The sequence below is a fragment of the Lithobates pipiens genome, unplaced genomic scaffold, assembly GCF_037356315.1.
Source record: "Lithobates pipiens isolate NorthernLeopardFrog02 unplaced genomic scaffold, aLitPip1_a1.2 Scaffold_8, whole genome shotgun sequence".
Taxonomy (NCBI): Eukaryota; Metazoa; Chordata; class Amphibia; order Anura; family Ranidae; genus Lithobates; species Lithobates pipiens.
The window spans coordinates 175,415,582-175,487,670 of record NW_027507903.1 but is presented as its reverse complement, the minus strand read 5'-3'; the positions used below and the strand labels follow the sequence as shown (position 1 = coordinate 175,487,670).

Sequence of the window (72,089 nt, the reverse complement as noted above, 5' to 3'; positions counted from 1 at the left end):
CTGACCCTATAGGGCATTCAAACGGTACCCGACAGGGATATCCCTTAAAGGAAAGGAATATAAAATGTCAGTTTATGTGGATGATCTATTAATATACGTTACTAATCTGGTAGTGACAGTACCAAATCTCATATACGAACTCAACCGCTTTGGAGCAGTAAGATTTTAGGGTTAATTGCGATAAGTCAAAGGAGTTAAACATTTCACTATCAACTAATATCCAGCTTCTCCAAAAAATGTTTTCCTGATGCCTTCATGGCAGCACACACTGGGTTGTGACCCCGCCCCCACAACCTGACAGGATTGATTAACTATACATTTGAAGGGGAGACACCCCACTGCATTCTTTTTTATCCTCACCTGACAGATTGGATGGACAAAGCTTCTCCTATTTTGAAGTCCAAAGGAAAGGGCCCCTTACCGCACTCGCCTCAGCAGGTTCAAGCCTCTCCTGTTTGGAAGTCCCTCATGTACAGTCTCTAAAGGAGCTTCTATGGAGGGAACCCCCATTCTGGTGGTCTCAGGGGACATCTGGATGTGCTGGCACAGTAAGCTTTAAAAAAAGCTTCATAATATGGCAGTGGTCTCTACCCTTTATTTTGCCTGTTCTTTCTACCCTTTTCCTATATTTTTTTGTTGCTAACCTTTTTTGTTTGTTCCCCCCTGCTTGGAGGACTGCTGAGCCTTGCTGTCCTCCATCCTGTGGAGCCATCATAGCCACCGCGCCTCCTCCTCCACTCTGCGTGTGTGCAGAGCAAGTTAATTCAGCTGTCAGGAGCTGTGCCCTTCTCTAAGATAGCGCTGGAATGATCTGGACGCTTCTGCGCATGCGCATCATTTTTGCTGCGACAGCGGCGGCATATTTAAAGAACCCAGTTTCTCCTGTGTATGCTGTTATAACAGGAGACTGGGATCCTCTGCAAATTCAGGTAAGGATACAGACTGCTGTCCCAGGGCTTTCTCTAGCCCTTCTTTACATTCTTTAAAAAAAACACAACTTTATGTCTCTTTTCTCTCTTATTTCCTTATTTCTGCTTTACCTATGGAGTCCACTGCCCACGCAGACCACCACCAACAGACTAGATAAGAGGCCGTCTGTCGTTTGGTAAGTATTGAAGATGGGGAGAAAAAGAGAGCTGGACCACTAATGCTGCGTTTCTGGCAGCTCTACCAGGCCAAGAGCCGTAAGCTCCAGGTACGGAAGAAGATCAAGTCATGCTTCAAGCAGGAGGTCCCGCAGAAGCCATTCAAGATCTTCCTTCCGCTACCGCCAATCAAGACATAGCCTCTCATGCCATAGCCGCTTCCCTCATAGCCGGTCACGCCACAGACAGTCACCTTCATCACACCACCAGAGCCGCCACACCCGTCCTACAGCAAATGCTTGCTGGGCATGCGGAGCACCTGCCTTGCCAGATAAGTTATCCTGCCACTCATGCTTCAATGAGGCAATAAAAGAGAAGGAATCAGACGCAAGGGTGGCTACGGAGCTCATAAGGGAGTCAGTGCGGGAGGCCTGCTCCCAGCACTTCATCAGCAAATTTTGATCGCATTCCAAGTGTCAGAATCCACCTCTGGAGATGAAGATCAGGAGATGTCCGCAGGGTTCAATTTCTCCCTAGTCAAAACCTTTTGTGAAATCAATTAAAGAAACAATCAGCTGGGAAGAAGACAAGGTGGAACCTCAAAAGGTTTGAAAATATTTCTCAAATTTAAAAAAGCAACCAGAAGGAACTAGAGGATTTAATAAATTATGAATGGGAAAGATCTGATAAGCGGTGCAGTCTTACCAACCGACTTGCAAAGATATACCCCTTAAAAGAATCGAAAGTCAATTCATTAATGCCCCATCATTGACTCCTGCTTGATGCATCTTTCCATGCATGTCACTCTGCCAATCGAGGATACAGTTTCCTTTCGGAACACTCTCGATCGAAAAATGGAAGTGGAATTTAAATTCCACGGCCTGGGGTGTTGCAGGCCAGCAATTACCATGGCAGCAGTAGCTAGAGCCATCTCAGGATGTGCAACCAGTATAGAGAGAGCCCTTCAAGATGGTACTGAACAAGGAAAGATAATCTCCTCTCTTCAGGAAATCAAATTGGCAAGCGACTTTCTGGCGGAAGCCTCAGTCGATATCATTAGGTCTTCAGCAAGAGCAATGTTAGCCTCAGTGACGGCAAGAAGGGCCTTATGGCTGAAAACGTGGGTGGCCGATACCACATCCAAAACGAATTGGTGCAGAATCCCATATGATGGCTCAAACCTGGTCGGGTCTAAATTAGACAAAGTCAGGGTTGATTCCCTCCGACAGGAGACCCAAGGCCCAAAAGGGTCCTTTCTACACATGCAACCTCCCCGATAAATAAAGGGAAGCTAAATCCTACCATCCCAGCAGAGAATTTAAAAGAGACTGGAGAAATGCACAACCTTCCTTTCTGAGGGTGCAGAAGTCCAAGACTACCCCGGCGGGGGAACAGCAAAAGTCCTTTTGAGGGTTTGCCCGCCCACCCGGAACAGGTGGCCGCCAGGCTCAAAAAGTTCATACAGATTTGGTCAAGTCACACAAAAGATCTATGGACACTATCCACAATCAGATTCGGACACAAATGGAAGTTCATGGGCAGACTTCCAGGAAATCACTTTCAACCAACCAGAATGCCATCCTCTCTAGACAAAAGAAAGTTACTACTAAAATATGTAACTGAATTAAAACAAAAGGGATAGAAGTTCCATCATATCAAAAGGGGATCCCCTTATTTTTGGTAAAAAAGAAGACAGGAGACTTACGGCCTGCACTGGATTTAAAAAACTTCAACAAGAAGATCAAAATAGAGGCTTTCAAGATGGAGAGCCTCCAGTCCATACTACTGGCAGTGAACCTGGGTGACTGGATGCTATCAGTAGATTTGTCAGACGCTTATCTACATATCCCGATTCATCCCGTCTTTCAGAAGTTTCTCCTATTCGTTATCAACCAGTACCACTACCAATTCCAGTGCCTCCCATTCAGGATCTCTTCAGCTCCCAGGACGTTTACCAAGGTCCTGCTGTTCCTCAGAGAAAAGGGACTATGAATACACCATTATTTGGATGATATTCTACTCTTAGCATAAAGTCGGGAAACTCTGCTCTGTCATCTGAGAATTTTACTCACGACTCTCCAGAACTTTGGTTGGCTGGTCAACTGGAAGAAGAGCAGTCTTCAACCCACACAAACTATGGTATTTCTGGGAGCAGAACTGGATACCAAATTGAACAGGGTACAACTTCCTCAAGAGAAAGTGCAGCCTCTAATTCAGAAGATGTGGAAATTATTGTCAGCAAGGCATCTACCAGTCAGAGCCTGCTTGAGTGTGCTAGGGTCCATGTCTGCGATTCTACTGATGGTGCAGTGGTCACAATGGCACATGAGAGTTCTGCACAATTCCTTTCTAAAGCAGTGGGATGGAGTATCAGACTATTCCCATTCCCAGACCGGTGAAACAGTTGGTATGGTGGTGAACACACTTGATCAACCTCAGAAGATACAGACCGATAGTTCCACCAGGCCCAGATGTAGTCACATCAGATGCCAGTCAGAGCGGTTGGGGAGTTCCCTATCTAGATCAAGCAGCTCAGGGCCGATGGCAGTTTCAGTCCCATGGTGTAGTATCAAATATACTAGAACTCAGGGCAGCCTTCCAGGCTCTCATGGCATTTGCACCGTTCCTGAGGGGGAAGAATGTGCTTATCCAGATGGACAATAGAGTTGCAGTGTCCTATATCCAGAAGCAAGGGGGTACCAAGAGTCACACGCTGATGAAGGAAGTCCGTCCCATCTTTGAATGGGCACAGGCACATCTGGCAGACCGGAGGGCAGTATATGTCCCGGCAGCACAGAATATGTTAGCCAACTATCTGAGCCGAGAGACACTCTCAAACAAGAATGATCCTTGAGCTACCAGGGCTTTTCCCTTCTTACGAAGACTTGGGGAATGCCAGAAGTTGACTTAGCAGCCACACCTTACGAATGCCAAGTGTCGTAGGTTCCTGTCAAGAGCGTCATTCCCGTCAGCTAAGGGAATAGATTGCCTAGTCCACCCATGGAAATTCAAGTTGGGGATACATATTCCCTCCAACTCTGCTAATTGCAAGGTTCCTATCAAGGCTCCGGAGATCTTCAGCTACAGTAATCGCGGTAATCCCATTCTGGCCGAGGAGACCGTGGTTCACGGCCCTGTTGCAACTCAGTCTTCAGCCTTCAATTCCTCTTCCGATAACCCCGGATCTACTATATCAATACCAATTCTTACATCCTTTCAGAGAGGTTACCTTGATGGACACGGTGCTGGCCGCTCTGGTGCGTGCCGGTGTGTGCTGTGGGCACTGGTGTGTGTGCCTGTGCATGTCGGCGTGTGTGCGGCATTTGCCGCCAATCAGCTTATTTAGGTTGCCTGCACACTCTGCTCAGTGCTGTCTGATCATCAGCTTCCACTGTCCTTGCTCCTGTTACCTGTACCCATGTTCCTGATCTCCTGACGACCCGCGTTGCTACTCGGATACCCCTGATTTCTGCCTGCACCTGATCTCAGCCTGTCTTGACTCCATTATTGCCTGCTCCTCGTTACCTTGCTGCCCGACTGTTGCTGAACCCTACTTGTGTCCAGACAAGCCTATACTGCTCCTGCTCAGCACTTGTTGCCTGTGTACCAGCCTGCCTACCTGCTGCTGGAAGATTATCTACCTTCCTGCATCTGGATCCTTACTGCCAGGCTCTCATACCATTCCGCACTTCCGTGCCTCCTGTTTATTCCTCCAGGGGCCATGAGTCGGGCGCGTAAGGTAGACCACCCTCTGCCCAAGCAGACTCGCTGGTCAGGTACATAGAAGTCTGACACATTCAGCCCTGGAGAGGTTGCATCTGACAGCTTTAAAATTGAAAGGGTTAAGCCGCATACACACGTGGCGGACTGTCTGGCCAACTTAGTCCGTCAGACAATCCGACGGACAGTCCGTCATACTTTCGAACGAACGGACTTGCCCACACACGGCACTTTTTGAGCGGACTAATACGGCGGACTAAGTCCGCCATACTATCCGCCCTACTTTTGAAATGAATGGACTCGCCCACACACGCAGAGGAAAGTCCGCTCATTTCGAGCGCGTCTCCAGGTAGGCGGGGCCCGCGAAGGAGACGTCGCTGACCCCGCCGCCTGGTATGGACTTAAAGGGGAACCCCAACGCCAAAAAAAATCGGCGTGGGGGTCCCCCCCAAGTCCACAACAGACCCTTGTCCGAGCACGCTACCCAGCCGGCCAGGAAAGGGGGGCGAGCGAGCGCCCCCCCCTCCTGAGCCGTACCAGGCCGCGTGCCCTCAACATGGGGGGGTGCCTTGGGGAAGGGGGGCTGCGCGGCCCCCCACCCCAAAGCACCTTGTCCCCATGTTGATGAGGACAAGGGCCTCTTCCCGACAACCCTGGCCGTTGGTTGTCGGGGTCTGCGGGCGGGGTCGGGGTCTGCGGGCGGGGGGCTTATCGGAATCCGGGAGCCCCCTTTAATAGCGGAGGAGTCCGGCTTTCTTCCCCGCCGCCGGCCTCTTCTCCCGACTTCGGGGGTCTTGTCCCCCTCTTCGGTTCTTCTGCCGGGCCACCGCGCCTTCTTATAGCTCTTTTACAGGCGGTGGCCCGGTCTTCTGTCGCCGCCGTCGCCGCCGTCGCCGCCGTCGCCGCCGCCTTCCGTTCTTCTTCTTCTTCTTCTTCTTCTCCAGGAGATGTTGCCTCGACGATCTCTCCGGCCGGAATGCCAGGGACGCACTGCGCGGCCACTTATATAGGGACAATGGGGCGGTGTCACATGGCTTTATGTCACATGGGTTGGTCACATGGTGACCCCGCCCCCTTACGATATCATAGTCCCCATGTGACATCAACCCATGTGACCAACCCATGTGACATAAAGCCATGTGACACCGCCCCATTGTCCCTATATAAGTGGCCGCGCAGTGCGTCCCTGGCATTCCGGCCGGAGAGATCGTCGAGGCAACATCTCCTGGAGAAGAAGAAGAAGAAGAAGAAGAAGAAGAAGAACGGAAGGCGGCGGCGACGGCGCCGGCAGAAGAACCGAAGAGGGGGACAAGACCCCCGAAGTCGGGAGAAGAGGCCGGCGGCGAGGAAGAAAGCCGGACTCCTCCGCTAGCAAAAGAGCTACAAGAAGATAGCGGAGGAGTCCGGCGAGAAGACCCCCGAAGACGGAAGACCCCCGGAGCTGTGCAATAAAATATTTTAACCCTGTGTTGTGTTTTTTTTGTACTTTTTTTCACAGGTGAATGGGTAGGGGTACATTGTACCCCATACTCATTCACATAGGGTGGGGGGCCGGTATCTGGGGGCCCCCTTATTAAAGGGGGCTCCCGGATTCCGATAAGCCCCCCGCCCGCAGACCCTGACAACCAACGGCCAGGGTTGTCGGGAAGAGGCCCTTGTCCTCATCAACATGGGGACAAGGTGCTTTGGGGTGGGGGGGCCGCGCGGCCCCCCCTTCCCCAAGGCACCCCCCATGTTGAGGGCACGTGGCCTGGTACGGCTCAGGAGGGGGGGCGCTCGCTCGCCCCCCTTTCCTGGCCGGCCGGGTAGCGTGCTCGGACAAGGGTCTGTTGTGGACTTGGGGGGGACCCCCACGCCGATTTTTTTCGGCGTTGGGGTTCCCCTTTAAGTCCATACCAGGCGGCGGGGTCAGCGACGTCTCCTTCGCGGGCCCCGCCTACCTGGAGACGCGCTCGAAATTTCCGGGCGGAAAAAGTCCGCTCATTTCAAAAGTACGGCGGACTGGCACACACACGGTCGGATTGTCTGCTGAAATGCGAGTCCGACGGACTGTATTACGGAAATTCCGAAATACTTAGTCCGCCAGACTGCACGCTGAAAAAGTCCGCTGAAGCCCACACACGAGCGGACTGTCCGCTGAAATGTGTTTCGGCGGACTAAGTAGGCCAGACAGTCCGCCCGTGTGTACGCGGCTTTAGGCTGAGGGAACAAGGCTGTTCTAAGGAAGTAATATCGACTCTGATGCAAACCAGGAAACTACCACCAACACCACCTACACAAGAATTTGGGGGAAGTTCTTTTCCATGGCACAGCAGAGGGGATGGAATCCCGTTTCACCAGAACCTCCTCAAATTTTAGAGTTCCTCCAGTCAGGAGTTCGCAAAGGCTTAAGCTCAAGTACCCTAAAAGTTCAGGTTTCCACTTTGTCTGTCAAAACAGGCACTATATGGGCATTACACCCTCTGGTAATCCAATTCCTGAGAACCTGTCTGAAGATCAGACCTCCCAAGAAACCAACGTTCCCATCATGGGACCTCTCAGTAGTACTCATTCCTTTTCCAATCCTCCTTTTACTCCATCTGAATTAATCTCACTGTGGGATTTAACTCTGAAACTATCTTTCCTCATCGCAATTACATCAGCAAAGAGAGTATCTGAGATCCAAGCACTAATGGCAACAGTACCTTACTTATTGTTTTTCCCTGATAGATTGGTACTGAGAACTTCAGACCACTTCATCCCAAAGGTAGGGACTTCCTTCCATTATAACCAAAACAACATCCTCCCATCCTTCACTAATGAACAAGGCAAACTTCATGCACTGGATGTCAAAACAACCATCATTAGTTACCTTGCGGCTACAACTCCTTTTAGAAAGACAGATTCCTTCATGGTTATCCCTCATGGAAACAGAGGAGGTCAGGCGGCTACTTCACATACTATTGCCTCCTGGTTAGTCAAATCTATCCAGAAGGCATACTCCATTGGCCATTCGCAATTCCTGAAGCCATCAGGGCTCACTCGACCAGGGCAGTGGCTACCTCCTGGGCGGCATATTGCAGGGTTTCACCAGAGATGATTTGCAGGGCAGCAACTTGGTCCTCCAGGCAAACTTCCATTTCTCACTATAGAGTAGACTCTGCTCACTTAGCTATGGCAGACTTCGGTAGATCCGTTGTTAGAGCCAATTCTTCAGCATTATAAGCAATAGATATTATTTTCTTGCACCCACCCGACTGGCGAGTTATTTCCCAGTGTGTGCTGCTTGTTTGGGTACAGCATTGCATGACTGCACAATTACCAGTTAAAGCGACGCAGTGCCAAATTGTAAAAAGTGCTCTGGTCAAGAAGGGGATAAAACCTTCTGGGCTGAAGTGGTTAAATATTTAGGGGTGTACATTCCAAGAGACTTGACTAAATTGTAGAAGTTAAATTATTCCCCTAAAATTTGAAATGCCATAAGACTTCTTTAAAAATATGATGTCAGTTTTTTCTTGGATTGGGAGGCTTAATATAGTAAAGATGGACATATTACCAAAAATACTGTATGTGTTCCAAAAAGTCCCAATAGCTCATTCGACTGCTCTCCTGGGCCAATTATGTAAAGCTATAGGTAGGTTTATTTGGGCTCTGAAATTAAAAGAAAAACATTAATTAGGATAAAAAATAAAGGTGGACTTGCGCTTTCAGACTTTACGTTGTATTCATGAGCAGAATCTATTATAAGGATTACTGACTGGTTACACAATGTAAAATCTAAACAGTGGGTGACACTAGAGGAAGATATAGCCCTGGTAAAATTGAAATCGCTTCCATGGGTTAAGCCTTAGTTTTGACCCCAGAAGAAAGATATGTTGCTTTTTATCTCGTCAACATTAAAAATATGGGACTCGATACTAAAGAAAAAGATTCTCTCTACACAAATCATGCCTATGATTCTCTTTCATCAGGTGGAATAGTTGTGAAGATACAAGAGTTGCTCAGACTCTGGTGGATGGTAAACTTCCTCCTTTGACCTGGGGCCTGAGAATGGATCTAAGTCAGTGATGGCGAACCTTTGCACCCCAGATGTTTTGGAACTACATTTCCTATGATGCTCATGCACTCTGCAGTGTAGTTGAGCATCATGGGAAATCTAGTTCCAATACATCTAGGGTGCCAAGGTTAGCCATTACTAATCTAAGTGGATGCAATATCAACAACTATATACATATATTAGATTGTTATCAAAAACCTCCCCAATAAATAGACACTTAGCAAACTTCGAGCAATTATTAGTGCAAGAGCAGAAACCAACACATAGTTTATCAATAACATATAAACTCTTGCTGCCTACTATTCCTCTTACTGAAATGCCAATTATGAAAAAATGGGAATCTGAGATAGAGAGACCGATTTCATGGTCAGACTGGGAAAAAACATCTTTCTTGACACATAAAATATCGCTATCTGCTAAACATCAAGAAATAAGTTATTCAATTATGTTGAGATGGTATCGATGCCCAGTAGATTTACATAATATAAACAATAGTAACCAGGATATGTGTTGGAGATGTTTGAAAGAAAGGGGTACAATGGCACATATATGGTTTTACTGCCCAATGGTGCTGGATTTTTGGGTAAAGATATTTCATATTTATCATAGGATTACAAAATCTAACATACAATTAAATATCTGTACTGCAGTATTATCAATTATACCAGGGTCAGTGAGAGCCATTAAGGGAGATATTTTATGATAGATATATATGCTTATAGCAGCATGGACAGTAATAGCCAGAAATTGGTGAAAGATGACATGCCCCTCAATAGCAGAATGGGTGTGTGAAATGAGCGAGATGAGACTTGTGAAGGAACTAACTTATTAGAACAGAAATGTGGCAACAATATAGAATACTGTAATACATTAGATCTATAAGAAGAGGGAAACTATAGTAAGATGAAGGAGTATTTTTAATATTTTGCTTTATATATATATATATATATATATATATATATATACCGTATTTATCAGCGTATAACACGCACCGGCGAGTTTAGGAGGGAATTTAAAAGAAAAAACCTTTAAGGAGGGAAGTTTAAGGAAAAAAAATTACATTTAAATGCCCATCAATGCAGCCTTATCATTGTCATTTGCAGCCTTGCATTGCAGCCTTGTCAGTCATTTGCAGCCTTCCATTTAGCCTTGTAAGTCATTTGAAGCCTTTCATTTAGCCGTGTCAATCATTTGCAGCCTTGCAGCCAGTGTGTTTGCCATTTAAAAATAGTGCCGCCAGAGCGGATGTCCTGTGTATCTCGGCGGTGCTTGGTAATTCTCGGTGGCTTTTGTGTTTTTTTGGCCCCACTCGGCCGTTCTTGGCTATTTTCGGCCGTTCTCGGCTATTTTCAGCCACACTCGCCCGTTCTCTGCGGCTTTCGGCTTTCCAAAAGCCGCCGAGAATGGCCGAGTGTGGCCGAAAATAGCCGAGAACGGCCGAAAATAGCCGAGAACGGCAGAAGATAGCTGAGAATGGCCGAGTGCGGCCGAAAGTACCCCGAAGCCGCAGAGAATGGCAGAAAGGGTTAGAAACAGCGGGGGTTCGGCGTATAACATGCACCCCCGATTTCCCCCTGATTTTAAGGGGAAAAAAGTGCGTGTTATATGCCGATAAATACAGTATATATATATATATATATATATATATATATATATTTGTATGTTTGTTTAAAAATTTGAAAATCAATAAAGAGAAATTGTAAACAAACATTTTTCAAAATGTTCGGTCTTTTTTCATTTATTTAAAAACAAAAACAAAACAAATGGTGATTAAAAACCACCAAAGTTCTATTTCAGTTGGGAAAAAAAGATCAAAATGTCATATGGGTACAGAGTTGCATAACAGCACAATTGTCATTCAAAATGCAATAGCACTAAAAGCTGAAAATTGGCCTGGGCTGGAAGGGGGTGAAAGTGCTTTAAAGCGGAGGGCCGGTTATAAAAAAAAAAAAAAAAAAGTCAGCAGCTGCAAACACTGCAGCTGCTGACTTAATAAACACACTCACCTGTCCAGGGCGCCCGCGATGTCGGCCGCCCGAGGCCGACCCGTCCCTCGGCTCTCGGGTCCCGGCGCCGCCATCCCTTGTAAGGGAAACAGGCAGCGGAGCCTTACGGCTTCACTGCCCGTTTCCTACTGCGCATGCGCGAGTCCCGCAGCTACTGCGCATGCGCGAGTCCCGCAGCGCTTTCTGAATGGGACGCGCTGTGTTCTGGAACACACAGTTCCCAGAACACAGCGCGACTCATTACCCAGAAGACGCCGCGACGAAGAGAGAAGACAGAAGATCTCCACGGAGGAGGAAGAGGAAGATTCGGATAAAGTGCCTAGCAACAGGCATTTCTGGTAAGTAAAAAAAAAAATTTTTTTTCATTTTTTTATTTTTAGATTTTTTGTAATTTTTAACATTTTTTTGTTTTTCAGGGTGGCCCTCCCCTTTAAGTGTTGAAGTGGCTAAAAAAACCTTTAGGTGACTTGTTTTGTAATACTAACATCATCTTTGTTATTTGTCAGCTTTTTGAGTGCCTGTTATTACTATACTCAGACATATAGTGTTGAAATTCAGCCTGACACTTTTGATCTGACGAGAATAAAAAAATAGCCAAATAAAAAACTAGTCACTGAAAGGTGAGGCTACACGAATATAACAATTCATCAAATGCAGATGTGAATGATCACAAATACCCACTATTCTCTATAGTTTATACTATAATCTATAGTATAAACATGCGTAATTTCATATGCCAAAACAGTTTTTTTAAATATTTGTCAATGTAGTTTGTTTAATTTGTAATATACACAGTGTATAAACAAACTTTTGCAACTCAGTCTCTAATATCAGTATTTGTTACTCATTTTACATTAGTGGAAATCTTAACAGCCGTCTATACTAAAATATGTGCCAGTAAACAGTAGATATGCTTTTCCAAAAAAAGTTGATGGATTTGTCGGTTACTGTAAATGAATTGATTTTTCTCATACAATGATTCTTTTTTATAGAAACATTCAGCGAGAATTGTTTAGAGGTGTTTTAGAAGGCAATTTGTTTATCTTTGCAAAGCCAAAGGCCGCGTACACACGGGCGGACTGTTCGCCCAACTTTGTCCGCTGAACAGTGTTTGGGCGGACAGTCCGCTCGTGTGTGGGCTTTCAGCGGACAGTTTCAGCGGACAGTTGGACGGACAAGGTTTTTCGGAATTTCCGAAAAACTGTCCACTGAAACCTTGTTTGAGCGAACAGTCCGCCCGTGTGTAGGCTTGTTCGTCAAACAAAGTTGCGCGCATGCTCAGAAAGGATTTTCACGCCGAAAGCTATAATGCAGTGTATAGGACGTCGTATTTTTCGTCCCGTCGTACGTGCCGTTCACGTCATCGCGCACGGTTTCAGCAAACTGTTCGTCCGTCGTGTGTGGCCATGTCCGTCCATGCTAAGTTTGAGCGGACTGTTTGCCGAAACTATTGGACGGACAAAGTTGGGCGAACAGTCCGCGCGTGTGTACGCGGCCAAAGTCTTCAATTTGGATGTTATGACACCAGATACATTTGGACAGACATGTACACGCATCAATGCACGTTTAGATCGTCTGTAAAGCCCGTGGTCATGTTAAGAGCATACTTATAAAGAAATATAATATTTTTACAAAATGTGTGTCATTTTAGGGTACTTGCACATGGTACTGATATTTGTAGCCTAAATTTATTGCATTTATTTTGTGCATATTTGCGCACTTATATATGTATACATGCATATAAGAGTAAATAAAATTCTAGCACCCTGAGTGCTCTTCTAACCTCTTCAAATTAACATTTAGTAAAATACTGTCCGCAATGCAGATATTGGTATGTTTTTGTTCACCTATATGCAGCGCATGTTTACACAACTATGTGTACAGGCCCTTTGAAAACAATGGGCTGCATATGCCTGTGTGCCTAAAAGTGAGTTTTTAGGCAGCAGTGTGAAAGATGCCTAATTTCCCTTTTCTTATGGAGTCCAATATATTTATTTATTAGACTGAAATATTGGTGTACACTGGTATAAAAGGCTACAAACTAGTTTTTTCTGTTTTCTTAATAAATATGTAAAGAAACATAAAACCCTCAAAGGGTCACTGTGTACTTATCACCACAGTTTTATTTATTCAGCATTCAAACAATTCAAAGTCAAGATAAGTGCAAATCATATGGCACAATGGAATGCCACAAACAGTTGACAGTGGATATTTCTAAAATCTATAACCTTAAAGGAGAGGTCCACCCTAAAAAAAAATGCATAAAAAGGCTCCAAAAAAAATAAAATAAATAAATAACCATTTTTTCACTTACCAGAAATGGCTGTTGCTAGGCAGATCTTCTTAATCTGCCTCTTACTATTCTGCGGTGATCTTCGGTCTTCTCCTCCTTACGTTGTCTTCTGGTGAATGGGGCGCGGTGTGTTGTGGGAACTGTGTGTGTCCCACAACACAGCGCGCCCCATTCACAAATTGCCGTGCGGCACGCACATGGGCAGAAATGGGCAGCGAAGCTGCAAGGTTCCACTGCCTGTTTCCCTTACTTTAAATGGCGGCACTAGGACCCGAGAACCGATGGATGGCTCGGCCTTGGGCGGCTGATATCGCGGGCACCCTAGAAAGGTAAATGCTTATTAAAAGTCAGCAGCTACAGTGTTTGTAGCTGCTGACTTTTAATTTTTTTTTTTTCGCTGGCCCACCACTTTAAAAATGTTAACAGTTTATATCAATTATCATTTAAGAAGAAGTACACAAGCAGTGGAAGACCTCCTAAGGTAATTAGTAAGCATTACTCAATCTGGTTTAGCATTTTCATTCTATTATAGAACTTTCAAACCCAGCAACAACCCCACGTTGACCTTAACATGAACAAGGGTACTGTCAAGACACGAATACAGCTAATTCTTGTTCTCGTGCAGCTAATGCTCATTTCTGTGCAGCAAATGCCGACGACACCCAGATCTATCTCTCCACTCCTCAACTCACCCCCTCGATCTCCTCACGAATCTCAAACTTACTGAATGACATATCAGTATGGATGTCACACCACTTTCTTAAAGCGGAGGTCCACCCTAAAGTGGACCTTCCGCTCATCGGAACCCTCCCCCCCTCCGGTGCCACAATCGGCACCTTTCAGGGGGGAGGGGGGGTGCAGTTACCTGGATAATCCAGGTAACTGCACCCACTTCCGGGATAGCTCTCTGCGGAAAGGGGCGTAACTTACGCCCCTTTCCGCAAGTGCCCGCCCCTTCCCGCAAGTGCCCCGCTGCCTGCTGGGAAACACACAGATCCCAGAGGCAGCGGGGAGCGTCCTTATTGCGCAGCGCGATTCGCGCATGCGCAGTAGGGAACCGGGAAATTAAGCCGAAAGGCTCCATTTCCTGATTCCCATACCCAAGATGGCGGCGGCAGGACCCGACAGGCGACCTAGAGATCGGCTTCGGGTGCCGACATCGCGGGCGCGCTGGACAGGTAAGTGTCACTATTTTAAAAGTCAGCAGCTGCAGTATTTGTAGCTGCTGGCTTTAAAAAAAAAAAAAAACGCGGAGTCCCGGTGGACTCCCGCTTTAAACTCAATCTTTCTAAAACTGAGCTTGTTATATTTCCTCCTTCACGATCCATCCCCCCCCCCCGGTGACTTCACCATTAATATCAACAACACAACCATTGGTCCCTCCACACATGCCAGAGTCCTGGGTGTAATCCTTGTCTCTGACCTCTCCTTCCTCCCCCACATCCAATCACTGGCTAAATCCTGCCACCTTCACCTCCGCAATATCTCCAGAATTCGACCCTTCCTGACTAATGACACCACAAAGCAACTCATTCACTCCTTGATTATTTCCCGCTTTGACTACTGCAACTCTCTCCTTAATGGCCTACCCTTAAGCAGGCTTTAACCCCTCCAGTCTATTATGAATGCTGCTGCTAGACTAATACACCTCACTAATCGATCCATGACTGTCGTCCCTCTCTGCCAATCCCTTCACTGGCTTCTCCTACCCCACTGTGTAAAATTCAAAATGCTAACCATAACATACAAAGCCATCCACAACATCACCCCCATCTACATCACCAACCTCATCTGCAGATATCGCCCAAATCGTCCCCTCCGCTCCTCCCAGGACCTCCTGCTCTCTAGCTCCCTTGTTACCTCCTCTCATGCTCACCTTCAAGACTTCTCCAGAGCCTCTCCCATCCTCTGGAACTCCCTACCCCAGTCTGTCCGATCAGCCCCTACCCTGTCCACCTTTAGGAGATCCCTGAAAACTAATTTATTCAGGGAAATCTATCCCACACCCACCTGACAACTACTGTCCCCGAGCCACCCCCATCAAATCATTCTCTGCAGCTATTACCTTTTCTACCACCACCCCTCCCTTTAGAATGTAAGCTCTACAAGCAGGGCCCTCCTGTACATTTTGTATTGAACTGTACTGTAATTGTGTTGCCCCCCCCCCATACATTGTAAAGCGCTGCATAAACTGTTGACGCTATATAAATCGTGTATAATAATAATAATAATAATAAACTGCTCAATCCCATGCAGCTAATGCTTGTGCACATGTACCAGCACACAGACGAGCTCTGGCTAGTATCCAGCATGCACTGACACAGTGCCCACACGTCCACGCGCATTGGCGTCAAGCTGCTTATTTAAAGGAAAACCTAGTGTGTGCTAATCGCTAAATGTTCTTAAGCTTTCCTGTGACCCGTGTTCCTGTATTCCTGCTTTTGCTGACCAATCCTCCTTTGATGGCTTGGCTTGTTTCTGACCTTGCTCTGTGGATTCTGGATACCAACCTTGGCTTGCCTCTGACTATTCTCTGCCTGCTTCCCTTGTACTGACCTTGGCCTGCTACTGTACCTTGCTCTGCCTGCTTCCCTGGTACTGACCTCAGCCTGCTACTGGACCTTGCTCTGCCTCCTTCCTGACCAGGCTGCTGACATGTATATCCCTGGCTCACCTTGACTATGTCTCTGTCCATAGCTCACCTGCTATGAAGCTACCGGTACCCGTGCTTCTTTGAGCCTTGTACTTCTGTCACCACATTGAGGGATGCTTTGACCAGAACCTGGGACACGGCACGACCCCGATCACAGTGAAGAGCTGATGATACGGCTCATTACCCATGTGATCAGCTGTATCCAATCACAGCCAATCACATGTAAACACAGAAGTGCAGGTATTCGGCTCTACTCGTCTGAAACTGACAGAGTGTGAGGAGAGTAGCGGCATCTCCTCAAAGGAGAGACCCGTACAGATAATCAGTACAGCCCTAACAATGCCCAGCAGGGATTTCAGTCTATACCCATCAGTAAAACCAACCTGAGCCCATCAGTGACACCAATCTGTGCCCATCAGTGATGTCAATTTGTGCCCATCAGTGAGGCCATTCTGTGACCATCAATGATGCAAGTCAGTGTTGTCTTTCAGTGCCCATCAGTGCCTGCTCATCAGTGCCATCCATCAGTGCCGGCCATCAGTGACCATTAGTGCCGCCCCATTAGTGCTGCCTATCATTGCCCATAAGTGCCACCTATCACTGCCCATCAGCGCCACCAATCAGTGCCCATCAGAGCCACCTATCAGTGCTTATCAGTAATGTATATCAGTGCCGCCTATAAGTGCCCATCAGTACTGCACATTAGTGCCTCCTCATCAATACTACCTCATCAGTGCCCTTTAGTGCCTCTTCATCAGTGTCCATCAGTGCAGCCTCATCAGCGCACACCAGTAAAGGAAAAAATTACTTATTTACAAACTTTTCTGACAATTTTGTCTTTTTTCATTTTTTTTTCGCAAAAAAAAAAAAAAACCCAGTGGTGATTAATTACCACCAAAATAAAACTCTTTTTGTTGGGAAAAAAATATAAAAAAAAAATGAATTTGGGTACAGTTTTGCATGACTGCGCAATTGTCATTCAAAGTGCCATAGCGCTGAAAATTGGCCTGGGCTGGAAGTGGATGAAAGTGCTTTGGGCTAATTCGGATGATATTGCCGCAACTTGCATTATCTCCAGAAGGCTGGGCCTGAATTCGGGGGGGGGGGGGGGGGGGGTGGAACGCCACATGCGGAAACCCCAACAACCATTGACTTAGCCTTGCCAAAACCCGTTGCTTTGCCCACGCCTAAGCCCAGCTCGGATACTCTGGTGCGCAAGGCCCCTGATTCTTGTGTACCCCTCGGATCTGGAAATGCCAGGGCTCTACCAAAGCTCGCCAGATCACAGAGACTATTGAACAAGTGGGTGGCATCTGAATATGGGTTTGAGTTCCCTTACGTGCCTAGAGATGTGATGGACATTATTGAAAAAACACAGTGAGGAATGGTATGCGGAGGACATTTGGAAATGTCTAAAAGTCCCAAAACAGAGATTTTCTCCCTGGACATGTACAAGAGATTCACCGGTTGCCTCCAGCAGTGGAGTTATGGGAGGCATGTGTACGCGGACAAGGTGGTGATCTGCAGGCCAGGGAGGGACAACGTTGTTTATTTCATTACAATAGACACACAGGGAAAGTCTGTAACTTTGCCGGATCCCAGATTTTACTGGTGAGGACATTTACCAGAATTGTTTTTTTTTGTTGCAAAAAAACCCCCCCAAAAAAACTTTTGCTCCCCCTACTTTACTTTTGCGTGAGATCAGAGACTGTGGCAATATAGCTAGACAGTAGGTTCTGGAAAGACTACGGGTCAAGCTGAACACAGCAAGCAGGAAAATAAAAGTTTTTTGTGATGGACTAGCATGTATGGCTTTCACCACTAGGTGGTGTAAGTCTGCAAGGATATGCTCCAACATTTTAAGTTTGCAGCATTTAGTAACAGTTGAGTTGAAAGAGAGGGACTCATCAGTTTCTGATGGGGACTTGCCTTCCTGGAATAGTGGTTTATTGTGTTTCATGTTTTTTTTCTTTGCAGGGAGAACATCTATCAAGCTGCCGGAGAGTAGGTGGTTTAGGTAGGTTTTGGGCTGCATTGTATGTGTATGATAATCCTGTGTTACTAAACAATGTTCCAATAATGTTTAAAGTTTTATTGTTTCTTCCCTTTTCCCCATCCCTACCCCAAAGTTCAGGTACTCTATTTTTGATCGAGCTAGATTTTTTGTCTGGGTTTTTTCCTGTCCTTCCCAGACGATGAGGACATCGTCTAAATTGGCAGGGGGAGTATGTAGTAATGGCTCCTGAAGAGCATGCGCTATGTTTTTGAAATTTAACGTTATACTTGAACTGCAGTTTGGTTTGGGTATATTTATTCCAAATTTTGACCTCAGCATCAGTCTGACTGGACTGTAGGGTGTTCAGCCTGGCCATAGGGGGCGCTGTCTCTTCTGGCAGGCATGGTAACACAGTCTGGTTGGGTGCTTTAAGGTTACTTTCTCTTGGAGCCAGCTCAGTGGGAGTGTCACTCTCACTGTGCTTTCTGGGAGAGGGTACTTAAGATGCGGATATCACGTGGGTCGGGGTTCTGGTCCAGAAGTATGTTCTGACTCCATGGTCCTGGTCCTCCTGACCAGCCCCCAGGATGCCTTTGGCCTGTGGTGCGGATCCACCCGACTTTATGTTTCGGGTCTGGCTAGCCCGAGGCAAGGAAACTAAGGAAAGGATTCGGAAGTGGTCCGGTGCCATCTCAGGTTGTGGAGAGGCCCAGCAACTTCGTAGTTATCCAGGGGAGGACTCTTCGGAAGAAGGCCACGCAAGGGTTGGCTTCTTAGCAAGAGCCTGGTAAAGCTGAAGGACCCAGGTGAATCCTATTTCGTGCGGTATCACCGGACCGGCTGAAAGATACTGGTACCACAAGAGTGTTCTACAAGTAGTCAAGTTTCCTTGTTCATGTTCTACAATAAAGTCTGTGGCAGAGACTTATTCCTTTGTGTTCTACAACAAAGTCTGTGGCAGAGACTTATTCCTTTGTGTTCTACAACAAAGTCTGTGGCAGAGACTTATTCCTACATGTTCTACAACAAAGTCTGTGGCAGAGACTTGTTCCTGATTTAAGCACCCTGTTGGCTGCTAGGCCTTGTGAGAGAGGGGCTATCCAACTAGAGTGAACATCCAACTGTGAATGGCTATTCTCTGGATTTATTCAAAGTAAGAAAGTTCTTTATTATTGACTTTGATACTAAGAGTACTTTTCACCTAACCCTCTGATCCTATACTAGAGATTGTTGTTAACTACGTTTTTGCAAATAAAAATCCCTTTAAGCGGATCTGTCATCAGTCTCTAAAGTTTCTGGGCCATCTACCACAGGAACCCCTAAACACGAGTGAGGGAAGGTAACGGTAAGCCCATTAAAACCAGCCGCTCCTTCGGGGATAAGTGCTACAGTGAGTTTTCTGGGATCTCCTAAAGGTGGACAGGTTAGGGACTGATCAGATATACCGGGGCAGGGAATTCCAGAGGATGGGAGAGGCTCTGGAGAAGTCCCAAAGACGAGCATGAGAGGAGGTAACAAGGGAGCTAGAGAGCAGGAGGTCCTGGGAGGAGCGGAGGGGATGATTTGGGCAATATCTGCAGATGAGGTTTGTGATGTAGCTGGGGGTGATGTTGTGAATGGCCTTGCATGTTGTGGTTAGCATTTTGAATTTTATACGGTGGGGTAGGGGAAGCCAGTGAAGGGATTGGCAGAGAGGGGCAGCAGTCACAGATTGATTAGTGAGGTTTATTAGTCTAGCAGCAGCATTCATAATAGACTGAAAGGGGGGATAGCCTGTGTAAGGGTAGGCCATTAAGGAGAGAGTTGCAGTAGTCAAGGCGGGAAATAATCAAGGAGTGAATAATTTGCTTTGTGGTGTCATTAGTCAGGAACAGGGCTGGTGCAAGGATTTTTGACACCCTAGGCAAAACCTAATTTTGCCGCTCCACCCCTGACTATGCCTCCTTTGCCCTGCCCATGTATACCCCACCTTTTTAATGAAGTGCCCATCAAATGCAGCCCACCAGCACCTTTCAATGGCAGCCTCACCAGCGCCCATCAATGCAGCCTCACCAGCGACCATCAAAAGCAGCTTCACCAGCGCCCATCAAAAGCAGCTTCACCAGCACTAATCAAAAGCAGCTTCACCATCTCCCATCAAAAGCAGCTTCACCATCTCCCATCAAAAGCAGCTTCACCATCTCCCATCAAAAGCAGCTTCACCAGCGCCCACCAATGCAGCCTCACCAGCGCCCATCAATGCAGCCTCTCCAGCACCCATCAATAATGCAGTCTACCAGTGCCCATCAATAAATGCTTGCTTGCTTAAATTCATTCAGGAGTCAGGACACAGACACAGTCCGCAGCTGCCCCTCTGACACTGTGTGTGAACGAAGCGGCGGATGCCTGCTGATGCTGAGACTTATTTGCTTGCTGCAGAGAGAAGAGAGTAGGAACACCAGTGGCTGGGCGCCCTAGGCAGCAGTGCGCCCTAGGCGGCTGCCTAGTTTGCCTAGTGGTAGCACCGGCCCTGGTCAGGAAAGGTCGAATTCTGGAGATGTTGTGGAGGTTAAGGCGGCAGGATTTAGCCAGTGATTGGATGTGGGGGCTGAATATCTATACTTCCTTTGTTTGTCTGAACCTTTCTCATCTTGCTGCAGTAGGGAAAATCTCAGCATTTCTACAAAATTTAACATAAAATAAATGGAATATCTAACAGGGTAGGATGAGCTGTCCTCATAATGCCAATTCTGTTGAAGTGCCCAAAAATAGAAGATAAATGTATATGATTAGGATAGAATTTCAGCTAATGGCTAACTACAGTATTCTAAAAAAAAGGCCAACATAAAATAAATGGAATATCTAACAGGGTAGGGTGAGATGTCTTCATAATGCCAATTCTGTTGTAGCGCCCAAAAATAGAAGATAAATGTAGATGATTAAGATAGAATTCCAGCTAATGCATAACTACAGTATTCAAAAAAATGCCCCCCCCCCAACACTTATACTAGCTAACCTGTGTAAAAAAAGATGCATATACTCACCTATTTTCAGCACACTCCGGTAAAATCACATGATATGCTCTGTAAGCCAGGGTAATGGAGAGAGCCCTTTTAAAGGCAGAGAAAGCCAGGAGTGATGACATCACCTATAGAGTTCCATGGTGAAGCCATTGTCAATGGTCCCTCCTTTCCTCTAAAGTTGGCACTGGCTGACACAGGGAAGACGGATCACATGACCAGACCAGAGTGGGCTGAAATAGATAAGTATATACATCCTTTTTACACAAGTTAGCATAGACTTTGGGGGGAGAGCATTTTTAACCACTTGCTTACTGGGCACTTAAGTCATTGGCTGACAGCTGATCACGTGGTAAGGGACCGGGACCAGCCCCTTACTTGGATCGGTGATCACCTGAGTCTCTGTGACTCTGTGATCATAGCATGCGGGGAGCGTGCAAAGGGGAGGACATCTTATGATGGCCTCCTGGAAATTCAGGTCCGCGCTGTGGCCGTCATTCGGCTATAGTGCGGACCTCAAGTGGTTAAGAACAGTTAGGCTATGGCTGGAATTCTGCTTTAACTTTACTGTTTGCAGTGTTCAGTCCCATCTATTTGTATTTTTTCAGTTGTTGTATTGCCTGTATCAGGTTGTTAGTGTTCTGTAGTATGCTGACATCTAGTCATGGTCTAGAGCAGGGGTCTCCAAACTACGGCCCTCCAGCTGTTGCAGAACTACAGATCCCATGAGGCATTGTAAAATTCTAACATTCACAGACATGACTAGGCGTGATGGGAATTGTAGTTCCTGAACAACTGGAAGGTCATAGTTTGGAGACCCCTGGTCTAGAGACACCACAACTTGTTTACATATGTGATTTGGTATCTCCTTCTGTCCTCCCCTCCTGTTTAGTGTTAAATCAATCCTGACTAAACCCTCCCTATTTTTTCCTTATTCCCTCATTTAGTTCATTTTTTGCAGAGACGGTGCATAGGAAAGTCATTGTCTTCTTACACTTCAAAAGACTGGAAAAACATAATCTGTACTGCACATCTATGAAGTAAAATACATTGGATTCATTGTCTATGTCTTATAAAAGAGATAAGCTGCCTGTAGAGAGTTCCAAGTCAGAAGGTGACAAAACTTTCCATGCATTAAGCAGCATTTGCAATAGGAAACTAAGGTCGCAATTTAAAAGACCTGTTTTCTCTTCACTACTGGTATTATGCTTAGTCTGTCAATTAAAACATAAATATAACTTCATAAGTTCTCTGTAATAACCATCGTAATTCAGAAATAAAATATCAATTGTACAATTTAAAGTTCTTTATTGTTCTTTTCCAGCTAGATTCTAAATGATTATTCTGTGTTGAAGGGAAAAATCAGATGCTCTGTTAGCCAGAAGCAATCATTTCTTATTAACCACTTTGTTTACTTCAGTAGGCTCTAAGGAATACGTACGCAGCTAGCAACAGATCAACAGGCAGCATTGTGGATGTGTTGTTTTACAAGTGATTGCTTTTCTAATCAAGTGCTTAAAAATGTCATTATGTTTGACTTGTAACAGATTCTTTTTTCTTCCCTGCATTGTAACTGTGCATTGATCGCTGCTCCTGCTTCCATGTCAACCACTGTTTTGTAATCACATCAAGTGTTGTTTATTAACATCTCCCTAGTGTTACCAGTCTCAGAATTTTTTATATTTATTTAGGCTGTTTTGCTGCATTGGAGTTTACTTTTGTATTGTAGAAACATGACTGATGTGTATTCCAAGACAGTATGTACTTGGTGAGATAATGACTTTTACTTCAACATGAAAGAACATTATTATGGAAATGAGTTTGGGCTCTAAATGACACCAATTCATCAGGTCTAATGAATAGCCGTGATTTACTGGAGAAAAATATTTCATAGTATCTAGAAATGGTTTCCTGAAACAGTATATGTAATGGATCTGTTAGAAATATCATTTTGATAAAGGCTTTGGTTATTTATTTATAACTGCCAATAAAATCCATTATTTGTCTAGTTTATTTCCATTTTACCCTTCAGGCCCATACAAATAAAGGATTTTGTCCAAGTACTTCAGTTAATGCCAAGCTTACAATTTTACCAGCAACAACAACACACAAACCAACTATTATCAGCATTGCAAAAATGTAACTAGTAAAGCTGTGACCAGGCTATAGATATTCAAAAATTGTCCAAACTAGCCGGAGGAGAGTTTCCCGTAGGCCTGGCACAGTGGCAATTTTCCAATATGGCTGCGCCCATTTGTGCAGGAATCCGCAAATTGGCGGTGAACGTGCGCACACAAATGCGCCGTGACGCACGCCGTGCGTCACCGATTCTGCCCTTTAAAAGAGTGACTGTTGCACATGGACATGTGCATGACGAAAAAATGTGTTTTGTTTAGTTTCTTTTTGATTCGTAAATTTAGTTATTTTGTTTAGTTCAATTCGGTTGATTCGTTCAATTCGTATTCAGAATTTTGTAATTTTCTTAGAATTTACAGATTTTTTCGATTCAAAATGTTCAAATCGTATATCTTAGAATCGGTCGAAATAAAAATGTTATATAGTTTTCGATTTGAATGCAGTGAACAAACAAAAGAAAAATATTCATCAAATGATTACAATGACTGTCTAAATCACCTTTGGCTTAAAAAAACAGCATTATTTCGAAATGGTACTCTAATAGCACACAGTTTTTGATTCAGCATTATGTGTAGTTAGAATTCAACTGGAGTTCAATGTAAAATTTGATTTGAATTTCACTCCGACTTACCAAAATTCGGATGAAGTTTGTTTCTTTATTCGGACCATTCTGTAAAATGTGTTCATATTGTAATTCAGATATTCGGATATATTCATTCGGAACGAAACAAACTGCACATTTCTCATGGACATTACTGTCTGGTCTTCAGATTCCTGTTCCCTTATTTTGCTTATGCTTCCGGATTACCCACTGCCGACTTGGCTTGCCCTTGGATACCTCTGGTCTCTCTCCTGGCTTTGACCTCGGCTTGTTCACGGATCTGCTTTTGTCTGCTGCCCTGTGTATGACCTTGGCTTGCTTGACCAAGTCTCTGATCTCCTGTATGCTGACCACTGGCTCCACTGACCTCTGCTACCATCCCTGACTATGCCTCTTGCTTTGCCCTGCTTGCTGTGATCTGCCTAGGTGCCTACCTGCTGTAACCAGCCTGCTGTACCTACCTGTTGCTCCAGCCTGCTGTACTTACCTGCTGTATCCAGCCTGCTGCACGTTCCACTGCAACCTGCTCCCTGCTGTGTGCAGTCCACACAACCATCAGCTCTTCTGGGTCCTGTTGCCCTCCTCATCTGGTATCCACCTGCAGAAAAACCTCCACACCTACATATCTCATCTGTGGCACAGCCAGCAATTTCTGCTTCTTTGGGCTTCGTGTTCCCTGTTCTCACCTTCAGGGACACAAGGAGAGCCCTCTCAGCATTTCGGCTTCAAGACCAGGTACGTGACAGAAATGTTTATATTCCTAACAAGCACTAAATATACTTTAAAATGAGACAACACTAACTTCTGCAGTTACATCCACTGTGGAGCAATTCATCCTCAAAAAATCAAAGTCATTCAATTTGGGGCTTAACACTTTTGCTGTCTTCTAGCTGGGCACATTCTTAACAGCTGACTGTGATTGTCACTGTGGCAGATTACCAATGCAGTGTTATGGGAAAAAGTCACCATTCACAGTATCCACTGTTGTAATTCTGATCTTCAAAAACTGTTTATATCACCCTAAAAAAAAAATACAAGTGAGCGCTCAGAGGTAGAAGCTGCTTGCAGAAAAAGGGTGACCAACCAACCTAATATACAAAATATCAAGAAAAAGTGCAGTGCTTAAAAATAAAGTTCATAGAGACCTAGTAAACAATTCTGAAACAAATGAAACAAAAAATCCACATGTATTAATATAAAACCTTAGTAAAAGAACCACTATAGTGACCATCAATGTGTGTAAACATTTACAAAGTCCAAAAGAAAGTCCCCAAGTAACAAATTACATCTAACTGAGCAACTCAATGATGGTGATTCTTGGTGCAAGGATCATCCACAAGTGACTTGGAAACAGCGGCGTAACGTCAGCACATAAGGCCTTACGTGCTGACGTCACATTGCTGCTTCTGAGTTTATACCATTAAAATACTATACTATATTCCTCATCCTTGGCTCCGTGTTGGTGAGCAATATTCACATAGGTTCCCGTTTTGGATGCCCGATGCCTTTACTGCGGACCAGAGAAATGGAGTTTATGTGATCAGCTTGATATGCACATAACCACGATCTCTCTGGTGAGCGCATAAAGGTGGAGGTTTTGCACTTTCTGATCACTTGTGGATGATCCTTGCACCGAGAATCACCATCATTAAGTTGCTCAGTTGGATGTAATTTGTTACTTGGGAACTTTTTTGGATTTTGTGAATGTTTACACACACTGATTGTCACGTACCTAATGGTTTTGAGCCTGAATTGCAGAGGGAGGCCTCCCTTACGGCTCCCACTACCGGTTCCCTGGTAAGGTAACAGGAGACACAGGAGTAAGGAGGGGCATGGGTGCCTGGCAGGATCAACAGACCGGAAAGGCTGAACAGACTGGCTCAGCAGACAGGAACAGCTTGGCAGACAGGATCAACTCAGCAGACTGGATAAGCTCAGCAACCTGGATCAGCTCAGCAAACTGGATCAACTTAGCAGACTGGAACAGATTGGCAGGTAGGATCAGCTCAGCAAACTGGATCAGCTTAGCAGACTGGAACAGCTTGGCAGGTAGGATCAGCTCAGCAAACTGGATCAGCTTAGCAGACTGGAACAGCTTGATAGGTAGGATCAGCTCAGCAAACTGGATCAGCTTAGCAGACTGGATCATCAAACAGGCCGGGTCAGGTATCAGGCTGGAAGCAAGGTATAAGGGAGCAGGCAGGAGAGAAGTCACAGACAGGCCAAGGTCAGGTATCAGGCTGGCAGCAAAGGTACAAGGAAGCAGGCAGGAGAGTAGTCACTGACAGGCCGGGGTCGGGTGCAGGCAGATAATGGGTAGGTCACAGACAAGCCGGGTCTAAATCACAGGTAAGTACTTCAGATCAGGTTCTCGGGCACACAACTCTGTAGAGCATACAGCGGGGACCGTCTGTGACAGGCAGGCTTAAATAGCCAGGGGCGTGTGCGCTCCCACGCACAGGCGCGTGTGCACACGCGCGTTCCCGTGCACGCGCACACGTGATGGTGCCTGCGGCCACGAGCCAGAGAGCCTGGGGTGCAGATTTCTGGCAGGATCTCCATGACATTGCCCCCTCCCAAGGGGCAGCCTCCGGCAAATTTATCGGGATGGGCCCTCTTGAAAGATCCAATTCCAAGTTATTTCCTCACCTAGCAATATCTTTGACAAAGTTCAAGCCGGTAGTTTGCCTCCACACCGGGAGTATGATTGTGCAATTGACCTTCCAATTCCAAGTTATTTCCTCACCTAAGTTTCTGCTGGTTATTGGTTATCCTTGGTTACAGAGGCACAACCCCTCTTTTGATTGTCTCTGTGCTGAGGTTCTCTCCTGGTCACCACAATGCAGTAAGACATGCTTCCAGAAGGTAGCCAAGGTCCTGTGCCCCTCTTCACTCTCTTCCCTGCCGGAAAAGTACCGTGATTTTAGTGATGTCTTTGACAAGACGGTAGTTTGCCTCCACACCGGTCATATGATTGTGCAATTGACCTGTAACCTGGTGTCATACCCCCTCGTGGCCGAGATAAGGCCACGAGGGGGTATGACATTTGCAAATCCTCGTCTCCTGCTGGTGCTGGTTTCTTCTTTGTGAAGAAGAAGAATGGTGAACTGAGACACTGTATTGATTATAAGGGTCTCAATCGTTTCAGGATTAAGAATGCCTATCCGATTCCATTGATTACAGAGTTATTTGACCACCTCGAGGGAGCAAAGGTTTTCATGAAGCTTGATTTGAGAGGGGCATATAATCTCTTGAGGATTAAGGAGGGCGACGAGTGGAAAACTGCGTTTAATACCAGAACAGGCCATTATGAGTACTTCGTAATGCCTTTTGGCCTTTGTAACTCCCCGGCAGTTTTCCAGGAATTTATTAATTATGTCCTCCGAGATTTGTTGCAGTTATGTGTGGTGGTTTATCTTGATGATATCCTCATATTTTCCAAGTCCCTGGAGAGCCACCGCACAGATGTCTGTCATGTGCTTCAGAAACTAAGAGAAAACAACCTCTATTGTAAATTGGAGAAGTGCGAATTCCATCGTGAACAGGTTAAATTCCTGGGTTATGTCATTTCCACTGCTGTTTTTTTGATGGACCCAGAGAAACTTTCAGCAGTCCTACAGTGACCCCGACCCATGGGTTTATATCCTCTTCAGTGTTTTCTTGGCTTTGCCAACTAATATCGGAAGTTTATGTGTAACTTCTCGTCTCTGGTCAAGCCCCTGACTGATATGACCAGAAAGGATGGTAACCCTCTGTGTTTTACCGTCCTTTCTGGTCATATCAGTCAGGGGCTTGACCAGAGATGAGAAGTTACGAGTCCATTAAGGCCTTTGAGAGTCTCAAGGCTGCATTTGTTTCTGCTCCTGTGTTGGCACATCCTGTTCCTACGTTACCTTTTATCCTTGAGGTTGATGCTTCTGAGACTGGAGTTGGCACCCTTCTGTTTCAACGTCCTACCTCTGAGAGCACTATGCATCCTTGTGGCTACTTTTCCAAGAAATTGTCACCTACAGAGTGCAATTACTAGATTGGGGACATAGAGCTATTAGCGATCATTTTAGCCCTGAAAGAATGGAGACATCTCCTCGAAGGTACAACTGTGCAGGTTCTCATTCTTACTAACCATGAGAATCTCACATTCTTGTCTAAGGCTAAATACCTCTCTCCCAGAAGGGCGCGATGGGCTCTTTTCCTGTCATGTTTCAATTACATTGTCTCATTCTTATCCAGTAGTAAGAATAAAAGGGCGAAGCTTTGTCACGACAATTTTCCTCCACTTCCAAGATGGAGTCGGCTCCGGTTCCTGTGATTCCTCTGATCATATTCTGGCTCGGGTTCGTACCAGTCTCACTTCTGCTTTGGGTGACAGAATTCTTGCTGCTCAGGTCCATGCTCCGCCTAAGAAACCTTGTGACCTCTGCTTTGTCCCAGAGAGTCTCTGTAATGCCGTGCTCCACACTTACTATTCTCCCAAGGCTGCTGGCCACCCTGGGAAGAATCAACTCTTTTGGGCCATTTCAGTCCTGCCTGTGTAAAGATCCAGTCTGCCTGCACCTGCTTGTGATCCATACTCCTCTGGGTTGATCCACTGTCTGTCAGCCCTTGCATCCAGGTGTGTGTGTGTCCTGATATCAGTTGATCCAGTTTCCAGCCAGTCTGCTGTCATGATCCTTCACCTTGCTGATCCTCATCCCTGCAGCATCAGGAACCCCAGAGCGGCCATTCTGACAGCCGACCCACCAGGCACTCATACCATTCTGCACTCCCAAGCTGTCTGTCTGCTCTATCAGGGGCTGTGAGTTAGATACATAAGGGAGGCCTTCCTCTGCACTATTGACCTCATCCGTCAGGTACGTAGGAACGTTACAGATTCAGAGTCAGTTCATCAGAGGGTCTAGTGAGAGACCGGGAGCTCAGTGTTGAAGAACTACAAGAGGCAGTTGTAGTGGAGCTGAAAGAAATGTTATACTTGAGTTAGGAACTGTTAAAGGACTGTTGCCATAGGAGACAGCATTCCTGCATGTGCAGAAGTGGAGCCTTGCTGGGGCCTTTCCCTGCATGGCTGTCCTCCTATTTAAGTCTCAGAGTTTGCCAATTGAATCTAAAACTACTTAATTTACAAAGGTAAGTCAGATGTTGTTGGGCATGTAATGTGCCACATCCAATGTTACAAAAAATTAAACAGAATCCCCTGGTGGCAAACTTTTAAGGCACAGAAAATTATTATGAAAGTTATCTAATATGAAAAAGTATTTATTGAAATATAAAAGTACAAAACATATAATAAAGAGCATATAACTATATGTAAAAATGCAAGTTACAGTGTTGTCATCCAAAAAGGAAAATAATGGGTAATAAACTAATATTTCTTGCACCCAACGCATTTCAGAGTGAATATGTAGTTCTCCTTCTTCAGTGGGTCCCATGGTATTTGCCTCTCGAGTCGGTGCTGGCTGTGTGGGAGAGTGTGGGAGAGTTGGACTAGTAGTTTTGGGCCAGGCACCTGCCCGTCATTGAGTTATGCCTCTGTGTTGAACTCTCCGGCTCAAGAATTTTTGAAGCGACTTCTGTGTACTTCCATGTTTTTAACCACTTGCTTACTGGGCACTTAAACCCCCCTCAGTCCCAGACCAATTTTCAGCTTTCAGCGCTGATGCACTTTGAATGACAATTGCGCGGGCATACAACACTGTACCCAAATGAAATTTTTATCATTTTTTTCCCACAAATAGAGCTTTCTTTTGGTGGTATTTAGTTACAGCTCGGAGTTTTATTTTTTGCTAAACAAACAAAAAAAGATGCAAAAAATAAAAATAAATAAATCATGTTTTAATAGTTTGTTATAAAATTTTGCAAACGGGTCATTTTTCTCCTTCATTGAAGTGCGCTGATTAGGCGGCACTGATGGCTGCATTGGTGGGCACTGATGGGCTGCATTGGTGGGCACTGATGGGCTGCATTGGTGGGCACTGATAGGCTGCACTGGTGGGCACTGATAGGCATAGTTAAGGCGGCACTAATAGGCACAGATAAGGCGGCACCGATGGGCACAGATAAGGCGGCACTGATGGGCAAAGATGGGCACAGATAAGATGGCACGGATGGGTGGCATGGATAAGTGGCACGGATGGGTGGCACGGATGGGCACTGATAGGTACCACAGATAGATGGGACTGATGGGCACTGATAGGTGGCACTGATAGGTGGCTCTGATAGGTGGCACTGCTGGGCACTGATGGGCGGCACTGCTGGGCACTGATGGGCGGCACTGCTGGGCACTGATGGGCGGCACTGGGGTGCAGCACCTTTGAGGCAGATTTTGGGTGGCACTGTGGGTGGCACTGTGGGTGGCACTGTGGGCACTGCTGGGTGGCACTGTGGGCACTGCTGGGTGGCACTGTGGGCACTATGGGCACTGCTGGGTGGCACTGACAGGGGGCACTTACTTTATTTCAGGATGGCACTGCGGGTGGCAGGTGGGCACTGGCAGGGGGCAGGTGTCCGCTTGAATTGTTGGCCGTGATCGGGACTGATGTCCCGAACACGGCCGCCGGCGATCGGCTTTTTTTTTTTCTCCTCGCGCTGTCAGCGCGAGGAGGAATACTAGCCGATTACCGGCTCCGTTTTATCACATGATCAGCTGTCATTGGCTGACAGCTGATCACGTGATAAGGGGTCGGGATCGACCCCTTACACGGATCGGTGATCAGGCGAGTCTCACGGACTCGCCGATCACAGAGCGCGCCGCGCGCGCCCCTCAGGGGGCGCGCAGGCCGCTCGTAACCGGGACGACGTCAATAGACGTAGTCCCGGCAATCTAGGTCCGCGCTAATGCCGTCATTCGGCAATAGCGCGGTACCCAAGTGGTTAATCAGCAACAGTTGTCATTTCATTGTATAATACTAAGTTTCTTGCTAAAAACTACATCCCTGAAGGAGAACTACATATTCACTCCGAAACGCGTTGGGTGCAAGAAATATTAGTTTATTCTCCATTATTTTCCTTTTTGGATGACAACACTGTAACTTGCATTTTTACATATGGCTATAACTACTTAAGGGTGTCCTGGCCCTAACCCTCTTTCCCCCAAAAATACAAAAAGGACTGTCAAAAGAAATAAAACCTATTTTACATCCAAGAAGTGTCTAATGCCCAATAACTTTCACCATGTTTGCACCCACTATACCTCACAACCCATTACATATTGAAGGATGTCAGCTATCTTTGGCCTTGGAGGTCCTCATTAGACTGGACAGGGGAAGAGACCTTGCTACATATACAAATTTATCTACAACTGGAAGAAGGCTGGTAGACCCCCTTCTCCTTTTTTACCTTCTTGTGTTGGTGTTAGCACTAAATAACAAAAGTTTAAATGACCACATAGCTGAATATCATGTGGATTGAATTTTGTGTTAGGTTGAGGCAGTCAGAAAGTGACTAGCTAGTACTGGGCTTTCATTTGCTTTGTAATATATGTTGTTAAAAAAAGTCCCAAGATTATATATATATTTATTTATTACATACATTTATTAATCAGCAACAAGGTGCACAGTCATTTACATACTGTAATTAAATATACAATGGGTATAGAAAATAATCACCCCCTCCCCTTAAAATAGTCACATTTTGTTGCTTTGCAGCCTCAAATGAAGACAGACACAGTTTTTTTTTTATCCAGCTTATTTAATCAATGCAATTTATAACATCCAAGTAAAATATATAACACCAACATGTCATAAAAAAATAAAATAAAAACAAAATCAATGAGTTTTAAAAAGGATCACCCCCTTACGCCAGTGTTTTGTTGAACAACCTTTTGCTTTAATCACAGCCTTTAGGCTGGATTCACACCTATGCATTGTTTGTGCTTTTTGCATTCTGCAGATTTGCACTACAGTCCATTTAACATGGTTCCCTATGGAACACGTTCTGTAGTGCAAATCTGCAAAATGCAAAAAGCACTAAAAATGCATAGGTGTGAATCAGACCCTAGTCTGTTGGGATAAGTCCCTACTAACTAGAGCCCATCTAGACTTTGTAGTGTTTGTCCATTCTTCCTTGCAGAACTGCTCAAGTTCAGTTAAATTTGATGGTGACCATTTGTGGACCACAGTCTTCAAGTCATCCCACAGATTTCCAATGGGGTTGAAGTCTGGGCTCTGACTAAGCCATGCAAGGACATTCACCTTTTTCTCTTTTAACCACTGGGTTGTCATTTTCGCTGTGTGCATGGGGTCATTGTCATGTTGGCAGGTAAACCTTCTTCCCATGGACAACTTTCTGGCAAAGTGCAGCAGATTTTCCTCAAGAATTTGATGATATTTGGCACCATCCATTTTTCCTTCTATCCTGACAACAGCTCCAGTCCCTGCTACAGAGAAACATCTCCATAACAGGATATTACCACCTCCATGCCTTACTGTAGGAATGGTGCAATTTGGATGGTGAGCTGTATTGGATTTCCGCCAGATATATAGTTTGGCATTGAGGCCAAATATTTAAATTCTACTCATCTGACCATAACACCTTTTTCCATGTGGCCTCAGAATCTTTAAGGTGTGTTTTGGCAAAGCTCAGTTGTGACTGCATGTGGCCTTTCTTGAGGAGTGGCTTTTTTCTTGCAACCCTCCCATACAAGCCACATTTGTGGAGAAGTTGGTGATATTGTTGTCACATGCACACAATGACCACTCTTTGTCATAACATCCCATAACTGCTTTAGAGTTGCTGTAGGCCTCTTGTAGTCTTTCTCACAAGTTTCCAGTTTGGAGTGAAGTCCTGATCCAGGGAGGGTCTGTGTTGTACCAAATACATTCCACTGCTCAATGATAGACTTTACTGTGCTTCTAGGCATTGATAAAGCCTTTGAAATTTATTTGTATCCATCTCCTGACGTGTAACTAACCACAACTTTTGGCAGTGCCTTGCCACCCATAGTTGATTGTTTGCTTCGGTTGCACTACCAAGGACTGAAATGCTCCAGGAAAGCTCTGTATGCTGAGGTAATCAAAATGATCACAGCTGATCACTGTTGAAATTCAAATGGCTTTATGTAACATTGAGAAGGTGATTAGCTACATATGATTGAGTTTACAAATCATTTTATGAGGGGTGATCCTTTTTCCAACTCTATTTTTTTTTTCTGACATGTCGGTGCTATGTCTTTCACTTGGATGTTATAAGCTGTAAATATAGCTGGATACAACAAAAACTGTGCCTGTCTTAATTTCAGGCTGCAAACCAACGAAATGTGATTCCTTTCTATACCCACTGTATTTTTTATGATCCTAAAAAAAAAACACTATAGGTTCATTTTAGTAAAACTAAAAGCAAATATTTTGACAACCTTTGCAAATAGGTTTGGTTTATAAAACCAAAACCAGAAAGCCTTTCGGTAGACCAGTGTGAAGCCGAGCTTATTTTCTGTATAAAAAAGGATTTTGTGATTAATGCACCCTGTAGAAAAAATGTTTACTAATAGTAAAAAGACTTACATCCCAAGTTTATATAATTGTAATCCTAAAGAAAAAATAAAATAAAACCAACTACAGTATAGGTAAATGTTAATAAATCTAAAAACTGATATTTTAACAACCTTTCAAAATAGGGATCACAGTGGTAATTTTGTTTTTGAAAGGGCAAACCATATTTATATCTTTATTTAGAACACTTTCTCATAACATGCGTTTTCATTATTCATATTAAGGACAGAAATTCTGCAAGTCACTAGTATTTTATTCCAGTTTACTATGGATAACTATTTCCCTCATCTGGCATCCAGTTTTAGTGATTTGTGAAACAGATTTTCTGTGATATCGCAAATTAAAGTTTTGACATTTATTAAACATTGCAGCATAGGTCTTAGCCCCACTTTTATATCAGTGTCAAATAAGTGTTTATTTGACATTAAATGCTCTTCAGGCTAAGCAAGGATTGGCTTTAGAATAATTCCTTTCTTTTAATGGAGAAATATTTCCATTCTGCTCCAAATGTAATCCTATTCTTTTTGGATAAGTAGGGACTATCATCATGAAACAATGTTTTTATTGTACAAAAATGAGTCAGAGTTTGACATAACAATCACAATACATGCTAAGAGGTTGGAAAACACACAAAAATTGATTGGAACAAATCTGTGTTTTGTCCATCTGTTCTTGTTTCTCAAGAAAAAACTAAAAAACGTCAGTTCTATGTAGGAAAAAGAATACATCTTCTAACCATTGTGATAAGATAAACCAGGGATATGCAATTAGTGGACCTCCAACTGTTGCAGAACTACAAGTCCCATGATGCATTGCAAGACTCTAACAGCCACAAGCATGACACCCAGAGGCAGAGGCATGATGGGACTTGTAGTTTTGCAACAGCTGGAGGTCCGCTAATTGCATAGCCCTGAGATAAACCATAACCAGATTTTAAAAAATTGACTTTTAGGTCTAACTGAAGATGCTGAAGGTGATGGACACAATCCAAGCAAACCTTTGGCAGTTGAAATCTTGAATGATATTGGCCTCACTTGTGTTTAAGAAATAACTTTAGCAGCTGTATCCTTGCAAAAATAGTACTCCAGTTAAATTCTCTTGCAGAAACTGTATAATTCATGATGTCTGTTAAACAAAATGTTCATATGGCTCCACAAACTTTAGAATTGTGTTTTTCAAAAAAATGCATATTTTCTTACTTAGAATAAGGGCTGTAATAACTCTGATATACCATGTTTGATGAAAAAAGTTGCCACACATCGTTAACTACCACCAGCACATTATCCTGTATAAAAGACTACAATGGTAGCTATGTTCTTATGCCCAGTACATACGACAGGATTTTCCAATGTAAAATGTGTGATAGGAGCTTGTTGTCGGAAATTCCGACCCGTGTGTAGGCTCCATCGGACATTTTCCGTCTGAATTTCCGCCACACAAAATTTGAGAGCTGGTTCTCAAATTTTCCAGACAAAAAAATCAGTTGTCGGAAATTCTGATCGCGTGTACACAATTCCGACGCACAAAGTGCCACGCATGCTCAGACTCAAGCAGAAGAGCAGCACTATCTATTGAACTTTATTTTTATCGGCTCGTCCTATGTCACCGACGTTCGGAATTTCCGACCAACTTTGTTTGACCGCGTGTATGCAAGACAAGTTTGAACCAACATCCGTCAGAAAAAAAACATGGATTTTGTTCCTCTCAGTGGTGCTCAGTGCCAATAGAAGGATTAGTGCAATGAATTGCACATAAAATGCTCTTCACATGCATTAAAAACAAAATTACTGGAGTAGATAAAAACATTTCCTTGAAAGTGATCTTCAAATACTTACATGTCTAAAAATCTATGTGTGAAGAAAGCCCTAATGATGAGAGAATTTCCTCTGAATATAATTGGGGTTGGAAACTGATCACCTTTTTCTTCAGATTTCAATATTTTTGCAATTACCTGTTTTATATAAAATCACAAAGATTTTCAAGTCAAAACTCTCGCCTCGTTTATTAGGATTTCATCTGCTTCAGCTGCCTTTCTAGTATTTCCAATTCTTAGTTGTGGGGGATTATTGCTTTCGCATACAGATATGTAGCACACCCCCGTAGGGACTGCTGATGAACTGGATCCCCTTCCCCTGCACAGCCAGGCACACCAAATCTTCACAAGCACTCCAGAGTCAGAGAACAGTCCACGACTTTTTGTTATTTATTAGGGGTTAATAACTTGGATAGGGATGAGAGGTTATGGGATGCCCACTTGACTTCAGCAAATCTTCAACAACAGCTTCAGGGACATCTTCCTATATACAGTCTATATACAGTCTCCTTTACTTTCCTCCTGCACACACTTGCTTGCTCCAGCTGATTCACTATAGGTGATCTAACAGGCTCCCAGTCAGACTTTAGCAATAGCCCACTACAGGAAGGAACTCATAGTTCCTTGTTGTGTAGCAAAAATTTCAGTGAACAGCTTGTATTTTTCCTCTGTGGCTACTGATCCCAGTACCACCTCTTCAGGCACTGCCACCCACCTTGTTGCAGCTGCCCCTTTCACTAGCCCTTGAGGCTAACTCTCCACAGCAGTCCTCCCGACTCACTGTTCACCAACCCACCCAGCTGACTCTCAGGAGATATCCCAGGGAAGGTTGATGACTTAAACACACCGCTGTCTTCAGGGATACTGGCTACATATGGCAGTGTCCCCCCTTGTTAGTCCCCAGCAGTGCTGATCTACTCACTCTGTCCTCTCTTTCAGTGCCTCCAGGAAGGACCCGAGCCCCGGCCCAAGGCAGGACATTCCCCCCCAGATAAGGGGGCACGCCTGAGGGCCACCGACAGCCTCCTCAACACTGTATCTCCATCTTCTACCCGACTGCCCCTGCTGGAATGGCTCATGTCTATTTATGAGGTAAGCTCTGCTCCCCCCGCTAGTCCCTTACTGCGAATTGACCAAGGCCTCATAAATATTCAAGGCTCCGCCCACTAACTCTAGAACATTCTCCAATGTCCCAGAAACAGGGGGATGCACCAGAAAGCTGCTAGGATGAGTCATCCAGCCCTGAACTTCACATTTTCCATGGCTCTGAGCCAGCTAGAATTTACCTACTCTAAACTCTAACACATCCTACACTAATTCTATCACACACTAAAGGGTACTACATACATATTCTGCTTGGTAATGTCCATGCATTGGCCTAGTAACACTCTTCTCTTCTTGAAAACTTGGTCTACAAGGAACCTAACTTTAAAGCAGAGTTCCACCCAAAAGTGGAACTTCTGCTCATTTGTCTCCTCTCCCCCTCCGGTGCCACAATTGGCACCTTTCGGGGGGGGGGGGGGACAGGATACCTGTCTTTTACAGGTATCCTGTTCCCAGTTCAAGGAGTCCACTCTGCAGCCCATGATGTCACCGCAGGGCCCCTCCTCCTCCCTCCTCCTCCCCCTGTCGCCAGGCCAGTAGGAGAGAGGAACGGGGCCTCGCGCATGCGCAGTAGGTTTTCCAGCATGAAGCCATAACGCTTCGCTGCCGGATTCCCTCACCCACAATAGCGACAGCAGCACCAGACAGCTGATGGGCTGCAGTGCCGATATCACTGGACTCCAGGACAGGTAAGAGTCCTATTATTAAAAGCCAGTAGCTGCAGTATGTGTAGTTGCTGGCTTTTATTTATTTATTTTTTGAGGCGAACTTCCCCTTTAACATGAAAACTTCTAATGAAAAAAGTAAGGCACGTGTCATTCAGGTGATTATCTAATCATATTATTGTTCCCAGTAAAATAAGTGCTTTCTGCTTACTATGAATATGATGATTCCAAACTCATGGCCTGTGTCATTGGAGACTGTGGAGTGTATTGTCTTCAGTCGAAAAGACCTGTCTGATAGAGCTACAGAGAGATAGTTCTAAAACACATTTAATAATAGAAGAATTAAGTAGAAAAATGTTTTACAGGTGTTGACTTTTATTTTTAAAGGTTTAGGCTCTAAGGTAGTCTAAAGCCTCATACACACGGTCGGACTTGTACAAACTTTTCCGTGGACTTTTGTACAAAGGGCGTGGTCCACAAGTTTGTATTGCATACACACGGTCGGACTTTTTGACAACAAACACGAACGTGGTGACGTCACAACGTACGGACGCCACATCAAAAGAGGACGTTCAATGACTCCAGCGCCACCTTTGGTCAACTTCTGTATTGTAGTCTGATCGTTTGCATAGGTTCTGAGCATGCGTGTTTGTACCTTGTACAAAAGTCCGATGCTTTTGCGTACACACGGTCGGACTTTGCTCCATCGGACTTTTGTTGCCAGAAAGTTTGTCCGTTCGCACAGCCAACAAAAGTCCGATGAAAACAGAAAAAGTTTGGCCGATGGAGCGTACACACAGTCGGATGTTGCTCCAAAACAGCTAATTTGCATGTTTGTTGTCAAAAAGTCAGACCGTGTGTACGGGTCTTTACTTTCCTTGCTTTACAACTAAAGGCCCGTACACACGGTCGGACTTTTTGACAACAAACATGCAAATTAGCTGTTTTGGAGCAACATCCGACTGTGTGTACGCTCCATCGGACAAACTTTTTCTGTTTTCATCGGACTTTTGTTGGCTGTGCGAACGGACAAACTTTCTGGCAACAAAAGTCCGATGGAGCAAAGTCCGACCGTGTGTACGCAAAAGCATCGGACTTTTGTACAAGGTACTAACACTTTCCTGTCCTTTGTTGCCTTGTCCAAGTTCAAACGTTTTTTTCACAGCAAGTAAGCAACAGCAGTACTTGTATTGCTATTTTGAAAAGCTCTCTTTAACCACTTCCCGCCTGCACTATAGCATAATGATGGCCAGGAAGTGGTTGTGTTATCCTGACTGGGCATCATATGACATCCAGCAGGATAAGCCTCTAGCGCATGCCCACGGGGGAGCGCAACACAGTGATCGCGACGACGCATGTCCCTCGGACACAGCGAGTTCCCGATCAAGGTAAACAGCCAATGAAATTTTCTGTTTACCATGTGATCAGCTGTGCCCAATCCCAAAAGCCCATCTGTCTCACAGGCCTTCAACCAGTACAGCTATTGGGACCGCCATCAGTACTGCCACACAGGCCCGCCATTAGTACTGCCATCAGTACCATCGTTCAGGCCCGCCATAAGTACTGCCATCAGTACCGCCACACAGGCCCGCCATAAGTATGGCCATCAGTACTGCCACACAGTCCTGCCATTAGTACTGCCATTAGTACTGTCGCACAGGCCCGTCATTAGTACTGCCATCAGTACAGTCACCCAAGCTCCCCATCAGTGACCTGTCACTACAACCAGCATTACCTTTACACAGGCTCGCTATTACTACCGTCATCATGGCCAAAAGAGTGTACACACCTGAGGAGGCATATGCCATGCTTAGAGCTATGACTAAGCACCGTGTTCGGTGTGAAACATGTCAGCGGAGTTGCAGTTAGTCTGTTTACCAGCCTAGATGCTATGATTTTAATTACATTTTTGAAATAAAGTTGAATAATTCGGAGTGCGGCTATCCAGCTACATCTTTTCTACTTCAGTTCCTGTTGCAAACAGAGCCAGCACCCTGTGGGATTGTGGAGACAGCTATTTTGGGAGAAGTCATTACCTTAGAGCGGTAATTCTTTGTATTGCCATGCTTACCATGTCGTATGATGAGAGAAGCGGGGAGTTCCCATTATCCGATTCTGGTTCGGAATACAAGCCAGTGGTGGGTAGTGGATCAGAGTCCGAGTCAGTGGAGGAAAAAGGGTCCCTCCTAAAAGAATAAGGAGATCAGGACCAAGGTCAGAAGACCTGCCTACCACCAGCAACGCCAGACCCCAGGAAGAGGTGCTCAGTACCAGTACTGGAATTACACGCCCAAACCGAAGAATCCAGGCCCAGTCCTATCTTCCTGATGCCCTGGCAAACCCCTTTGGTTGCCCGCCAACTCAGGATCTGCTATAATCCCCCCTTTCACCGCACAGCCAAGTTTGCAGCCCAACACTACAAATTTTTCACAATTGGATTAATTTATTTATTTTTCCCACAAGTTTTGCTGCAGAATATGGTGGATCAAACCAATCTGTATGCAGAGCAATTTATTGCTGCCAACCCCAATTCATCCTGCGCCCACATATTCCAATAACAACGTCCCACACTGGATGAAATTAAATTGTTCTTGGGCCTTACGTTCAACATGGGGCTTACGAAAAAGAATGAACTCCATGCCTAACGGTCCATCCACCCCATGCCAATATATTCCACTGTCATTTCCAGGGCACACTAAGACATGATTATGCGTTTTCTACATTTTAATGATAATTCGCTGTGCCCTCCCTGAGATCACCCCAACCACAACAAATTGTACAAAATACACCCCCTAATAAATTATTTTTCCCCATCGATTTGCTGAAGTATTTATCCCAGATCAAAACATTTGTGTCCCTCATCCCCTATACATTTTACTGGTCAACTGCACTTCAAGCAGTATATCTCAAGTAAGAGATCCAGGTATGGGTTGAAATTGAATACATTTTGTGATCGAGCCACTGGATTTGTGTATACCTTCCGGATTTATGAAGGCAAAGACCTCCAGCCCTGTGAGTGCCCCACATATATTGGAACCAGTGGGAAAATTGTCTGGGAGCTGGCATACCCCCTGTTGGATAAAGGATACCATTTATATGTGGACAGATGATACCAGCTTGCCACTCTTTCGACACCTTTACCTTAAACAAACCCTGGCCTGCGATACCTTAAAAAAAAAAAAAAACAGAAGGGCTTCCCACAAAATCTGTTAAGAAAAAAATTGCAAAATGGGGAATCTGCATTCATGAGAAATGAGGAAATGTTGGCCATGAAGTGGAGGGACAAGAAAGATGTCCACATCCTCTCTACCATCCACAATTACACCTTGGTGGAGATCCAAAGAAGACGCGGCCCTGTTGTAAAGCTCAAATGTGTCCACGACTACAATCTTTTCATGAGGGGGGTGGATTTATAGATGCTACAACCTTATTTGTCTACTGGGACTTAAGAAAGTTGCATTTCATCTATTTCATATGACTATGTTTAATTTGTTTGTCTGTTTCAAAAAATCAACTGAAAACCAACAAATCCCCTACCTCAAGTATATTGAAGACATTGTCACTGCCCTGATTTACCAACAAGGACCCGCCCCAAGAAGCATTCGCTCTGATAGTGTGAGTCGACTTCATGAGCAACATTTTTCCTATAACATCCCCCCCCCCACAGAATCCAGAAGAAGATGCCAAAAGAAATGCTGTGTATGCAGCAGAGGAGGAGTTAGAAGAGATATAAGATATCATTGCCCCCAATGTCCCTCCCAACCTGGCCTGTGCATCGGAGATTGCTTCAAAAATTATCACACATCCATCAGATATTAGTCCCCCTCATTATTAACACACTGCCATTTCACCATTTCAAATACCTGTGTGCCTGCTACCATGTTTCTACCTTCCAATGTTAAAGGGGTTGTAAAGGTAAATGTTTTTTCACCTTAATGCATTCTATGCTATAGCCGCCGGCTGTATCACGGGAGCCCGCCTGCAGATGCTTCTCACCATGCGAGGGAGTTCGCATGAACGTGAGAAGCATCTGTGGGAGGAAGCAGAGACAGCCGCCGAGGGACCCCAGAAGAGCAGGTTCGGGGCCACTCTGTGCAAAACGAGCTGCACAGTGGAGGTAAGTATAACATGTTTGTTATTTTAAATAAAAAAAAAATTCACTTTACAATCCCTTTAATAAACTGACCCTGGCCTGTTTACCGATGATGTCTTTGTCTGCCTATTTAAACCACATTTTTGACTGCCACATGGACCAACCTCAGCCTGTTTACCGACGATGCCTCTGCCTGCCGTTTTAAACCACGTTTATTACTTTCACGTGCAGTGACCTCTGCCTGTTAATCGAACATATTTTTGCCTGCCACTTGGACTGATCTTTTGCCCTTCTATTTTAGTACACAGGGGCCTCACATATATGAGGGGCTTCAGAATTGTGTTCTGAGTAGAGAAAATCAGATTTTGGTTTTCTGTGCCCCAAGAACAGGGTCTGTTGTCCAGAGGCTTCAAAGAGATTTGGGTGGGAGAAGCCTCTACCCCTGTCCCCCTGGCCCTAAGCTTGATGGTCCTTCCTGCTGCCTGGACCAATACTTTGGCTGTGCTGACCATATTGCTGCCTGTAATGATCCAGGACATTATGGACCATGTTTCTACCTGCCACTAGGACCAATAATCTGGCTGTATTGATCATATATTTGCCTGCTGCCTCTACTGTCTATGGACAGTATTTCTGCCTGGACATCTCTGCCTGCTACCTGGACCAATGCTTTGGCTGTGCTCACAGTATCTCTGCCTGCTACCTGGACCAATGCTTTTGCTGTGCTTACAGTATCTCTGCCTGGTACCTGGACCAATGCTTTGGCTGTGCTTTGGTTATGCTCACGATATCTCTGCCTGTACGAACTATGGACAGTATTCCTGCCTGCTGCCTGGACGATTGCTTTTGCTGTCGCTGACCACATCCCTACCTGCTGCCTGGACCGATGCTCTCCTCTGTGGACTACTGTACTTCTAAAACCACAGGTTTTTCTGTTATTTGGTATGTACCTGCCATGTGTTAGAAATATGAAGGGCCTTCAAAAATGTGATCGGTAGTCAGAAAATGATATGTGTAATTTATGCTCCTAGAACACCTGGAGGTGCTACTTGGATGTTGGGCCTCTGTATGTGGCTAGGCTGTGTAAAAGTCTCACACAGGTAGTATCACCATACTGAGGAGGAGTAGCAGATGTATGGGGGAATTTGGTGTGCTTTTTTAAATTATTATTATTATTATGATTGGGCAGTAAAATGCATATGCTATATTGCCAAAGGTAATGGGACGCCTGCCTTTACACGCACAGGAACTTTAATGGCATCCCAGTCTTAGTCCGTAGGGTTCAATATTGAGTTGGCCCACCCTTTGCAACTATAACAGCTTTAACTCTTTTTGGGAAAGCTGTCCACAAAGTTTAGGAGTGGTGTCTATCTTTAACTATTCTTCAAGAAGCACATTTGTGAGGTCAGGCACCGATGCTGGACGAGAAGGCCTGGCTCACAGTCTCCACTCTATTTCTTTCCAAAGGTGTTCTATCACGTTGAGGTCAGGCCAGTCAAGTTCTTCCGCCCCAAACTCGCTCATCCACACTTAAGGCATCAGCATACCAAGACATTTTGGGCAACTTCATACTCTCAACTTTGTGGGAACACTTTGGGGATGGCCCCTTCCTGTTCTAGCATGACAGCACACCAGTGCACAAAGCAAGGTCCATAAAGATATGGATGAGCGAGTTTGGGGTGGAGGAACATGACAGGCCCGCACACAGTACTGACCTCAACCCAATAGAACACCTTTGGGATGAATTAGAGTGGACACTGCAAGCTAGGCATTCTCATCCTATATCAATGCCTGACCTCACAAATGCACTTCTGGAAGAAAAGTCAAACATTCCCATAGACACACTCCTAAACCCTGTGGACAGCCTTCCCAGAAGAGTTGAAGCTGTTATAGCTGCAAAGAGTGGGCTAACACAATATTGAACCTTACGGACTAAAACTGGGATGTCATTAAAGTTCATGTGCGTATAAAGGCAGGCATTTCAATACTTTTGGCAATATAATGCAGTTCTATAAGAGCCTGTTGGGACACACTGATATTTTTGTGAAGCGGGGACTGCATCGACTACAGTTACTGTTCATTTCAATGCATATATGGATTCTTCTTGAATCTACAATTCTTACTCTCCAAATTTGGAAATGTCAGTCCAGCAAGAAAGTGTGTTTCCTTCAATGAGAGAACTTCTAAAATCAAGGTTGAAGAAATAACCCCTTACTGTGCCTGTATATGGCTAAGCCATGTCTTAACTTGCACTCTAAATTAAGTAATTTATATCAATAAAATTAGTTTGCTTTGTGTGCAGGAACATAACACTTATTCACAATTACAGCAAATCAAGCAAAGTATGACTTGTCCGCGTGTTCATTAAATACACAGTTGTAACTGCAATGAACAGCGCCAGCAAGAGCAGTCAATCATTTATCTGAAATTAGATGTATTTAGAGACTGTATTTTGTTAATGGAATATTGTGCTCAAGGGGGTTCCAGCCATATAATGGATATGCAATTATCTTTAGTGTTAGCATATGCCATTATTTGGCCTGTATTTTATACCAACAAAAATTGGCCCATTCATATAAAGGTAATTGATTTTAAGCCGTAGCTGTGTTATAGCTGGTTAAAGAGGAACTGCAGTCTGCTTACATAATTTGTAATAAAAAGATCTTTGCCATTCTGAAGCTTCCCTCCAACCACTTTGCATATTATTTTATATATAATGTGATTCTGTACTTGCCAAATATGCTGCAGAAAGCTCCCTCCACTGACTCTGGCTGCAATCATTTTAACTCTGTGCAGCTGAAGCTGCTGTCCGTTCACGTCCTGGATTTGCACAGATACACAGAGGCACACCTCCAGCTCTGCAGCTTTCATTGGCACTCTTATGACCTATCCCCCCTCCTTTCCTGGCAAACTCTCACGAGAGTGAGAGAGAGAGCTGTGCATGATGTCATAAGCCTAGGTTTTTTAACCAGAAAAGAAACAGGAAGTTGGCTGTATTTACAGTCAGAAAAAAATGTTTTACTATCAGAAGTTAAAACAACAAGGGCAGAAGATTTGATAAATGGAAAGTTTAAAAAATTACTGAAGTTCCGCTTTAACCACTTGCTTACTGGACACTTAAACCCCCCCTCCTGCCCAGGCCAATTTTCAGCTTTCAGTGCTCTCACACTTTGAATGACAATTACTCAGTCATGTAGCGCTGTACCCAAATAATTTTTTTGTCCTTTTTTCATACAATTAGAGCTTTAATTTAGCGGTATTTGATCACCTCTGGGTTTTTTATTTTTTGCAATATAAATGAAAAAAAGACTGAAAATTGAAATAAAAGCAATTTGTTTCTTAATTTCTGTGATTTCTTGAGACCCTAACAAGCCAGGAAAGTACAAATGCCCCCCAAATGACCCCCTTTTAGAAAGTATACATTCCGAGGTATTTAGTAAGAGGCATGGTGAGTTATTTGAAGTTGTCATTTTTTCACACAATTCTTTGCAAAATTAAGATTTTATTTCATGTTTTTTCCACAACATTTTTATTGTAATAGCTTATTTCTCTCACATGGAATGTGCATACCACAAATGAAACCCCAAAATACATACTCCTCCTGAGAATTACAATACCACATGTGTGGAACTTTTTCACTGCCTGGCCATCTACAGAGGCCCATCATGCAAGAACACCATCTGGTGTTCAAGGAGCATAAATTACACATCTAACTTGTTTACTACCTATTACATTTTTGAAGGCCCTAGAGCACCAGAAGACTGGAAATGCCAACAAAAATGACCCCATTTTGGAAAGCTAACACCCCAACGTATAATCTAGGCATAATGAGTCTTTGAACTGTTCATTTTTTTCCAGAAGTTTTTGGAAAATGTGGGGAAAAAATGAAAACCCTTTTTTTCTTACACAAAGCTGTCAGTTTATAAGATATTTCCAACACATAGCATTTAAATAGCAAAAATTATATCCCAAAATACATTCTGCTACTCCTCCTGAGTATTACAATACCACATGTTTGAGACTTTTACACAGCTTGGCCACATACAGAGGCCCAACATTGAAGTAGCACCAGGCGTTCTAGGAGCATAAATTACACATCTAATTTTTTAACTACCTATTACACTTTGAAAGCCCTGGAGCACCAGGACAATGGAAACATCCACAAAATGACCCCATTTTGGAACGCTAAAACCCCAACATATAATCTATGAGATGGAAAGGAAAAAAACTGCGCTAATTGCAAATATTATAAACATATATAACATCAATCAATAGGTAAAAAAAGGGTGGGAAGCTGCGCTAAACGGATTGACCTTTGAACCAATTAACTATTGAATGTGCTCTTACAGTAAATGTGGTAAGTGTGAAGAAAAATTGCTAAATAACACAATATAGGGCATGTAAATAAACTGCCACAATAAATGAAAACAAATGTGCCAGTGAAAAAAAAAAAAGATAAAGTGATAGTGACAAAAAATGAACACACATAAAATCATTACACGTGCAATATCAGTAAGCAAACTGACTAATGATAAAAAATGCTGGACCATATACATTAATAATTATTCACAAAAAATCCATGAAATAGTAATGACCATGCAAAATTGAAAAAAATTTTGATTAAAAAATGATGTATGATCAAAAATGAAATGATATCAAAAGTCAAAATTAAATGAAACAAATGATCCATACAACTGAATGACTCATTGAAGGTGACACCAAACACAGCACCACAGGAAACTTGAAAGGATAGGAAATACTTCCATCACAGCAAACACTGCTGCTTAACAGATCACTATGGTGCCTTCTTATGGGGGACCACAGAGCGCAGATGGCTATTAACCCAGCCTGGGATCTCTGTGTAAACACTGGACTCCTTGGCTTCAAATCACCAAGGTCCCTTATTACAGGGGACTACAGAGTGCAGGCAGCTGATATCCCAGCCTGGGATCTCTATACAGACACCGGACTCCTTAGCTTCCACAATATGGGTCCTCACACAGACTAGAGATGATTGTATATCTCCATAGAAACAACAAAAGCTTGCATAGTGTAAAACCCTTACATTTATTGCGTATTTAAGAAAGACAAGTGACACTTACACTTAAGTGGATTTATAATCACGTAAAAAGAACAAGCCAGCCGGCTCTCATAATAGCCCGTAGCTTCCAGGACACACATAAAATTGTGGTGACGTCAGTGTGTCGCTCCTCCCTATGTGTTTCATCACTCCTTAGGACATCGTCACAGGGTACGAAAAAATGACCCTATTTTGGAAAGCTAATACCCCAATGTATAATCTATGAGGCATAATGAGTGTTTGAAAAAAAAATTCCATACGTTTTTGGAAAATGTGAAAAAAAAAGGAAACCGCATTTTTTTACACAAAGTTGTCTATTTATAAGATATTTTCAATAAGTATTTACATAGCAAAAATGACACCCCAAAATACATTCTGCTACTCCTTCTGAGTATAACAATACCACATGTGTGAGACTTTTACACAGCCTAACCACATACAGAGGCTCAACATTGAAGTAGCACCTTCAGGCGTTCTAGGAGCATAAATTACACATCTTATTTTTCAACTACCTATTACACTTTTGAAGGCCCTGGAGCACCAGGACAATGGAAACGTCCACAAAATGACCCAATTTTGGAAGCTGACACCCCATCATATAATCTATGAGGCATAATGAGTCTTTTGAACAGTTCATTTTTTTTTCCAGAAGTTTTTGAAAAATGTAAATGTAAAAAAATGAAAATGCATTTTTTATTTACACGAAGTTATCAGTCTATAAGATATTTCCAACACATAACATTTACATAGCAAAAATTACACCCCAAAATACATTCTGCTATTCCTCCTGAGTATAACAATACCACATGTGTGGCCACATACAGAGATCCAACATGCAAGGAAGACTGTCAGGTGTTCCAGGGACACATAGCATGCACATACCAAGAATTATACCCCAAAATACATTATGCTGCCCAAAGGGTATACAAAAGATTACCTGTGGTTTTAGCTGTCCACAGGAAGATAGCACTGGTCCAAGCAGCAGGCAGGGACTTGGTCAGAAACGGCAAACACAATTGTCCAGGAAATTTAGAGTCTAAATATGGAAACACGAAGTTAAGTATCTATAACACTAATTTCTCAAAAACAAATCCTCTACAAGGGGCTAAACCTAATAAAAGATCTAATCTTGCCACAAGCTCATCCACAATGCCATTCTCCTTACAAAATCAAAACAACCTCACCCAAATTCACATCCAGCAGGTCACGACGCCATGCTCTACCTAGTAAACAACAAACTTGAAACACCAACATCTATACATCTGTTCCTACGATTGTACACCCAATCAATAAACCCCCTCCAATAACAAGATAGGAGCAGACACCACAAGCTCAAACTGCTATTCTCCTGGGTGGTCCCTCAGGCACTGAATACCGGAAAATAAAACCAAAAAGTAACTTTCCCCACCAAAAAACAAAACACATCCACTCTAATAGAATAGATCAACCCACTTAAAGCGGTTCTTCACCCTAAAGGGGAAGTTCCGCTAGTATTATCCCTCCCCCCTCCGGTGCCACAATCGGCACCTTTCGGGGGGGAGGGGGGTGCAGTTACCTGGATAATCCAGGTATCTGCACCCACTTCCGGCCAGACCGCCGCATGGCTCCGCCCACCCCCCCATGGCTCCCCCCCCGTTGTGTTCTGGGAAACACACAGTTCCCAGAGACACAGCGGGGGACCATAAGAGAAGCGCAGTGCAACTCGCGCATGCGCAGTAGGGAACCGGGCAGTGAAGCCCTCATGCTTCACTTCCCGATTCCCTGACAGAGGATGGCGGCGGTGGCTGCAGCGAGACGAGCGATCGCTCGTCATCTGCCGCCGACATCGCTGGAACCTGGGACAGGTAAGTGTGATATTATTAAAAGTCCGCAGCTGCAATATTAGTAGCTGCTGGCTTTTAATATTTTTTTTTTAGGTGCAGCTCCTCTTTAAGACCTCCCTCCTTACTCTATTCATAAACAAGGCTCCAGGAAAGTGTAGGACCCACCTCTTTACAAATACACTACATACAGCCCAACCCCGAACCCACACAGAGAGAATATTCAATTCCTCTCTGACCCACCCGGATTAAACACACTTTATTGGAAGATCAGCAGGTCTACTTCTTCCACTGGACTACCTAACTTTCCCCCCACCAAACACAAGATTGAGCATTAGTACATCCATAACACCCCCACTACATCTCCCAAACCCCGCCTCCCCACGATTACTCTACATCTCCCCCCCCCCCCCCGAACATTAATTTAAAAAAAATGTAACTTGGCTGTAACCAGGAAAATAACACCTGAACAGAAGCTAAGTGTGGAATCAGCATTTCAGCATAAACGTTCCAACTGTACTCAACACATCATGTCTGCAACAGAAACGTACTCCACTCCTCTCTCGCTGAAAATGGTATCTATAAACACCAAAGGATTAAACACTCCTCAAAAAAGATCTCAGCTCCTCAGGGAATGCCACAAACTCAAAGCAAATTTGATCTGTATCCAGGAAACCCACTTCATGACAGAGAAGATCCCCAAAATAACAGACAAAAATTACACAAATGCATTCCACTCTAAAAATAAAGATGAAGGGAGTTACTTATCCTGATATCTAAAAACACACCTCTTGAAGTAACAGACTCACTATGTGACCAAGAAGAAAGATACATATTTATCAAAGGGAAAATTAAATCCAACCCCATTACATTAGCTAACATTTATGCACTTAATACGAAACAAGTCTCCTTCATTTGCAAGATTTGTGGCCACTTATCCACCTTCTCAACTGGTATCCTAATCCTTGGAGTAGACTTCAATGTCCCTCTTAGTCCACCCCTTGACACATCCTCAGGCACCTCAGCCTTGCCTTACAAAGCACTCAAGCAGATCAAACTACAACTCCAAAACCTACTTCTACACGACTCCTGGAGAACGCTGAATCCACAAGGCAAAGATTACACATATTTTTCACCTCTTCACCAAAAATATTCTCAAATTGATAATTTTTTTATCTCCCAATCCGACATTCCATTATTGACTAAAACAACAATAGAACCTATGACAATCTGAGATCATCACCCAATAACCATCCTCCTAACCTTCCCAGAGATCCAATTCGAAAACTACTACAAGACTCTATATAATATATCCCCCAATACTAAAAGTACCCACATCCCAGACAAAAGAAAATTCAACATACAAGAATTCCTTTATAAGTATGGTCCTACACCAATATCTCCAGAAACAGCCCAAAAATGAAATGTACCCATCTCAGAGGAAGAATTTGATAGCGCAATCAAAGAGATGAAAGTAGCTAAAGCTCCAGGACGGTCTCCTGCTAAAATATTTCAAAACCTTTCAGGACATTCTGAAACCCTGCTTTATTTCCACTTTCTGAACCCTTGAATCCAGCACACTACTCCCTCCACACATGTTGGAAGCACACATAACATTAATCCCAAAAGAAGGAAAGGACACATCCTTGGTAAAGAATTATCGGCCCATTTCTCTTATAAATGTCGATATAAAAATCTACTCTAAAAATCCTGGCCAATCGTCTTATAACCCTCCTCACCTCTCTAATATCCCTCGACCAGGTAGGGTTTATACCCGGCAGAGAAGGTAGGGGCAACACTATCAAGGCTCTGAACATTCACCACTGGCTCAATGCACACAAGCAAGGTTTCTTCCCTTCTTTGGACGCTGAGAAGGCATTCGACAGGGTGGCCTGGGACGACTTAGATTTAGTCCTTGAGGTGATTGGAATTCCCAACCTAATGCTATAAGAGCGCTATACTCCTCACCAACTGCTAGAGTATGCATAAACGGTCGCTTGTCGAATGACTTCCAGCTCCATAACGGTACGAGGCAAGGATGCCCCTTATCCGCTATTTTGTTTGTCCTTACCCTTGAACCTCTGCTTAACAAAATAAGGCTCAACCCGAACATCAAAGGAATCACAATTCAAGAAAAGACATATAAAATCACCGCATTTGCAGATGACATTCTACTCTTTCTAACAGACCCACATAATTTGATACCAAAACTTATTAAAAGATTTAAAACACTTTCAAACACTTTCCAATTCGAAGATAAACTATGCCAAATCCAATGCCCTAAACATTACCTTGCAATCAGAGACTGTAGCACAATGCCAAAACAACTTTTCTTTCACTTGGGCCAAAGAATACATCACCTACCTCGGTATTAAAATACCAAGATCCCTTTCAAACCTCTTCCACCACAACTTTATCCCGGCCTTAAAAGAAACAAATGAAACGTCCTCAATGTATCTTGGTTCGGAAGCACCTCGCTCCTCAAAATGACCATTCTCCCCCGTTTCTTATATCTTCTACAAACCATACCCATACAAATTACGACTTCCTTCTTTAATTCTTTCCGACAAGCCTGCACAGCATTCATATGGAAAAATAAACCCCCAAGAATCAAATTCAAGAGTCTCACCCTCCCAAAAGACAAAGGAGTTATAGCCATCCCAGATCTGAAACAATATTATTGGGAAACACAAATAACAAGGATCGTCGACTAGAACATACACCAGAAAGTCAAAAATTGGGTCACTTTAGAACACTCCATTACTCCCCAATGCTTAAGATTCCTCCCATGGATTCAACCCAAACATATCCTCCCTCCAACCAAGCAACACCCCTTAATAGGCGCCACTCTGTCAATATATCTAAATGCTACCAAAAAGACAAACCCTACCCCATGGATGAGCCCACTCACCCCGCTGCGTGCAAATCCTGAATTCCCCCCAGGAACTAATACAAACTTTCTCACATCCATATGGCCCTACAAGGACATATTAGCCAAACACATGTACAACAAAAAAACCTGTTTACATTCGAGGAGTTAAATATGAAATTAGCCCCCAACCAAATACCTTATTGGACATATACCCAAATGAGACACTTCCTCTCCAGGAAGACAAATATACAACATTGGATTATAGAACTATCTACCCTTGAAGACTTATGCTCCAAAAAACTCCCCAATGACACCTCATATCAACCTTATATTTAGCCGTATTTAAAGACAGCTCAGCATTCTCCAGCAAGTTGTTTTGCGCTTGGGAAAATGACTTAAATATAAACCTCACGACCCCAGATTGGGAACTATTGTGTTCGTATATATTCACAAAGGCTCCCTCAATGTAGCCACACAAGAATGTGGATATAAGATCATCACAAGATGGTTCAGAACACCAACAATTCTTCACAAATTCTCAAATTCTATTCCCAGCAATTGCTGGAGATGTGAGGCGGAAGAAGGAACAATGCTCCACATATGGTGGTCATGGCCATGATACAAAAATTTTGGTGGACAGTCCATAACACCATCATTTCAATTACTTAAAGTAAAATAGATTTCACATCCACTGTTTACCTGCTCCATTACACAAACATACCAAACAAGCAATATTTCAAATCTTTGACCATGTTCATGATAAATGCTGCCAGACAATGCATCCCATGCCGATGGAGATCTCCTCTGGCCCCAACGAGAGAGGAGTGATTCAACAGACTAAACAACATAGAAAAAATCAAAGAGCTTATTAGCATCTCCCAAGAAAAATTATCCAAATTCACATCCACATGGTATAGTTGGCAATGCTTTAAGAACTCTGATGAAAACCCCACGACAGATTATTAATACTGGAATTAAGATATAATAAACCCCAACAAACTCTTCTCCTGAAACTACCCGCAGTGGTCCCTCTTCTGTCCCTATGGGGATTTAGGTACCCACACATCAGCCCATCTACAAACAAACACAATTCCCGCAACTCAGCCTGACATAATAACTTACAGTCTGAATCAAAAAGAAATGATGGGCAAAATAGAATAATAAAAAATAAAATAAAATAGGAGATTCCGAGATTCCCCTCCCTTGATCAGATAACTGTATCCATTCACATGAGATATTGCCCATACAAAGTGTATCCAGGTTTATTGCTGTTTCCTCTTATGTACTCTGAAGACCTTTGTAAAAGATGCACTTGTAAATTTCATGTTCTTTAATAAAACTTTTAAGGAATAAAAAAAAGACAAATGGGAGCTTGGTCTCCATATCTCTGCAATGCAGCCTAAAAGGATGTAAAAATAATAAACAGATTCACCTAAGATAAAGAAGGGCCCACATGGTGAACATAATGAGAATCCTATCTTTTGGCACACAGGGATCCAACCACATCACCATTAGATATCCACCAACATACACTATATTACCAAAAGTATTGGGACACCTGCCTTTACACACGCATGAACTTTATTGGCATCCTAGTCTTAAGTCTCGTACACACGACTGGATTTTCCACAGACAAAACCTCTGACTTTTGTCTGAAGGTGTGTGCTTGGATTTTGTCTTGCATACAAATGGCAAGGAATTGTCGGGCAACAAACACAAATGTAGTGACGTACTACGTCGTTTTTCAGCTCTTTAGCACCACTCTTTAGGCTCCTTCTGCTAATTTCGTGTTAGTAGAAGTTTGGTCAGTGCTGATTCACACTTTTCAGTTTGGGCTTTTCATTTCATGCTTTTCAGTTCGTGCTTTTCATTTCGTTCTTTTCAGTTCACGATTTTCATTTCGTGCTTTTCAGTTCGTTTCTGAATGGCTGTTCGTCAACCAGACATGTTGCAGAATCAGACGAGATAACGTGTTTTTTATTATTAGCTTTGGCCTTGTTATTGCTTTGTCCCAAGTCCAGTCCAGGAACAGGAGGAGGAGGAGTTCTTGGACCAAAAATTAGTTGCTTTATTAATCGTGACCAATTATGTCATATGCCTTTGCTGCGGGAGCTCCAGGAGAATAACCCAGATAATTTTTGGAATTATCTCTAGATGACAGACACCTGCTTTCACCAACTCTTGGCATTGTTGACTACATTAAGAAGTAGGACACATGCATGAGGCTTTTATTTTTTGGTTGAATAGTAATGATTTGATTTGTTATATTTTCTATATTTTTTGTATTTTAATGCACAATAAAAAAAACTGTGAAGAATAATACTTGGCTATGTGTTTTACTTCAAATGACAGTTTGGGAGTAGGCAGTTACATTTAAAAAAAATACAATGTAAAATTGACAAGGGACGCCAACATAATTGTATCTTTGATCTTAAAAACTATGGTATAATGCATAAAAAGAAGGATAATAATATTATTCTTGATATCACTATAAAAAAAAAAGGCCTTTGAATATTTGTTTGCAATAGCACCATCAGTATCATCAGCAAAGCAGCATCATTATTATCCCATTATAGAAGAAGAGAATGTCCGCTGCATTTCGAGATTTCATAATTTGCCACATCACGAATGTTAATTCTCCATTATGAACTGGCTCGCCCTTGCTTCCGAGCATGCATGTTTGTACTTTGGACTTTTGTCTGATGGGCTTGTGTACACACGCTTGGAAAATCCTACAGCAGACGTTTGTCCACAGAGAATTTTAAAAACTGTCATCCAACATTTGTCCCCGGAAAATCCGACAATAATTGTCCAATTGAGCATACAAACGGTTCGGTTTTCCGCCAACAGCCTGTCATCACACATTTCACGTAGGAAAATCTGATGGTGCGTGCGAGGCTTAAGTCTGTAGGGTTTAATATTGAGTTGGCTCACCCTTTGCAGCTATAACAGCTTCAACACTTCACGAAAGGCTGTCCACAAGGTTTAGGAGTGTGTCTATGGGATTGTTTGACCATTCTTCCAGAAGCGCATTTGCAAGATCAGGTACTGATTTTGGATGAGAAGGTCTGGTTCTATCGGGTTGAGGTCAGAACTTAGAACTCAGGTCAGGACTTTGCTTTGTGCACTGGTCCAAATCATTTGGTGGAGGGGGGAATATGGTGTAGAGTTGTTTTTCAGGGGTTGGGCTTGGCTTTTTAGTTCCAGTGAAGGTGTCAGTCCTAAGGTGTCAGCATATCAAGACATTTTGGACAATTTCATGCTCCCAACTTTGAGGGAGCAGTTTGGAATGGTCCCCTCCTGTTCCAACATGACTGTACACCAGTGCGCAAAGCAAGGTCCGTATAGACATGGATGTGCAAGTGTGGGGTGGAGAAACTTGAATGGCCAGCACAAAGTCCTGACCTCACCCGATAGAACATCTTTGGGATGAATTTGAGAGGAGACTGTGAGCCAGGTGTCTGCTTCAGAGTGCCCCTTACATCAATTGTCCCCTTCAAACTGACCTGTCACATCGGTTGTCACCATCAGTAATGCTCCCTAGCATCAGTGTGTCCATCAAAGTACCCCTTTACACCAAGTGTCTCCATCAGAAAACCTCCTTACATTAGGTGTCACATCATAGTGCACCCTTACATCAGGTGACCCCATTAGAATGCCCCCTTATATCAGGTGTCTCCATCAGAGTACCCCTTTACATCAGGTGTTTCCATCACAGTGCATGTTTACATTAGGTGTCCCCATCAGAGTTCCCCCTTACTTCAGATGTCCCCATCATAGTGTTCCCTTACATCAAATGACACCATTAGAGTGCCCCTTTACATCAAGTGTCTCCATCTCAGTGCCCCTTTACATCAGGTCTCTACTGCTGCCCATGCTGCTAATGCCTGTGCCTGTGCTCCGCTCAATTCAGGACAAATGGTTCCCTCTTAAGTCTGCTGGAAAACTGACATGCCTTGATGTATTGACCTCAATGGTTCCCCAGCTCTCTCCAGTTCAGCTGTACTGGCAGGTAGAAAGGCTCATAAAAAGCAACCAACTGTCAGTTTTACTAGACAGCTGCAGTGTCAATAGGCTTTGATGGATAAATGCAATGCTGATGTGCATTACCATGGGTGGGTCTCTCTCCCTGCAGCCTTCCCTGCCACCACTGCACATGTGCACCAATGGGATGTGGCTGCACAGTGGCACATCCAACCACGCAGATTGTCCTTGGCGGATGGATGCCAGGAGCGGCATGAGTACAGGGGGTGGCGCTTCCTATTTCCATATAAATCCCCTGTTTTCATTAAATCATTTGGAGATGTTGACTCTGGGGGAGGATACATTTTGTCAGTGGCTTTACAGGTATTATGCTTATCATGATCGGTTAGTCTCAGGGAAGAGGACTTGTTGCTTGCTTTTTATAACATTTGTTGGTTTATTTATACATACTCTTTATTGGTTACTGGTAGTTTGAAGCAGTATTATATACACTATATTACCAAAAGTATTGGTACGCCTGCCTTTACACATGGCATCCCAGTCTTAGTCAGTAGGACACATAAGGACACACTTATGGGGACACCTGATCTAAGAGGTATCAGAGCCACTATGAATTCAAATTATAACATATGGATCTAAGATTCTAAACTATACAAACTTGGATCTTGAAGAAAACATGGTTTAGATTTCAGATCAGGCCAAAATCTAGTGTTACATGAAGTTGTGTAAAAAGACATTCTTGTATACTCATTTTGATGACAGAAACCTCTATTGATCTTCTTGAAGGATCCTTAACCATCAATCAAAAAGTCAACATTTTAGAGCAGTGATGGCAAACCTTGGCACCCCAGATGTTTTGGAACTACATTTCCCATGATGCTCATGCACTCTGCAGTGTAGTTGAGCGTCATGGGTAATGTAGTTCCAAAACATCCGGGGTGCCAAGGTTCACCATCATTGTTCTAAAGTCTTTTTGCAAGCGTCTTAAAATCAGGGGAAAAAAAAGTATTTATTTTGATATTTTATAAGACAAAATACTTGATGCTTTTCGGACACTTTAGAAAAAGGCTGTAAAAGGTTAAAGTATCTAGATTACTTGTTAGTTTATATATATATATATATATATATATATATATATATATATATACACACACATATATACATATCTATACAAGATCATTGTATAAAGTTTCTATCTCTTTAGATCGTATCAAAAATGAATAATCACAAATAATGCCACCAACCCCTCGGAGGGATTTATCTATAAATCCTTTAAATAGGATAACATTGTTAAATCAATCTAAGGATAAAACAGATTTGTCCTATTGAGTTCAATAAACCCATTTTCTCCCAGAAAACTGATTGGTAATGCTAGTCTCAGAGTGACACCTGGTGGTCAAGTTAAGCTATTGTTTGTACAAACAAATAGTAATTGGTAATATCACCCTCCATTCAGGAGTGAGGGCTTACTACAAGCTACGCCCTCTGGGATGATCCCTAAATTAATGCAGTTTCTGGGAAGATAATTAAGCAAGCTCAGAGAGAGGAGAGGATCATTAAGGAAGACCATTGAACATTCATCACCATTGAGGGTCTCCATAATGAAGTTCAGATACATCTGAGATTGACTCCATTTTGAAAGACAAACACCATCTCACTCTGCTATTGCATAATCCTTCCTTTTCGATTGGTTTCCATTTGGATGCTTTTTTAAATTGGGAAAAAACCAACTGAGACATGTTATTGCTGTTGACTTCCTCCTTTTATTCTCGCAATTTCAAGCCCTACATAGAAAAACTAGGGGCCTATTACTATTGTTCTTGTACCCTTAGTTGCAGAGTTTCTACTACTCTCTCCTACTTAAAACCGCCATACATTGGGGGTTATGTACGAAAGGCAAATCCACTTTGCACTACAAGTGCACTGCAGTTGCACTTGTAAGCCCTTGTACACACAGTCGGAGAATCTGTCGGAATGAGTCTTATCGGACCGTGTCGTCAGATAATCCGACTGTGTGTGGTATGCATCGGACCGATACCGTCCGAATCTCCGTCCGACCCAATTTTCCAACATGTTGGAAATATTTCCCGACTAACTGGGCCGGACGGACCTAATCCGATCATGTGTAGAGCATTTTCATCGGACCAAGTGCCACGCATGCTCAGATTAAATTCCTACATCAAAGCTGATGGCTACTACCCTGAATGTAGTCCCATCGTAACGAAATTACGTCATCACGTTCTGAAAGATCGTATTTTTCGCCAACTTGGCCCGACCGTGTGTATGCAACAGTTTCAGACTAAATCCGATGGGCAAAATCTGACGGATTTGGTTGGCAAAATCTCCGACCGTGTGTACGTGGGCTAAGTGTATTGAAAGTGCACTTGGAAGTGCAGTCGCTGTAGATCTGAAGGGAAGATCTGAAATGAGGGGATGCTCTGCTGATTTTATCATCCAATAATGTGCAAGCTAAAATTCTGTTTTTTTATCTTCCTTCTTATGTCTCTCTTAGATCTACAGCGGTTGAACTTTCAAGTGCACTTGTAGTGCAAAGTGGATTTACCTTTCATAAATAACCCCCATTGTTCTCTAACACCGTTTAAGAAATTTTGTATTTCTTCCTCATCGCCTGTTCAAATAATTTCTACGTTATATGTCCCGCTCTCTATCCTCTGGCCTCCCCCCTACATGGCTTAATTGCCGCTTGAACTTTGCTGTTCATTTTCTGATGATGAATGGCAACAAATTTTAACCACTTCAGCCCCAAAAGGTTTTACCCCCTTCCTGACCAAAGCTCTTTTTACAATTTGGCACTGCATCGCTTTAACTGACAATTGTGCAGTCATGCAATGCTGTACCCAAACAAATAATTTTTTTTGCCCACAAATAGAGCTTTCTTTTGGTCTATTTGATCACCTCTGCATTTTTAATTTTTTCTGCTATAAACAAAAAAAGAGTGACAATTTTGAAAAAAAACAATATTTTTTACTTTTTGCTATAATAAATATCCCCCAAATTTTTTAAAAAAATTCTTTATTAGTTTTTCTCCAGTATATATTCTTCTACATATGTTTGGTAAAAAGATCTCAATAAGTGTATATTGATTGGTTTGCGCTAAAATTATAGCGTCTACAAACTGGGGAAAGATTTATGGTATTTTTATGGCATTTTTATTTTTTTACTAGTAATGGCTGTGATGTGACATTGCAATGGACAAATCGGACACTTTTGTCACAATTTTGGGACCACTGACATTTATACAGCGATCATAACTATAAAAATGCACCGATTACTGTGTAAATGTCACTGGTAGGGAAGGGGTTAACTCTAGGGGTGGCGATCAAGGGGTTGAATGTGTATTCCCGAGATGTGTTCTAACTGTATGGGGATGGGACTGACTGGGAGAGGAGACATATCGTTGTTCCTACTTAGTAGGAACAAATGGTATGTCTCCTCTCCTCTGACAGAACAGGGATTTGTATGTTTACAAATGGCTCTCGTGCACACGATCGCACGTGGCATCACTCTCTATCCAGCCAAATCACGCCCACTGGCCACACGCATTGGGTTCCACTGCTGTGCAGTGGGTGCGTGCGCGCACCTCCGGTGGTGCACATGCGCCCTCTGGCAGCTCTTAAAGGGGACCTCGTACCGGTATGGGGTTTTGTGCAGCAGCGCCATTGTGTGTAAATATACGTGAGCCGGTCAGGAACCGGTTAATTACTACTCATAAATGGTCCATGGCTTGTGCCACCCAAGAATGTAACTTCAAAATACTCTCAAGATTGTACCTTACCCCCTCACATGTGCACCATATTTTCCCATCCCACTCAGATTTTTGTTGGAGCTTCAGACCCTCCCCAGTACCTTATTTCACATCTGGGGGGCATGCCCCTTCATCCATACATTTTGAGACCCACCTTTATGAAAGAAGCACATTTTCTAGGGGTTGTACATTTAAGTGGGAGCACTTCAGGCTCTGCAATTTAGCGATAGCATGAAGCGAAAATACACAGAAAACGGCTTTGGAAAACACCAAACAGACTACAAGTGACCTTGTTTACCTACTCAGCTCCCCATCCTGTCTGTAACTTGCACTCCCTCTTATAGTTGTGTCCTCTCTCCTAAAACCCTTGGCCTCCATCATATAACTATCCTCAATGCTCCCATCACCCCACACCCACTGGCAGCAGCCGCAATTCACATGACTTATTTTCTGTTCCTTTTTCTCCCACAATCAGTTTCCCCTTCTCTTGCACTGTTTGGAATATCCATTCTGTTTGTTACAAACTGACCTCTCTCCACTACCTCTTTATCGCTAACTCCTTTAATCCACTTACCATTACTGAAACCTCGCTCCATTAATCTGACTTCTCCTGTTTTCTCTCCCAGGGCGGCCTTTTCTGTACTCATTCCCCAGATCCAGTGGATGAAAGGAAGGTAGAGTGGGAATCCTTCTATCCCCACATAGCATCTTTCAGTTACTTCACCCTCCTCCCCCTCTGTCACTCTCCTGATTTGAGGCACATTGCATTCGTCTATTTTCTCCAGTTTCTTTAGGAATTGCTCTGATCTACTGGTCCCCTGTACCAGTATCCACCTTCCTCAATGACTTCTCTGCCTGGCTGCCCTAATTTCTCTCTTCTGAAATTCCCACAATCATTCTTGGTGACTTCAACATCCCTGTTAGTACTAACACTCCTGCTACTTTTAAACTTCTCAGTCTAACCTCCTCTTTTGACCTGAAGCAATAGATACATGCTTCTACTCACTCTGATGGCAACACCCTTGACCATGTTTTCTCCTACCTATACACTTCATGCAACCTCTCTAACAATCCTTTTCCTCTCTCTGATCACCATCTTATTAGCTTCACTCTGTCCCTGAATTCTACCTCCTCTCCCTCCCACCGCCTACCAGGTACCCTCAGAAACCTCCTCAACCTTAACTCTTCTCTTCTCTACTCTACTATTGACCAACTCTATGACAAAATCTCTCCCATCCTATGGAATTCCCTACCCCAATCTGTCAAACGGTCTCCTACTATGTCTACTTTTAGACAATCCCTGAAAACCCTTCTCTTCAGAGAAGCTTATCCTGCCCCACCTAATTACTGTACTTTATTTACTCCATCAATCCCCCACAGTTATTACCTTTAATATCACTTGACCCTCCTCTTTAGATTATAAGCTCCAATAAGCAGGGCCCTCTGATTCCTCCTGTTTTGAACTGTATTGTAACTGTACTGTCTGCCCCCACGTTGTAAAGTGCTGAACAAATTGTTGGTGAAATATAAATCCTGTATAATAATAATGTAGCACTGGCTCCTGAAGAGCATGCGCTATGTTCTTGTAAATTTTGTTTTTCCTAAGACCATAGTTGGGTCTTAGGGTTAATTTCAGTAGATTATGGTCTTGGCATCAGTTTAGCTGGACTGTACTATGTTCTGCCTGGTCATGGGTGTAGGTGTCACCTATGACAGGCATTGGACGCAATCTAGTTGGACGTGCTGGGTACCAATCTCTTTCTCAGGGCCAATTAGCGGGTGCGTTGTTTCGCTGTGTATTCCGGGAGAGGGTACTTAAGGTGCTGAGATCACATGGTTCTGGGTTGCGGTCCAGAAATGTGTTCTGACTCCGAGGTCCTGGTCCTGGCTCCCGACCAGCCCCCAGACGCCCTCATGGCCTGGGGTGCGGATCCATCCATTTCCGAGTCTCGGGGCTGGCTAGCCCGAGGCACAGTAACTGGAAGGAGGGTTTCAAGGTGGTCCGGTGCTGTTTTGGGTTTGGAGAGGCAAAACGCAACCAGGGGAGGACTCTTCAGAAGAGGGCCACGCACAGGGCTGGCTGCTCGGTAAGAGCCTGGAAGCTAAGCTGAAAGGACACCAAGTGAATCCGCATTCTTGCGGTATCGCCGCATCGGCTGCAAGATACTGGTACCGTAAGAAAGTTCCTAATTTCATCCTTCTGTTACAACTAAGTTTCTGTGAGAGACTTTCTGATCTGTTTTGAAGTTCTACAACCAAGTTTGTGGCAGAGACTTTGCTAAGTTTAAATCAGCTGCTGTCGGCTGCTAAATTCACTAAAGGGGATTTATCTGATAGTTGAAATATCCAGTTGCGAATGGCTATTCCCTGGATCATTTAGAGAGAGACATTTCTAGTGTCAGCAGTTCCAAGAGTACCTGAGCTTTACTACCCATACCCTCTATTCCCTACCAAGAGACTGTGTTCTGTTCAATGTTTTTTTTTGCAAATAAAAATTACCAAAGGGATTCAAGTGTCGGTCTCTGCAGTTTATTGGGCCATCAACCTCGGGAACCCCTAGATGAGCAACGGGTGGAGACGGTAATGGTAAGCCCAGCAAAACCAGCCGCTCCTTCGGGGTTCAGTGCTACAATAATATACAACCTATTTACCCAGGAATTGGTCTCCAATACTCTTGAACTTGCCCTCTTAACCCTTTTACCTCAATCACTACCTCAAGAAAAAAACTCTCTTCTTCACTTTTTTTTTTTTGCAGTTAGACAATCGATTTTTATAAACTTGAAATCTTCTACCATACCTTTGTTGTGGTCCCATTCACCTGCTTGCTAATTTCACAGACCACTGTTTTTTTTAGCACTTTTGGCTGTTTCTAGGGATTCCCCCAACATCCTCATCACAGTGCAAGATCCATTGCCAACTCTGGAACTTTACAGATCTAGGACCTTTCTATTCCTGCTCTTCACTTCTCTGCTCCTTTCTTTTTTTGCTTTCTCCTTATTCTCTTCTTTTGGCCTTATCTCCTGGAGAGTATGATACTCCTATAAACAGAGATTTATGGGACATTCTTTCCCTTTCAGTTCTCTAGATTACTCTGACATACTCAACTACACAAGATGTCTCACTTCTTCTACTTTTTTACTTTCACTTCTACTACAATTTTTTATTTTTGTACCTATAAACTCTCTCTGTAGTATACAGCTGGATTACCCTCCTGCAAAGTTATGGTGTATTATCTTTGTTTTTCATTGTAATATCCTCTTGAAAACAATAAAAACATGTTCGTCTAAAAACAAGCCCTAGTGCAAATAATGTTTTTACTACTCACAAAGGTAATTTTACAGTCTTTTTATCTTTAAATAAGTTACACTTTGATGTTCATTGATAGATTTTACTATGGCTGTTGGGGTCCTGTTCAAATTGGGGCCTGATTAAAATAAAATTAGTACAGCAAGTGTAGGCACAACAATCTTTTGGGACTTTATCTGTAAAAAATGACACTCTGAATTTGATTTCTAGATGTAAGAAATTGATTTTAGGGGTCCTGTGTAAAAAAAAAGTCCCTAGTGCAGATTATCTTTTGATGTGTTTTTCTGTATTTGTGGATGATTTTCAACCATATTGCATCATATACAAGGCTTTAATGGTGGGACTTTAATGTCCACCCCTTATTACCTGCTGTCAGTTAAGGGCATCCTATCAGTATCTCAGTGCTGGGTGCTATAAAGAGTATTCAAGCACCTGACATCCACCCATCACTCTGCAGATTCCAAGTGTCTTGGGTTCTGCTGGACAGCCCGCGGGACACAGACACTGTAGGACGGGGTCCAAAATTCTTTAACTGTCCCACAGAATCCGAAACACTTGGTAACAGAAAGAGTTCTACCAGGTGAAAAGAAAGATCTTGACGGGCCTGAGCTGTAAATTCCAAAATTGATACATTTAAGGCATGCTGGGAATAACAGTTGTCACAGTTGCTTGTGCTCCCAATCGAAATGTCAAGCCATCAAATTGCTAGTGTCATAAATGATCATACTATATGTGCAGAACCATACCAGCTGCAAATCTGAGAAAGGCTAAGAGGGTTTAGTTACACTTTAAAGTATATCTAAACCCTCAGGAAAACAAATTGTAAGCAAGCAGCTTTTTGTTGCAGAAGACACATGCAATGCCTGCCGGTGTCCTATCATATTGTGTCCACACACAGATTCCGAAAATAGCCGATATGAACGGCGCCTGCGCTGTTATAGCTGCAAAGGGTGGGCCAACTCAATATTGAACCCTACAGGCTAAGACTGGGATGCCATTAAAGTTCATGTAAAAGGCAGGTGTCCCAATACTTTTGGCAAAATACTATATTTAAATTCCTCATACACATAGGTAAAACAAAGATGCAGTGTCAAAAGTCAGACTATTGAAATAGAACAGACACTAATTCAGCACCAAGTGTGAGACTAATATTATCTTTTTCAACAAGAAAAAATTATGTGATCCTTATGTCAATACGTGACTCCAGCCACAATCTGAAATTCCAGTGTATCAGAGGCATCAATCACATAAACTTCAATCAATTATCATCCATTTGTGAAGATCCCATCACCAAATAAATTGCACACATCAAATATTGAACCTCATTATTGTAGCGTTAAAAAAGCGCTTTATAATTATTAGCCACGGCACAGAATGTTCACAATTAGGCCATTTTCTGCTGGAAAAATCACATCACAGGATCCCCTTGGTGGAAGGAATATATAAAACAGGCCAGAGAACTAAATACACACAGCTGGATAGACTGATAGTTGTATGTGGAGGAAAAATACACTCTCCCCCAATGAATCACATCAAGAGAGTGGACGCTCACATAGTGTAGCAAATTTCAATTTATTAAATGAAACAAAGATAAAAGAAATAAATAAAAAGTCTGCTAAAAAAAAAAAGCTCTGTCTTGATAGATTTGTGTGTCATGGCTAATGATTATAAAGCGATTTTAACCTCTAAAATAATGAGATTCATTGTGCAGTTGATTTAGTGACGGATCTTCACAAATGGATAATTGATTGGAGTTTATGTGACTGATGCTTCTGATGAATGGTGGCGTTTCTGATCATTCCTGGAGTCACGTATCCACATAAGGGCTATATCATTTTCTCATCTTGGAATAGGGGTCATATTAGTCACAGATTTGGGACTGAATTAGTATTTTATCTATTCATTAGTCTCACTGCATCTTTGTTTTATCTATTACTGATAGTATGTTTATATGTGGCCCTCTGGGTACAAGAGTTTTTCTCAGAGTTTGTAGGGTACTACTATTTAAATACATTTTGTATGCTTGCTACAAATTCACTATGTGTTCCTTTTGTCTTTTGTTTTGTCATGTCATGATTTTAACTGATCATCAAATGTGTGAGTGATCCAATTGTATATGTATAAATAAACGCTTTTTTATTCTATACCAGTGGTGGTATTGCCTATAACAGTGATGGCGAACCTCGGCACCCCAGATGTTTTGGAACTACATTTCCCATGATGCTCGACTACACTGCAGAGTGCATGAGCATCATGGGAAATGTAGTTCCAAAACATCTGGGGTGCCAAGGTTCGCCATCACTGGCCTATAAAATCCCACAAAGGGGTCATTTCCTTTTTCTATATGTGGCCCTTTGAACATTAGTGCAACTCTTCGAGCATAAATCCCTTTCCACCAATTTTGGTTGGGTGTGAGCAATGTTATTCAGTATCTATTTATTCTACTTATTAGTAGAGCACCACTATGTACTGGACTTGCACAAGAACATGTATGCAGGATTGCTGGTACAGATATACACTATATTGTCAAAAGTATTAGGACGCCTGCCGTTACATGGACATGAACTTTAATGGCATCCCAGTCTTAGTCAGTAGGGTTCAGTGTTGAGTTGACCCACCCTTTGAAGCTATAACAGCTTCTTCAACACTTCTGGGAAGACTGTCCACAAGGTTTAGGAGTGTGTCTTTGGGTAATGTTTGATTATTCTTCAAGAAGCGCATTTGTGAGATCAGGTACTAATATTTAGCGAGAAGGCCTGGCTTGTTTTTTCTACTCTAATTCATCTAATTCATCTCACAACAGAGAAAGACAGCCTCAGGACAAGAGCGGCCTGTTTTTAGCGGGTAACCGGCGGCTAAGAAGAAGACAGTGGTGGCGAGAAAGAAGACACCGGGGCGAGGTAGAAGACAGCTCTGGGAGAAGAGGGTCGATGGGAGACAAAGTGGCGGGAGAAGACAGCACCGGGAAAGACAGCGGTGGGAGAAGACAGCGGCGGGAGAAGAGGGCATCGGGAGAGACGGCACCAAGAAGGCTCGGAACTGTTTTTTTAATAAAGGACTCAAAAACCGTCTCTTGTTTTTCTTTTACATTTCACTGCATAGGCAACAGATTATCTTTATTGTTAGATTGCAGAAAAAGCACTAAGGATATTCCAACTGAAACATTAAAATTAGGACTTCAAACCAGAGGTTGGTGGTGAGTTGACATTTCCTGCAGAAGGAAGTTGCCATTGGGGTAAGCAAAATTTATGAGATGCCAGTGGTTGATTTAAACTAAAAATCTAAATATCCTTAGGCTGTGATCTTTACATCTTTACATCAAATTTTAGTACTTACACCTTTTTATAATTCCACTTCGTAATTGGATGGTCTTGTTTTTCAGCAAAGAGCTGCTGTGCAGTAAGCAATATCATGTAGGCCACTGGTGTTTTCTAGGTTAGCTGTCTAGAAATACTCGTAATATTATTATTCTAATAATACAATATCCAATAAGGTTCTCTACCATGCTCCCAGCAGTGACCTATCAGAGCCTTTAAGTGGCACAAACCAGCCAGCGTCTTTTTTAAAGATCCTACCTTTAGTGTGAACACTTTTAAATCCAGCAGATGAAGAAATTGTAATATTTTTCCACGGAGACTGGCCAAGGACTTTTTTACATGCTTGCCTAATATAATGAGGCATGGCCCAGTGCAATGGAGATGTGATGTCCGGGGTGCCATATAACTAAGTAGCTCATGAGAAAGGTACTGTGTGTATTTTTTTTATTAATTTTTTTGTCAATTTAGCACACCTAGAACTAATGCATATACATACAGTATGCAAATGAAACCAATTATTGCATAATGCAATCTTTGAGGTTGTCTGCCTTTGCAGTATTAGCATAATATAAGTATTTTTTCCCCTGAAAAAAGGCAGACATATTTTTGTGTGGAATGAAAAAAAATCTGCAATCAGAGATGAAAATCTATGAAATCTTTCAATAAATACACCCAGAAAACCCTGGTTTATTATAGATATAAAAAATGCATAGTTAAATAAATTGTGTAACCATGATGTGCTACAATTCTACACTCATAAAATATGATTTCATGAAACCATTCTGAAGTCCTCATGTGCAAATGTGTTTACAAAGGAAAAAAAATCTGCCTGCCTGCAATGCTAATTACTATGTTTATGTCTAGATGCATTGGGGCTGATTTACTAAAACCAAAACGACTGTGCACTATGCAAATGCAGTTGTACTAAGTTTTCTTAGTAAATGCGGTAAAGCTTCAATTTGTAAAGAATACCCAATCAGGTACAGGATAAATTAAGGAAAACTTGATTGAATGATGGAAATTAGCAGAGCTTTACCACATTTACTCTGGGGAAAATAAGTGCAACTGCATTTGCAAAGTGCAGTCTGTTTGCCTTTAGTAAATCAACCCCAATGGCTGCTTCTGATTGGTTTACTATTTACATTCAAGCTGGTATTAACCACTTGACCACTGATCAATTTTCAGCTTTTGGTGCTCTCACATTTTGAATGACAATTACTCAGTCATGCAACACTGTACCCATATGAAATTTTTGTCCTTTTTTCACACAAATAGAACTTTCTTTTGGTGGTATTTAATCACTGCTGGGTTTTTTATTTTTTGTGCTATAAAAGAAAAAAAGACTGAAAATTCGGTAAAAAAATGAACTTTCACAGCGTGGCCGCATACAGTGGCCCAACATGCAGGGAGCACCATCAGGCGTTCTGGAGCACCCAGGACCATTCTGACATTCCTCTCCTACATGTAAAAATCATCATTTATTTGCTAGAAAATGACATATAACCCCAAAACATTATATATGTTTTTTTAGCAAACACCCTGGAGAATACAATGGTGGTCGTTGCACGGTGTTTGCGCAGCAATTTTTTGAAAGCTTTTTTTTGGAAAAAAACAGTTTTGTGCTTGAAAAAAAAAAACAGTAAAGTTAGCCCAATTTTTGCATAATGTGAAAGATGAAGTTATGCTGAGTAAATAGATACCTAACATGTCACTCTTCAAAACTGCACACGCTCGTGGAATGGTGCCAAACGTCGCTACTTAAAAATCCCCATAGGCGACGCTTTAAATTTTTTTACTGGTTACATGTTTTGAGTTACAGAGGAGGTCTCGCTCTAACGTTCGCAGCGATACCTCACATGTGTGGTTTGAACACCGTTTTCATATGTGGGCGGGACTTACATATGCGTTTGCTTCTGCATGCGAGCACATGGGGACAGGGGTGCTTTACATTTTATTGTTATTTTTTATTGTTCATTTTACTTTATTTTAGTTTGACATTTTTTCCCCAAAAATACATTTTTTGATCACTTTTATTCCTATTACAAGGAATGTAAACATCCCTTGTAATAGGAATATGGCATGACAGGTCCTCTTTACAGTGAGATATGGGGTCAATAAGACCCCGCATCTCACCTCTAGGCTGGGAAGCCTGAAATAAAAAAATTAAAAAAAGATTCTCGCTTTGATCGTATTGGCGAGTCGGTAGAAGCACCGGAGGGCGGCGGGAGGGGGGGGACATCTATGGCTGGTTATTGCAGGGTATCACTGAGTATGGCTGGGTATTGCAGGGTATCTCCGAGTATGGCAGGGTATCTCCGAGTATGGCTGGGTATCTCCGGGTATGGCAATTTATGGCAGACTATTGGCAGGGTATTGCAGAGTATTGCAGAGTATTGGCAGGGTATTGCAGAGTATTGCAGAGTATTGGCAGGGTATTGCAGAGTATTGGCAGGTACTGCAGAGTATTGGCGGGTATTGCAGAGTATTGGCGTGTATTGCAGAGTATTGGCTGGTATTGCAGAGTATTGCAGAGTATTGGCTGGTATTGGCAGAGTATTGGCTGCTATTACAGAGTATTGGCTGCTATTGCAGAGTATTGGCAGGGAATTGAGGGGTTACATTTCGGTGAGCAGCAATGTGGGCACTGCAGATGCAGCCCACAGCGCTGCTGACACCGATCTCTTCCCACTCCGCTGTACCGATAGGTACAGAGAGGGGAGGGAGGAGCCGGCATCATAACATGACGTCGGTTTGTTTACAAGTGATCACTACGTCATTTGACGGAGCGATCACGTGGTAAATGGCCGCGATGAGCCGGCGGTCACGGATGCTCTCGAGTGCCAGGGGGCGCACAAGAGCGGAATTCTGACAGCCTCCCAGAGTTAAGAAACCACCCTGTAGCCTTCATTCGGCTATGGGGCGGTTGTTAAGTGGTTAAAGTGATATTAGAGGTACAGTGTGATGCTCAGACACACCACATCTCCGATCACAGTAAGGCCCCATACACACTATTAGATTTCCTGCAGATTTTTGTCTTCAAATTTACCAAAACCATGTAGTGCAAGTGCCTTCCTGATTGCATACAAATTGAAATTCTCAAGGTTTGACCTCATATTATAGGTTTTTGGTAAATCTTAAGACAAAAATCTGCAGAAAATCGAATAGTGTGTATGGGGTTGAAAGAGCCTATGACGTAGGTTCTTTACCATGTGATCAGCTGTGTCCAATCACAGCTGATCACAGTGTAACAAGAAAATTGCCGGTTATCAGCATTCCTCTACTCATGCTGACTGCGTGTGAGTAGAGTAGAGCCGATAAGGGGCTTTGCTGACAGGGGGGGTTCGGCACTGATAATCAGTGCAATGATTATCAGTGCATCCGCTCAGTGCTGCCTTTCAGTGACAATCAGTGATGCCTGTCAGTGCCTCCTCATCAGTGCTGCCTATCAGCATCGTGCATCAGTGGCCATCAGCACCGCCAATCAGTTCCCATCAGTGCTGCCCATCAGTGCCACCTATAAGTGCCCATCATTGCATCCTATCAGTGCCCAGGAAGGCTGTCCATCAGTACTGCCTATCAGTGCCCATCACTGCTGCATATCAGTGCCACCTATCAGTGCCCATTAGTGCCCATCAGTGATGCATATTAGTGCCTGCACATCAGTGCCCATCAGTGCTACCTCATCAGTGCCGCTTCATCAGTGCCCTTCAGTGCAGCCTCATCAGCACACATCAGTGAAGGAGAAACATTTCAAAATTTTCTGTCTTTTTTCATTTGTTTAGCAAACAATAAAATACTCAGTGGTGATGAAATACCACCAAAAGAAAGCTCTATGTTTCTCAAAAATTGATAAAAATTTGGTTTGGGTAAGCATTGCATGGCTGCGCAATTGTCACTCAAAGTGTTACAGTGCTGAATGCTGAAATTTGACTTGGGCAGGAAGGGGGTGAAAGTGCCCAGTTTTGAAGTGGATAAATGAGACCCATGTCATACTTACTTGCTCTATGCAGTGGTTTTGCACAGACCAGCCCTGATCCTCCTCTTCTTGAGTCCCCCACAAGTGTACTAAATAATCAGTCAATATGGATGGCCCTAAATATTCAGCCTACTGAAAACTAATTTTAGACATAGAGAGATGCTGGAAGGCTAAACCATCTAATAGATTCTGGTGGTAAAATCACGCAGAAATGTAAGTTTTTAAACGCCCTGTTATATTTTCATATATTTTTTAATAGAAAATTTAAAAGGTCATAGACAGAAGCCTCAAAAACTCTAGGAATGGCAGGAACAAAGCCAGGATCTGTCACAAGTCTGCAAGTTATGAGCCTGCATGTAAGGTAGAACAGGATCTCTCAGGGTGCAGAGTCTACGCACCAGCCACTTGTCACCTGAGCTCCTGATGGAAGAGAATGAGATAGATTTCACTGGATGTTGGGGCCAGGCTGCGACCTACAGGTTCACCCTGCTCAATTTGCAGAGACTAATCAATGCAAGCAGGAGTACAGGAAACAGGCAACGATGATAAAGTCTATATGTAAACAGTCAAAGAATCAGGTCAGAGGCAAACAAATGAATCAGAGTGAGAGAAAGCTGAGGTTGGTACACATGAGATTAATCCAAGTGGGAGTTCAAAAGCAAACAGGAGCATTGCTTAGGCACCATAAACTGGGGCTACATTCGCTTAAAGTGGTTGTAAACCCTTACAAACCACTTTGACCTACAGATAAGCCTAGATTAAGGCTTATCTGTAGGTCCAAGAAATATCTCCTAAACCTACACGGTTTAGGAGATATTTGCCAAAACACAGGCACCGCTGTCTACGGTGCGCATGTCAACGGCGATATACCGCTAATGGCATGTGCGGGAGTGACGTCATCGCGGCTTCGTCGAATGACAGCGCCAGAGCAGCGAGACCCACCGAGAAGATGGAGGCTTCGTACACAAGGGGACAGCGGTGACTTCGCTGGCTCCTGTGTCAGGTAAGTGACACATAATGGACTACTATGCGATGCATAGTAGTCCATTATGCTTTACCTTTGCAGGGAATCAAAGAGGAAGTAAACTCATCAGGGTTTACTTCCTCTTTAACCACTTCCCGACCGCCGCACGACGATGTACGTCGACAGAATGGCAAGGGCAGGCATAAGGGCTTACATGTACGTCCTTGCCTGCCCGCGGGTCGGGGGCCCGATCGGGCCCCCGCCCGGTGCCTGCGGCGGTCGGTATTCGTTCGGGAGCGATCCCGGACGAGGGGACGGCCATTCATTCATGGCCACCCCCTCGCGATCGCTCCCGACGAATGAAAATGCTCCGTGACATCACTTCTTCTCCTGTAATGTAAACACAGGAGAGGAAGTGATGTAATCTCTCCTCCGTGTCGGTATTTTTCGTTCCGACACCGAGGAGAGAGGATCGGTGAGTTGCACCAACACGACACTACACAGTAGAACATGCCAGGCACACTCACACCCCCCCGATCACCCCCCCAATTACCCCTGCCCCCCAGTCACAGTGACACCAATGTAATTTTTTTTTTTTTTGCATTGGTGTCATTTGTGACTGTAATAACTGTTAGGGCAGTTAGGGTTAGCCCCCTTTAGTTCTAATGTACCCCCCTAACCCCCCCAATAAAGGTTTAACCCCGTGATCACCCCCCGTCGCCAGTGTCACTAAGGCTGGGTTCACATTGCAGCGGTTTATGAGAACGAATGTGATTCGCACCGCACTGCAGTGCAAATCACATCCGATCTCTGTGCGATTCGAGTTCAGCCATACAGATAGTATGGCTGAATTCGCATCGCACCCGCCGCACCCGCCGCAAATTCGCACGGGACCCTTTTTTTGGCCCGCAGCAGAATCGGATCGCATGGGTGTTCACACCATGCGATCCGAGTTTGCAGATCGCACTGCGATATGCGAACTGATCTGGGGGTGTCATTAACATTTCACTGACACTCCCAGCAGTTCGCATAGGGCAGTGTGAACTGCCGCCGGGAGGCATGCGATGCGGGAACCCGCCGCGGATTCGTGGCGTTCCCGCATCGCTCCAGTGTGAACCCAGCCTAATAAGCGATCGTTTTTCTGATCGCTGTATTAGTGTCACAGGTGACGCTAGTTAGGCAGGTAGGTATTTAGGTTCGCTGCAGCTTTTTATAGCGCCAGGGACCCCCATATACTACCGCATAAAGCCCCCTGATTGCCCCCTAGTTAACCCTTTCACCAGTGATCACCATATAACTGTTACAGGTGACGCTGGTTGGTTAGTTATTTTTTTATAGTTTCAGGGCACCCGCCATTTATTACCTAGTCTCACTAGTGTACCCCTAAATTTAGGGGTGTCTACTTTCCAAAATGGGGTCATTTGGGGGGGGTTTGTGCCATCTTGGCATTTTATGGCCTTCAAAACTGTAACGCCCTTAGAAAGCCTGAAGGCGGTGCTTGGTTTTCGGGGCCCCGTACGCGGCTAGGCTCCCAAAAAGTCCCACATATGTGGTATCTCCGTACTCAGGAGAAGCAGCAGAATTTATTTTGGGGTGTCATTTCACATATGCCCATGGCATGCGTGAGCAATATATCATTTAGTGACAACTTTGTGAAAAAAAAAAAGTTTGTAATTTTCCCGCAACTTGTGGCAAAATATAAAATATTCCATGGACTCAACATGCCTCTCAGCAAATAGCTTGGGGTGTCTACTTTCTAAAATGGGGTCATTTGTGGGGGTTTTGTGCCATCTTGGCATTTTATGGCCTTCAAAACTGTAATAGGTAGTGAGGAGTGAAGTCAAATATTTACGCCCTTAGAAAACCTGAAGGCGGTTCTTGGTTTTCGGGGCCCCGTACGCGGCTAGGCTCCCAAAAAGTCCCACATATGTGGTATCCCCGTACTCAGGAGAAGCAGCAGAATTTATTTTGGGGTGTCATTTCACATATTCCCTTGGCATGTGTGAGCAATATATCATTTAGTGACAACTTTGTGAAAAAAAAATAAAAAAAAATTAAAGTTTGTAATTTTCCCGCAACTTGTGGCAAAATATAAAATATTCCATGGACTCAAAATGCCTCTCAGCAAATAGCTTGGGGTGTCTACTTTCTAAAATAGGGTCATTTGTGGGGGTTTTGTGCCATCTTGGCATTTTATGGCCTTCAAAACTGTAATAGGTAGTGAGAAGTGAAATCAAAAATTTACGCCCTTAGAAAGCCTGAAGGCGGTGCTTGGTTTTCGGGGCCCCGTACGCGGCTAGGCTCCCAAAAAGTCCCACATAT

The 72,089-nt window shown here is 43.6% G+C and overlaps 1 long non-coding RNA gene across 1 annotated transcript; it reads left to right on the top strand.

Annotated features, from left to right (window-relative positions):
• The first annotated feature begins 21,120 nt into the window (after nt 1–21,120).
• On the top strand, nt 21,121–65,491 carry LOC143963771 (uncharacterized). The gene is made up of 3 exons (XR_013271037.1): nt 21,121–24,260; nt 35,760–35,912; nt 64,314–65,491. It is a non-coding gene; the product is annotated as an uncharacterized LOC143963771 (long non-coding RNA).
• Nucleotides 65,492–72,089: the final 6,598 nt, after the last annotated feature.